This window comes from Dermacentor variabilis, chromosome 2 (genome assembly GCF_050947875.1).
Source record: "Dermacentor variabilis isolate Ectoservices chromosome 2, ASM5094787v1, whole genome shotgun sequence".
In the NCBI taxonomy this organism is placed as follows: domain Eukaryota; kingdom Metazoa; phylum Arthropoda; class Arachnida; order Ixodida; family Ixodidae; genus Dermacentor; species Dermacentor variabilis.
Genome location: NC_134569.1, coordinates 213,843,265 through 213,915,353, shown reverse-complemented (window position 1 = coordinate 213,915,353; position 72,089 = coordinate 213,843,265). Strand labels below are relative to the sequence as shown.

The 72,089-nt window shown below is 47.3% G+C and overlaps 1 protein-coding gene across 1 annotated transcript; it reads left to right on the top strand.

Annotated features, from left to right (window-relative positions):
• Positions 1-21,574: 21,574 nt before the first annotated feature.
• On the top strand, positions 21,575-48,301 carry LOC142573095 (uncharacterized). Its single transcript, XM_075682616.1, has 9 exons — positions 21,575-22,004; positions 23,196-23,293; positions 23,478-23,669; positions 39,395-39,479; positions 39,877-40,023; positions 42,515-42,727; positions 43,328-43,502; positions 46,669-46,745; positions 47,983-48,301. Exons 1-9 carry the CDS (start codon positions 21,861-21,863, stop codon positions 48,256-48,258), a joined length of 1,407 nt encoding a protein of 468 aa, XP_075538731.1. The 5' UTR covers positions 21,575-21,860; the 3' UTR covers positions 48,259-48,301.
• The last annotated feature ends 23,788 nt before the right edge of the window (positions 48,302-72,089 follow it).

Here is a 72,089-nt window from a genome sequence, read left to right as displayed (position 1 = left end):
CAATCCGAAGCTCTCATCTCTGCAGCTTGTGTGCAAGTACTTCTGGCATTTTTCTGACGTAATTTGCTTTTAAACATTCATTTAGTTCAATGTAGCAACTTGCGCTTGGCCGAGGGCCCAGCAGAATGAGAATGTATGCTGCACTTCCGAGCACGTGCCTGCTCGCGTGACGTACGTCGCTTGCGGCCGTAGTGCACCGGGGTCAATGTATCGAATGATGCTGCTTTGATGAGTACATGAACGCTCTGGGACGCGGCGCCTCTAGCTGCCAAGTCCTCTTCCCATCTGACAACGGTGCTTGTGTACCGTTGCCTGGCGTCGGCGACTGCTTCGCTGTACGCCCACTTTTACAGGGTGGAATGGAGGCGTACTCCGTCTTTCAGAGCGACTTTAATAACCGGAGTTATATTTATTTACCTTAATTATTTATTTATTACATTATCCTCGGGCCCAGAAGGACGTTGCAGAGGAACGGGTACAATAAATAATAAAATTACAAAACGTTCAAAAAATTACGAGTATTGAACGATACAAACTCAAAATAAAATTAATTATTGCAGCCTTGAAAGGTGTATCCTCGATGCAGGGGATGGAGGGAGGGAGGTTCCGCTCGTCACCGGTCTTTGGCAGAAAAGCATCGGAGAAAGCTTTTGTGCGATAGGAAGGAATGAAAACTTTAAGCCGATGATCAAGACGCGACGACAAGTCTTATAACGTAAAACTATTGCAGTTCGTTTTTATTCCAATCTCCTGACGTTAAATTTACGTGACCGCCAACGCAAGCATCGGGCACAGACCTGCAGCGTTGTTGGAGCAGGCCAATGAAACCTTCTATTCCTTGTTTATAGGCTGTCACTTTTTTTTGCTTTCAAAAGCGAATAGCATTGCCTCACTTGACAGCTCTTTCTTATCTAATTGGCATGCCAGAGGCGACGACCATGTAGCAGTGGAGAGGGTTGGTGGCGTAGTGCTAGCGCAGTGAAAGTAGATAACCTGATTAAGATGGCGGTGCCAGCGTCTGCGATCGGTCCGCATCTGCTTGATAGCATTAGGTGTTTGGTAGAAAATCACCACGGCGCGCAACAGAAGGGTAAAGATGTAGCTAAAACGGATCCTCAGCGACGAAATTTTGGTGGAGTGATGTTAATAATAATATTTGGGGTTTTACGTGCCAAAACCACTTTCTGATTATGAGGCACGCCGTAGTGGAGGACTCCGGAAATTTTGACCACCTGGGGTTCTTTAACGTGCACCTAAATCTAAGCACACGGGTGTTTTCGCATTTCGCCCCCATCGAAATGCGGCCGCCGTGGCCGGGATTCGATCCCGCGACCTCGTGCTCAGCAGCCCAACACCATAGCCACTGAGCAACAACGGCGGGTTGGAGTGATGTTGTGTACGTGCTGAAAAAGCTCGACCACGTTTACAGCTACGCATTATTTTTTAATGTAAGCAAATAAACCCATTATCCCCGTCTGCTCCGAGCAGCCAGGGCCAGAGTGATCAGCTGGCAGCCACCTTCTATTCATTTCGCGACGGAGCTATCTCCGGCTATTCCGAGAGAAACAAATTCAGTTTTGTTCCGCATATTAATGTATCCTTCGTGCGTATACGTCACTTTGACGGGGTGAGTTTTCGCGGTTTTGTGGCGTGGCGTTACATACAGGTGAAATGGACACAGCCGGAGAACATTTGACCAATTGCGAAGAGCTGATGGTGAAAAAGGCGTAGAATCGGAAATAATTATTTTTATTTTATTCCGTCTAATCATGCATAACGAGTGCGTACATGTCATACCAGATGAGAAGCTGTCGCGGTTTTCTTGACTTCGCTTGACATACAGGCGAAATGGGGATGACCAGAAAAATATTTTGAGCAATTTTGGAGGGCTGATTGCAGAAAATGAATAGGAAAGTTTGGACTAGCTCTAGTTTATAGCGCCTGACGTGTACGAAGGTTCAGAAATGAATTATTGCTTAAGTATGTGAGTTATCTTGGTGGTGCCGCTGTGGTGCCTCCATCCACTCCAGGCTCTTCTTGCTATTCCCGGTATCAAAAGGAAAACGGAGATGTCCACTTACGCCCTCAAACAAACCGTGCTTTCAGTGCTACATGAACAGCAAAGAGGACGCATCCATGTTTACACAGACGGTTCTGTAACCTCTAATAGTTCAGCTGGAGCAGTGGTGATTCCCACAGAGTGCGTCACCCTCAAGTTCAAGACATCTCACATTACGTCATCGACGGCTGCAGAACTCGCAGCTATCCGTGCTGCTCTGGAGTTTATAGTTCACAAATCATCACATTCATGGTCCATCTTATGCGACTCAAAGGCAGCTCTTCAGTGTCTGATGTCTCCTTTCAACCATGGACCAAATGAGCACCTAGTCGCAGACATCCGACTGCTCCACCATCACGCAATCAACAAGGGACACAACATCATCTACCAGTGGATACCGGGACACTGTGGAATTTCAGGAAATGACAGTGCGGATGACGCTGCCCGGTCGGCTCATGATGGTGCCCAGATTATACCCATACCGCTGTCAAGAACAGATGCAGCCACAAGTCTTCGCTCCCTCGCCCGCGAGCTTACGCAGAATCTGTGGAACACCAGTGATTTCACGAACGCACGTCTCCACAAATTGGATCCACGTCTGCAACTCCGCCTACCACCAGGGTTGCCACGAGCGGAAGCAACACTTCTGTGCCGCCTGTGGCTCGGCGTGGCATTCACGAACTCATATTCATTCCGCATTGGCATGGCCGACAGCCCTACTTGTGACACCTGCGGCTGCGAGGAGACGATTCAACACCTCCTATGTGACTGTCCCCGTTACGCAGTGCGAAGAAAAGTGCTCGTGACCGCTCTCGCAAAACTGGACAATCGCCCCTTTACAGAGGAAAAAGCTCTAGGACATTGGTCCAGACGGGCTTCGGCACTCAAGGCCTTAAGGGCTTTGTTGAAGTTTTTAAGGAACTGCGAATTGTGCGACCGCCTTTGAACGTTGTAGCGCGTAGTTTCGCGTTACTGTGTGAATTTTCTCTTTTTTTCCATTTTTTCCCTCTTCTTCTTTCTCCTTTTATTCCCTTTACCCCTTTCCCCAGCACAGGGTAGCCAGCCGGTACTTACACTGGCTAACCTCCCTGTCTTTCCTCTCCTTTGTCTCCTCCTCCTCTCCTTGGTAACTGAGTTTTTTTTTTTTTTGAAAAGGCAGAAACAAGAAATCTTTCTTCGAAGCTTCAAATAAATAACTTCGAGGCCTGATTTCATCAGAGAAACGCTAGCTGTGCGGGGATAACTTGAAAGGATGAAACGAGCTGACCTAATGTTTTTTACCAGGGTCCCATACTGATGACGCATACTCTAGATTGGGTATAATTACTGTTTTGTAGAGCAGTAATTTTAAATGTAGTGGGGCTTTAAAGAACTTCCGGCATATGTAGCTAAGTGATCTGTTTCCATGGTTAGTGATGTGTTCAATGTACCCATGCCACGACAGGTTATTGTTTTGTTGGATTACACGATATTTATAGGAGGCCACGTGCTGAAGGTTGGTTCCATCGATAATATAGCCGAAAGGAGTATGTGAGATTGAGCGACGCGATATAGACATAATTTTACATTTAGTGGGATTTAATAACATTAGCCGTTGTGAGTACTGCCATGAGGTGTTATGTTGATCTGACCGAAGAATAAGTTTGTCATTCTGATAAGTTATTTCACGGCATAGAACGCAATCGTCAGCAAATATTTTAATATACCTATTAATTACTGCAGGTAGGACGTTTAGATAAATTAGGAAAAGTGACATGCCCAAGACTGATCCATGAGGAACACCTGACTTATTTTACAGCACAGCGCGGGGATGCAGAATCGGTAGCTGCTACAAATGAGGTACGGTTGGTTAGGAGACATTCTACTCAGTTCAGAATATTAGGGTCAATGTTAAGAGTACTAAGTTCAAGAAGCTGTAAGTGATGAGACATCTTGTGAAGTGCTTTTGCAGAATATAGAAAAGTAAAATCAGTGACTCGGCCTTTGTCTAAAGAGGAAGAAATGTTGCGTATAAACGATATTAGTTGCATTTTGCGGGTGTAGTTTCTTGCGGAATACACGCTGACATGAAGTGAAGAAACAGTCGGATTCCAGAAATGAGACGAAAGCGGTAAATATCACGTGTTCATGATATTGCAAGGCACGCTGGTTAGTGAAATAGGCCTGTAATTGAGTGGAGAATGCGGGTTACCTGATTTTAACAGAGCGATCACCTTCCTCAACTTTTAATCTTTGGGCAAACTGGAGCACTCAATAGATAGGGTGAAAAGGTACATAAAGATATAGAGGATTACACAGCAGTATTCCTAAAAAAATTTCGAATTAATTTCGCTGGTACCACAGGCGGACGATGGTTTTAAATCTTGAATTGGCTTCAGAACCTCCGTAAAATCGACAACAAGCGTATCCACGGGCAAGAAATCTTGTTTGCGCATGTACGGGACTGCACGAACACAGCAATCCAAAAATGGTTTCGCGAAGGTATCATTTAGGACCATGCAACGTTCTACACTGCGCATGGTGTTACCATCGTTATTTGTAATAGATACGTTTTTTTATTATTTGAACAGAGCTCCGAAATTTGGATACATTAGCAGTAAGTGAGGGTAGATTGGTATTAAAAACAAAAAAAAACATTCTTCGTTTCTATTAGCATGGTACGATAAGCGTGCAGCGCATGATTGTTTTGTAGATGATATGAAAGACTGAGAGCGCTGTGTGCTCTTGTGAAGCAAAGGCAGATGAAGATACAGAGAACCTTATTTTCCTCAGCAAAAAAAAAAAAAAAAAAGAGACAATTACCACAAGAGACTGCCGGCAAACTTTGCTCCTTCGTCTGTGTACTTCATTCTAGTGCAAAAACCTATATGGTGCCATTCATTACACGAGAATCAGTAGTTGTATAGTCGGCGTGACCGAAAGATGGTATCGAAAAATGGCCGAAGGCGGAAAGAGTAAAAAAAAAAAAACTTCGCGAGATGCTCAGAACGATGTCTAATTTCTTACGTATGTTCCTGTAAATTAATGCTAGTTAAAGCAAATTAATGGCACTTAAAAGAAAATTTGCTAAATTTCGGTCTGGGTAGGAATCGCCGGAGCCTCCGGGGTGCGCGACGAGCGCGCTCCCCCGACGACCCAGTGGCGCCACGGCTCTGGTTGACTGAAGGTGTGCCTAATGCACGCGTCATTGCACACGTGACGGCGCAGCCAATAGGGAGGAAGTGGCGCCACGTCATGAGTGTATAAAATGGGTGCTTAAAATAAATATTTGTAGGACGTTAAGGTTTGCCTTTAAGAGTGGAACGCGACAGCATTCAAAGATCCCTGGCTGGTTCTCACGCTTCCCGCTAATAGCAGCTTATGTAACCGTAACGTTTACCGGGAGACGCTGGCAGCGAACGCTATCGACGAAGAGCGCGCTTTCTGGTGTACTATAAACGAGGCCTTCTCTTTGGGTCGAGGATGCGTAGTGTTCCTGTATATGCTCCCGCAGGGAGCAGAGTTGCGCATAGGTCCGCCGTCGTGATCCAGCTCTGCAGCGAAGCCACTCCTCGTGCGCGCAGGAGCCAAATGCCGCGCGGTGTTCGCCTTTTTCTCTAGTGGTCGCGAGCTACAAGCGCCAATTGTTCGCAGGCGCTTAGCAAAGGGCACTTCTTAATACAGGCTACGCTCGAACGAGTCATTCGTGCAGTCGTAGGGGGTGGGCTTCCAACCAACCGAAACTTTGTATGTACCTATGTAAACACGCATATACAAACACACACATGAACGTACAAATAGGGGGTAGGACCGCCTTCCATTCACCAAAATAAAATACTCCCGTGGCTCGAACAGCTCCAAAGTTCGCTCGCAAACGCGCAGTACGTTGCCACAAAACGCGGTGCAATGATTTTCAGCATGCATATGAAGTTGTCTTATCACTGTCAGAAAGCAAGAAATGTTTAATGAGTGTTTAAAACTTCACACACGTAAGGTGGACACTTAGCGCATTTTGGCTGCCGAAACCAGCCGATTAATGACCGCCGCCAAGAGAGCTATCGTGCCTGCAGTTATGTCAGTGACCGTTAACAGAGCGTCATTTATCACTAACCATCGTTCACAACAGCTGCACGTTTTCGATACATGCGGTGCAGAAACAGATTTAAGCGCATTTCAAATGTTCACATGCGCACATTTTAAGCAAAGCTTGCTTTTACGATTCATTCATACCGCAGACTAATCAGCTATATAGTAGCAGCAAATCTGCAAGTAGAAAAAGATTCAAGATGCAAGAGCTTCTAGATCAAATTTATTTCATACACGGGAATGCATGAACGGCTGCTGGCAGCAGGCCAAGTGTGCTGGTTCTTGGAACCTTGGGGGCAGAATTCAAAGAAACTGGAAAGGCAACAAGCTATTAAGAGTAGGTTATTTTTATTGCACTAATCACATCAAGATGGCAAACTTGCAGAGTAAATATTCACACAGTGCAGACTGTAATCTGACAACACATTTTTCTTGATCTCTTACCACTCGGAAAAAAGCCAGTAGTTGAAGACACTGTATCAAATCAATGAAATCACTGAAGCAGCTTTTGGCCAAAAAGCCAGGTTACAAAGCTTTGTGACCTATCGCATCAGAGGCAAGGAAATTTTACGTCATTGAACAGTGCATTCACTCCACTCCCGCCCACAGGAAACAGCATTCACCAAAGCACAACGTAGATTTCTAGCGTGTTTAAATGAACGACAGGTTTTTGTTCCACTGGCCGATACATGATGCTCACAAGCTAGCACACATACAGTTGCGGCTTAGCTTCTATGGCAGCAATTAGTTAACAAAATAAATAAGCCTATGCACTTCAAGACAATAAATTGACTAGAATCAATTTTACTGTTCTCAAAACTTCACACGGAGAAGGAATATATTACAATTATCACAGCTCGAGAGCTAAATATGCATATGCCAACTTAGCACCCGTTTTATCCTTGTTCGCTTGTGTGCTTTCTGCAACGATGTCCTAGCTCTTCAGAAATTTAGGTTGACGAGAGAGGTACATATTATTCATTTCAATTTTAAACTCTGAAGGGTGCATTCAAACTCAAGAAGCCCAGACTTGTTAGCAACAACACTTTCACTATAGTATCAGTGTGTCTCCAGCTAGTTTGCTTGGCTGAAGCATTTACTTCTATGGCTGACTTCCGTGCGGTTTGTGCAGTGTGGTGCGCCGCACCCCGTCATACTGGAATACAAGTGCCAGTTGTTTGGATCCCACCGATGGCAACGGTTGTTTGAATCGCACCGCTGGTACGAGTTGTTGTGGTCGTACCCGCTGGTACGATTTGTTGGGAACTCGGCGCTGACGCCCGTGGTTGTACCTGGGTCGCAAGCCCCAAGGGTAGCGTTGGCCTGGCGGCCTGGGGTACAACTGGAAGCATCCGAAGGTCCCGGCAAAGCATGAGTCGACTGGCAACAACAAAACAACTTGTTTATTTTAACATCGCAAAGAGTTGGCGGTCAGGTTGACCGAAGTAGAGAGACGGGAGAGCACTTTACTCAACAGAAGAAATCGGAGCCCTCCTTTTGGCGTCCGGGGGCAGCTGTTTTTATACTCTCGCAGTTGAGGGCGAGAAGGAACCCCTCAATAGACGAGCACGTGATTGTACAATGGGCTAAGGTGACGCACACTGCCGCCGGTCGGGCACAAAGACTGGGAGGAGAAGGTAACTTCGGCTCTCGGAGCGCCTCTGGTCGGGCACAATGACTGGAAGGAGAGGGTGACCCCCTGCTGTCGCATCGCCGCCGTTCGGGCACAATGGCACATACACTCACACACGCACATGAAGACACGTGGCATCGGAACATGCCTGGAAACGCCTGGAAACGCCTGGCGGGGAGCGTTGCGGCGACGCCGAACGGGCCAAAATGTCTGCCGCTTTGTTGCAATCGCGCCGGCTAAACCGCGCGTCGTAGGCGAAACGTAACAGACCGCCCCGCCGGGGGAAGGAGATCCCGATGGACAGGGGACTGCATCCGCTGTCCGGAGGGATGTCGCTCGATGATGCTCATAACCGAAGTCGGGCGTCCCTCGACGTTTCTTGAGCGCAGCGCACAGAGAAGGCCTCGTTCTCTCGTTCAGGTTCGCACAGGACACTGCAAAGTGACTTCGGGAGAGTTCACATTCTTGTTCTCGTCCCCGGCAAGCGTTAGAACTACGTTGAAACTCAACCGCTCAGTCAGCAAGCACGGCACAACCCTCACTAAGCCCTGCCACGCTCTTTCCCCTTTTTATACCACTGCCTAGTTCCTTACAGTAGTCTAGCATCACTCAGAACGCGTCCACAAATTGGAAAATTGCACTAGAAAGCATATCATCACTTTGAAACACTAAACAAAAGCAATATGTTAAACAATCCTGCCTCAGGAAGAAAAACATCAGTAACAAACAATTTTGAGGCTGATTCCTACACTCTAAGCCGCAAAGGAGGAAAACGGGAGCAACTGCGGCAGTTAGTCCTCATGATGAGCGGTTAGACTCTTAGGAGAGTAACTGTGAGTGATAGGTGCCGTGTGCATATTTCAGGGACCAAATGTTTAGTCCTCACTTTCAGAAGTACTAATGGGGGGATGAACGGAAACGTTTAGTCTCTTTGTGCCTTGCTGTTAGTCCCTCACTTTAGGCGGCAGCTTCACTGCTGTCGATTATATGATTTGAGCTTTGGCATATACTTGTTATTATTACCCACTGTTGGCTCAATGGTTGTAGCCTTCAGCTGTTAAACACGAGGTCGCGGCTTCGATTCCCAGTCGTGGATGCTGCAGCACATTCCATGTGGAGGTGTAATTCAACGAGATGTATTTACGGTTGCGCACCGTGTGCATTGGGTCACGTTAAAGAGCCCCGGGTGGTCAAAATTATTATGGTGGTCTCCACTGCGGCGCCCCTTGTAAAAGTACTGAAAGCTGAGTGAGTTAGCAGGATTTCAATGTGAAATTGCAGCACGCACACAGCAAACTACGACGTATGTGTCCTTTGTTGTCTTCCGTCCTCGTTTGTTGCGTGTGTGCTTGAATTCATAATAAAGTTCCATTGTAGAGTGGCCGGTGGGGATGGGGAGAGGCCACCCTCCTAAAATACCGTATTTTCGCGATTCTAAGCACCCCACTCTATTTTCGCGAAAAAATTCGGAAAAAAGTTTGCATGCGAATCTAAGCACCCCCCTATTTGTTATGAGAAGCGCGTAGCCAAGGCTGCCAAGCGCGCTTGCTCACTCTGTCATTGAGCCGGAGCCGTCGGATAGTCCGAGTCCCGAAGTGGCACGGCGTCCACGGCGCGTGTACGCCGTACAACCGGACTGTACGGCTGTGCGGCGAAAGCTGCAGAAAGCGTCCCCATCAACCATCGCAAAGTGGATTTCGGATACTTGGAAGCGGGTCCAAGTGGACGTTGTGATCAAATCATTTAAGTGCTCGATCACAAACCACTTCGACGGAACGGAAGTCGGCCTTGCTGTGGGACACCGACAGCGCCGGTTCAAGCGGTGCGACGAACTCGAGTGGCAGTGATAGTAACTGAGCATCCGACACAATCGGTGGGTTCACTGGCTGCACCGATTTTTCTTTTGGAAGTTTGCAAAATAAAATTTTATTTCTCGCACCCGTCGCGTCGTGATGTCGCAGCGAAAAGAGGGAGGGGGGGAGGGGGTCATTCTAGATTTTTGACTACTTAATATTTTAGTATCTTGACTACTTCCTCCCCCCCCCCCCCCGCATCTTGTCGCACTTCTTTGAAACTGAGCATATAAAGGCATGGGGCACTCCCCCCACACCAAGGTGGGCGTGGGGGACGAAAGCCCTGTGTTGTTCCTTGTGAAATGTGATGTATTACTTTTTCTTGCTTTTCATGTTATGTGATGACATATGAATTGCCTGTTCCCCGAATTCCCTAGAATCTGCTAAAAAGAATTCAACAGACAACTTTTCATGACCAGCCAACCAAAATAAGGTCTGTTAAGCTATTTAAAATTTGTAGCGCATGTATCATTATACTGTGTAAAACTTGGAATGGAAATGCCACTGTATACATATACCTTGGTAAGACTGTCCCAGGCACAGTTACTGCGCAATTCATGAAAATTTCTATGAAGTCTACTTGCTAGAATCTACTTGCTGAAAGCCAATGTCTTGACATGTGCACTTGTTGGAATATTGACTACACAGTAACAATCCCTGTTCTACAACTGTACATTGTTTCATGCCCCATCATCCTCATAACTGCTTTGTATGTAATAGTTGGACATTTAAAAAATCTGGCTGTGAATATGGGAGCAGACGTTACGTATTCCAAGAAGGCATGAAAGGAAAAATTGAAATAATCTGGTAAAGAAAACTAAGTTACCTATTTTTTTCTTTCAGCTCATTGCACGTCTTCTCAACATAAGATCTCATTAACCTGAGAAAAAATTTGCAGGTTTTTTTTTCGTTCTTGTGCACCCAATACAAGGGAGCAAAAAGAAAGGAACAGGACACACACGAAGCATCAACTTCCAACAATAATATTTATTTCTGGGACAGAACAACACTTATGATGCAACAGTTCTGTGGAAAACCCGCAAGGTGGAGAGAAGTAATTAATCAAGGGAAAATGAGACATCCACCCAAACAAGCTAAGTGCTACAAAGGAAGGCCATACGGGTTCCTCGAAAGAAAAGTTCGGAGTTGAAGAAAAACCTAACTAACACGGGTGGATGTCTCATTTTCCCTTGATTAACAACACTTTATACGTGGCATTTATTATCTTGAGCACATGTCTACAAACCATGCTAACGGAAAGCACCCCGACAATAAAATATTGCAAACAAAACCAGGCATTCATATAACGCCTCAAACATGTTCAGGAATTCCATTTCTTTCATGGAGAATGACAAAGACAATTTCTTTACTCATGTATCGCCAAATACCTCAATCTGAGTGCTTTAAATGATTAAGACTGGTTGTTTACAATGATGTCTGTTTCTTTAAAGCAGGGAATGCAATCATACGTCGTGACAATTAAGTGCAAGGAAACCATCCACCAAGAATTTGCTCACTTAATTGGAGCGTTCCCTGACACTCTTATTAATGCAACTGCTGGTTTGTTAGATGTAATTTATTCCACAGAATAACAGAACTCAATAAGTGACACAGGTGTTGCTTTAGTATACTTATTCTGGTGCTTGTTTCCATATGTGTTTCTAATTGCACTTACAGTTTCTTTTTGCACATAAGCTATCCATTCAGAGCAGAAAACACTACTTTCACCTTTCCACGCAGCCCTATTTTCTTCAGGTTATATGAAAGGCGGTGGACATACGAGATGACAGCAATATTTGTCTTCCTTGCGGACTCTGTGCTAGCTGCCATAGAGGATACAGCACTTCCTGTGTGTGCCTCTCTGAGCAGCCTTTCAACAACCGACAGCATCACAATGATCGAAAACCTTGCCTCATCTAATCATGCTAAATGTTGCTGAATGCTTAGCATTTCACACATTCTTGCTATTCGCCCTTTAAAAAGCATAGAATGCCATAAACTTATCCACCTGAGCGAGGCAGCTTCAAATCACAATAAATAAATTTACACAATGGCCAGACAAAAAATTCCCACTTCTCCACCCGAAAAAAAAAAAAACGGTTTCTGCTATGTATGTTATGCAAAAAGAGGAATACACTTGGACGCTTCTCTGAAATTAAGTGAAATCACAATGCCAGTAAAACAAGAACACAAGTTTCTTGGAGTAACGTTCAAGAAAAAGCAAAAATTTCCAGCTCTCGTGGCAGATACAGTGCACAACATTCTCAAAGTATTATCAAATAAGCACTGGGCTTCCTATCACCTATGTTCGCTACTCATTTACTGTTCTGTGGTACGCTGCATTTTAGACTATGGTTGTATCATTTATGGTTCAGGATGGCAGTCCTACCCATTTGGCATCTTCATCCTGTGCCCAATCTCGGACTGTGACTGTCAAATGGCACTTCATAACATTGCCGACGCAGATTTTACACAATGACTGCAACGAACCTCCTCTATGTCACTGAAGAGTACTGTTAACCGTGTCATATATGTTTTAAGAATTAAGTCATCACCTTAACACATATGCTACAACATTTACAGTGTAACTCATGCTCATTAATTATTCAAGCAAACCACACACAATCAAACCACTTCTTTTACGATTTAAATACTGTCGTGTATATGATATCCCTGACGAGACACCCAATGTCACAAAGACACCACCAAGACTGCCGCCACGATCTTATATGACACAGTCTTATGATCTTTCACTAATTCTGTCTAAATAATGAATGCAACATAATACAAGAATTCCAGCCTCTCCAGGAGAAATGTAACAACTATACAGAATTTTACCATGATGGCTCGAAAACAAGAAACCATGTGGGCATCGGGTTCGCGACAAAAGAGTGCATAATGAGCGTCAGAGTGCCTGTCTTTTTCCATTTTGAATGCTGAAGTCTATGCCATATGGGAAGCAGTACCAAAATTCGTCACTAATCAACACAGAAAAGCAATCACCTACACTAATACACTAATTAAGTGCATTAAAGGTTGTATACCTAAAATCGGACTATAAACTTCTACTTGGTGGTACTTTAAACAAGCTTGTTTTAAACAAACAAGATATAGATCTATCCAATTATGCCGAGTTCCAAGCCAGTTTGGTATACCAGGCAAATGAAAGGCAGATAAATGCACCTGCTTGGCAGCATACAGAGGAGTTAAAAATGATAAAACCACTGAATGAGTATCCGAACGATTTGTATGGTGGTGCCATCAAAATGGCAGCACCATTGAGATTCCTGCAAAGGTAACAAGTTTCATCTAATTGAACCCGCACTTGGTGAATGGGAGATGCACCATCACCAAGAATGGTTTATTGAGGTTTTATTATGCAGACTTTAAATAGGGCAGGCACGTCTCACACAAACCCTTATAAAGAAAGAACCGACATGTGACAAATGCTAGGAAAGGTAAACAGTAATATATGTTCTAATGAAGTGTCCTTGTATCAAAACAAAGACAAGAACCTGTGCACGAATCATACAAGCTGCACATACCTCTACACCCCACTCTGATTCTAAGAGATGACCCACTTGTACACGCCTATTGTGCTAAACATTTTACAGGAAACTGATGTCTTAAATAAATCTTAGAACAATGCAGCTTTTACTATTCATTATCTAACACCTTGCGGCTCACGCAGCATAGCCTTAGTCACTTTTGTGCCACTAAAACCCAATTAACTAACTCTCATTTTCTGATTCCACTTGACCTGCTTTGCCAAGAGCTTTGCCTGTTCTGTGAGCAGGCAGCTGTGAAGTGTTCTATAAAAAAGTGCACATCACTTTGAAAAAGGTCCCTACCACAAGCTATACATTGTGGCACCCTACCAATAATGCAAATTGTCAGGGTGTCTCCCAATCAGCATAGCTGAACAGCAAATACTTCAGTGTCACTTGGCATTTTGTGTGCTTCGCGCTGAACACCACAATAAAGTTGCTCCTGCTGTCACTACTCTACTTTCTTGAGCCAGTGCTTTGTGCTTTTCAGTGGCAGCATCGCATCCATCTGAAGAGCTTCGCATAACTTTGTATTATACACTTTGCCTCCCGCGTTTCGGCACGGAGGCTGGCCAGCAGAGCAACATGGTGCCATTCGGCCTGGTAGTCTCAAGCATTCTCTAACTCATATCTGGCTGATCTTACAGGCCGCCATTGGAATCTGAACCTGGCAACGTTTAACGTTAGAACGCTATCTAGTGAGGCGAGTCTAGCAGTATTATTGGAGGAATTAGAGGGTAGTAAATGGGATATAATAGGGCTCAGTGAGGTTAGGAGGACAAAAGAAGCATATACAGTGCTAAAAAGCGGGCATGTACTGTGTTACCGGGGCTTAGCGGAGAGGCGAGAACTAGGAGTCGGATTCCTGATTAAAAAGGAAATAGCTGGTAACATACAGGAATTCTATAGCATTAACGAGAGGGTGGCAGGTCTTGTTGTGAAACTTAATAAGAGGTACAAATTGAAGGTGGTACAAGTCTATGCCCCTACATGCAGTCATGATGACCAGGAAGTCGAAAGCTTTTATGAAGACGTGGAATCGGCGATGGGTAAAGTCAAAACAAAATACACTATACTGATGGGCGACTTCAATGCCAGGGTAGGCAAGAAGCAGGCTGGAGACAAGTCAGTGGGGGAATATGGCATAGGCTCTAGGAATAGCAGAGGAGAATTATTAGTAGAGTTTGCAGAACAGAATAATATGCGGATAATGAACACCTTTTTCCGCAAGCGGGTTAGTCGAAAGTGGACGTGGAGGAGCCCGAATGGTGAGACTAGAAATGAAATCGACTTCATACTCTGCGCGAACCCTGGAATCATACAAGATGTAGACGTGCTCGGCAAGGTACGCTGCAGTGACCATAGGATGGTAAGAACTCGAATTAGCCTAGACTTGAGGAGGGTACGGAAGAAACTGGTACACAAGAAGCCAATCAATGAGTTAGCGGTAAGAGGGAAACTAGAGGAATTCCGGATCAAGCTACAGAACAGGTATTCGGCTTTAACTCAGGAAGAGGACCTTAGTGTTGCAGCAATGAACGACAATCTCATGGGCATCATTAAGGAGTGCGCAATAGAAGTCGGTGGTAACGCCGTTATACAGGAAACCAGTAAGCTATTGCAGGAGACGAAAGATCTGATCAAGAAACGCCGATGTATGAAAGCCTCTAACCCTACAGCTAGAATAGAACTGGCAGAACTTTCTAAGTTAATCAACAAGCGTAAGACAGCGGACATCAGGAACTATAATATGGATAGAATTGAACAGGCTCTCAGGAACGGAGGAAGCCTAAAAACAGTGAAGAAGAAACTAGGAATAGGCAAGAATCAGATGTGTGCGTTAAGAGACAAAGCCGGCAATATCGTTACTAATATGGATGAGATAGTTCAAGTGGCTGAGGAGTTCTATAGAGATTTATACAGTACCAGTGGCACCCACGACGATAGTGGAAGAGAGAATAGCCTAGAGGAATTCGAAATCCCACAGGTAACGCCAGAAGAAGTAAAGAAAGCCTTAGGAGCTATGCAAAGGGGGAAGGCAGCTGGGGAGGATCAGGTAACAGCAGATTTGTTGAAGGATGGTGGTCAGATTGTTCTAGAGAAACTGGCCACCCTGTATACGCAATGCCTCATAACCTCGAGCGTATCGGAATCTTGGAAGAACGCTAACATAATACTAATCCATAAGAAAGGGGACGCCAAAGACTTGAAAAATTATAGACCGATCAGCTTACTGTCCGTTGCCTACAAAGTATTTACTAAGGTAATCGCAAATAGAATCAGGAACACCTTAGACTTCTGTCAACCAAAGGACCAGGCAGGATTCCGTAAAAGCTACTCAACAATAGACCATATTCACACTATCAATCAAGTGATAGAGAAATGTGCAGAATATAACCAACCGTTATATATAGCTTTCATTGATTACGAGAAAGCGTTTGATTCAGTCGAAACCTCAGCAGTCATGGAGGCATTACGGAATCAGGGTGTAGATGAGCCATATGTAAAGATACTGGAAGATATCTATAGCAGCTCCACAGCCACCGTAGTCCTCCACAAAGAAAGCAACAAAATCCCTATAAAGAAAGGCGTCAGACAGGGAGATACGATATCTCCAATGCTATTCACAGCATGTTTACAGGAGGTATTCAGAGGCCTGGAGTGGGAAGAATTGGGGATAAAAGTTGATGGAGAATACCTTAGCAACTTGCGATTCGCTGATGATATTGCCTTGCTTAGTAAGTCAGGAGACCAATTGCAATGCATGCTCACTGACCTGGAGAGGCAAAGCAGAAGGGTGGGTCTGAAAATTAATCTGCAGAAAACTAAAGTAATGTTTAACAGGCTCGGAAGAGAACAGCAGTTTACGATAGGTAGCGAAGCACTGGAAGGGGTAAGGGACTACATCTACTTAGGGCAGGTAGTGACCACGGATCCGGATCATGAGACTGAAATAACCAGAAGAATAAGAATGGGCTGGGGTGCGTTTGGCAGGCATTCTCAAATCATGAACAGCAGGTTGCCACTATCCCTCAAAAGGAAAGTGTATAACAGCTGTGTGTTACCAGTACTCACATATGGGGCAGAAACCTGGAGACTTACGAAAAGGGTTCTGCTGAAATTGAGGACGACGCAACGAGCTATGGAAAGAAGAATGATGGGTGTGACGTTAAGGGATAAGAAAAGAGCAGATTGGGTGAGGCAACAAACGCGGGTAAACGACATCTTAGTTGAAATCAAGAAAAAGAAATGGGCATGGGCCGGACATGTAATGAGGAGGGAAGATAACCGATGGTCACTAAGGGTTACGGACTGGATTCCAAGGGAAGGGATGCGTAGCAGGGGGCGGCAGAAAGTTAGGTGGGCGGATGACATTAAGACGTTTGCAGGGACAACATGGCCACAATTAGTACATGACCGGGGTAGTTGGAGAAGTATGGGAGAGGCCTTTGCCCTGCAGTGGGCGTAACTAGGCTGATGATGATGATGACTCCCCACCAGCGGCTGTGACAAGCCTTTGCTACGTGTTATTCAACAAAAGCTCCCCCCCAGCACTCAGCATGATGAAAGCATATATGCAAAACAGGTGCAGAGAGCTAAAAGAGAAACTATTACATGAGGGGCAGTTTATATAATGTTTGTTGGGAAGTCCAGGCAGAGTCCGTGTTAATGTAAAAGAGGGGAATAAGTACTCAAGTGGTCGAGGCTCAGAATTCCACAGTGGAGAAGCAGCGTGGGGCATCGACGTATAAAGTGTGGGCAGGAGGCAGATGTTGCAGAAGTGGTGTGTAACCAAAGAAAGCACGGAAGCATGTCGCGATTCCATAGGTCATGGTGTCCTGGCGTGTCCGGGAACCACGTGCCAGACTGGGGACACAGCCGTTGGCGAAGTAATGCTGCTGCCATACCCGACCAGGATAAAATTGTGCACTGGAAGCATTGTCTCAGGTAGATGCTAAGTGCACCGTCATTGGACGATGCTCAGTGGTGGCAGGAAGCAAGTTGACCTGACTGCATACGGTGTTGTGGGGCCTAGTGCCAGCGTGGTTATGCAGTGCAGTGGATACTGCTGACCAACAAAAGTTTGGTCTTGGTACAGCGCGGTCACTGCTGTGGCCGAGCACTTCCTGCTTATGGTGCGCGCGTTGTCGCCGTAACGAAGGTCGTCAAGATAGATATATCTTGTGGGTGTGGACGGAGGCGGCATAGGACGGGCAGTCACTGCTGCCCTCTTGCTGTCGTTTGTAGATGCGGTGGTGCGGGATCGAGCTCAGGTATTGATGCCGTTGTGACCGGTGTGCCTGCATATGATTGCTCACCCAGTAGTTGGTGTTGCACATCAAGGGCTTATGAAGAAGTATGTTTTGGGTTACAGGAGGCATGCACTCTGCAGGAAGTTAACACGGCACGCCTGTGGTTGTGGAATGGCTTTGGGTAGCTGGTGCAAAAAACCATGAGTGCAGGGCGACATGCTGGTTGCCTGTCTGCTGGCCAATGTGGCATATGCAGGCAAAGTAGGTGCGTTGTCCTCAGTCGCCCTCTCCTGGTGGCAGCCTCACTGAAGACAGCACCTGATGTTAAAAAGCTGGCAGCCGATGCCGCAGGAGACTTAATCGTCTCTATTGTGCAGCAGTAAGCTGAAATGTATGAAGAAGGTGCCCTTTAGGCCATCGAATATGCTCCCATCAAGAAGCAGGAGATGGAAAGGCGCGATAACATCTGCTGGAATCTCCCACTTGCAAAGCCAGTACCGTCACAACTGAGAATACAGAATATTGACAAATAGCTGGGCCTAGACTTGTAAGAACCACACGAGAGGGCTGTGAGGGCGGCAGCTGCAGAAGCCAAGAGTTGTAAAGCGTCGTTGAGCACTATTCTTCATCAGCTGACTGGTTCACGTCTGTATGCAGGGTTCGGCGGCAGCACTGCAGAGCCTGTTGCTTTTTCCTATGTTCGAAGTCACCAATTGTACGAGGCTGGTTGATGGAGGCAGTGTACCACAGAATTTATTTGTAGAAGGAATAAACAGCACCGGCTGGCCAGCAGAGCAGCATGGTGTCATTCAGCCTGGTTGTCTGAAGCATTCTCTAGCTCGTGCCTGACCGATCTTTTTCCTCCTCGGCAGGCATCGCAAGCCTTTGCTACTAGTGCCGCTACAGGCACTAAAACACCATGTGGCAAAGGTCCGTCTGCGGGCTTTATCGGTGCCAAGCGTGACACTGTTCAGATATGCCATGCATTACAGTCTAAGCTTCGCTAGCTCAACCCCATGTACTTGGCCCTTTCCTTCATCTTCTTTCAGGCATGCCACAATTTCCAACAGGCCCATCACTAATCGGTCAAAAACCATTCACTCCTTTCATCAAAAAGGTCACAAGTAGTCATAATGCAAACATCACAGACTTGTTAACAACATAATAATTCGAGTTCTATTTGAACAAGTTGACAAGCTTGAAGTAGCTGCATGCTGGTCATCGCATTATGTGTAGAAATGTGTGAACCTGAGCCTCTTGAGACTGTTCATTTCATCAGCAGGAAAACGGTAATCAATGTCCTTCACTGAACAAATTATTTCTAATGACAAGTGATGTTATACCATGAATTAAATATGTGAATGAAACCTGTAAATTGGCCCTGGTCAATGAGAAACAACCCCCACGACTTCAAATTGGCAAGTTCCTACAGTCACAGATGTGCAAAGTAACGCAGCAACATACACATCACGAAAAAAACTTGATAATACAAACACTACACACAAAAGCTTGTTCTCTCTCGAGACTTCAAATGCATATAACGTTACCATATTTCCCATTTTGGGACAATGTTTCTGCCATGGTACAAGTCCAGCAGGTAAGGCTGAAACTGGCCTGCAGCTTCCATCATTTGCAACTGCCCTGAACATTTAACACAAAAGCAGTATGTATGGCGATCAAAATGTTCAATTTCCATAATTCTTGTTAGTACATAAAGCTTGCCTCTTGCAACAAAGAGAGACTCAATTCTGTGAAACTCTGGGCCTGTATTTTGTTTCACAAGGACACTTCCACATCTATAATGGCAATGATCAAGGGTTGCACGATGCACTTGATGAGCAGTTGTTGGCAAAACCTTTTTTGCACACTCTGGAAGAGCATCCCACACAACTTGCTTGCTCTGTACTGTCGAAAGACCCTCATACAACTGATAGCTGTGCAGTTGGTAGCTTTGCTTCAGCTGGTGCCGCATAGCAAGTGTAAATGTAAGGTTCCTAAAATTTTTTACGGCTGCGGCCAGCTTCTTGAACTGTTGATGCTTTGCCTCAAACCTCATTGACCACATATGTTTAAGAGGTCCCACCTCACGCAAAAATCTTGGGTAGTGCACAAGAAAATGCAACTTTGGTATCACTGAATCTCGGCCATAGCGCTTCACAAATTCAGTGAGGAATGCCTGCACCAGCACACTCAAGTATGCGAGGCTTTCAGCTGGGATTTCTGGTGAAAACACAACGTCAAGGATTTCTCTGAACTGCAACAGCAGCTCCCAGTCCTCATTGCTCTCTGGTATCTTTCCTCCCAGGATCAATGTAATGAACCTGAGCAGGCACCACTTATTTGAAGCTGTTCCTGTTAAACCAGCACTGCCAGTGATGAAAGTCATGTTGAATGGCACAGGCTTGTTTTTCAAGTCATTAGGACCATATTCAAATGCAGACAGATCAGACAAGTCTTGCTTGGAGAGCAAGCCAGAAGAAAGAAGTCCTCTCAGAACATGACGCAGCACACACTCTGCTCCTCCTTCTAAGATGTCATGCATTATATCTGGGGGTAGCTGACGGGTTACGTCAAAGTATGGAAGTGCTAAAAGTGGAGATACATCATTTACCCCATAGAGGCGTTTGTTGGTAGTGCCGTTAACAGCAATGGCGGCAAGATGCATCTTGTGCCTTTGTGCAGTGCGCAGTTTGCACATGTCTTCCGATGTTTTATCTACCAGCTGGTTCTTAAACACCATACAGAATCTGCACACTCGGCCACGGCTGAAACAGCAGGAGAAGCCGCCAAGGCGATTCAAAGACAAATTGTCGCCACAGATGCCAAAAACTAGCACTTGAGCACATTTTTTTGATCCTCTGTACTCGAAGCTGAGGCCATGCTCATACAATTTATTCAAGTCATCTAGCAAAGGCTGCAAGATGGCTGTCAGGCCATAAGTCTTGACATAGGTGTAGCGCACCAGCAATAATAAATAAATGTTCTGCAGCTGTGATCTGTACTTCACATGAAGGTTTAGCAAGCTGCAGTATACAGCCAGTAGCTTATGCATGCCTCGCTTTGGTCCCAAAGGGTTTGCAACTTCCACCTCATCTGTGTAGAGGAGTAGCAGTATGGTGCATTCACTCCCTTCTCGCATTATGTTTTTGAAATGTTCTCTGTATATAAGGCCATCATTGAAGTCTTTGTACACAGTAGGTTCTGAAGCCATGAACTCAGGTGTGGTCAAATGAGCCACAATGTCTGGCGCTTTGCACAAAGCGTTCAGCAGCTTTGGTAGCGGCACATAGTGATACACGGCATTCTGGCCAACCAGTTGCTGCTCTGGCTCAACGAAGGGGAAATTCTCTTTGGCATACCTCTCCCTTTGTCGTCTGCTCTTAATACCGTTGAATAGTTGTGACACAAAGGAGCACTGGAGCAGACACTCAAGGTCAGCTACTGTCTGTGGTGCTTTCATAGCATGAGTGATTTCTTCAGAATAAGCTTTGAGCACCAGCTCAAAGACGAACTCCAACTCGGTAAACAGCATCTCCACAGCAGTATGAGGCAAACTGTGCTGCTCAGTTATTTTAAAAAAAAAGTTCCATATAGTTGACTTCGCCTGCTGGAGAAACTGATGAAACCCGTGAACTTGTGGCTTTTGCTTGTCTGATGAATCACTTGACGGCGCGTCGTCATCAATGTGGCAAAAGTCACTCTCTGAAGCTTGCTGATTTGGAGGCGATTCCCCGTGCTGAGATCCTGCTGCGTCATTTTCTTGCACTTGGAATACACGTTGGAAGTTACTCCCGTTTTCTTCGAGCACACTCCTGTGACGACGATACAAGTGCGATCGGTAAGAAGAAAAGTTCGTGTACGTACTCGCACAGCCGTTGATGCCACAAAACACACTAAAATTCGGTTCGGCGCTGTGGGTTATGCCTATGTGGTTCACGACTTTTGTCAGCTGACAAGAGAAGTACGGGCACTTAGGGCAATACTTTACATCCATCGTTGTCTTCACAGAAAGGCACACTGCAGGTTTTTTAACTTTGCCTCACGTGTTTTCTCCAACTAACACTATGGTTTTCTCCGACCACTGCCTAGACGTAGTTCCGCATTTACGTATTTCCTTTCAGTTATTGCAAGGTCGCCAAAAATATTTAGCAGTCTGGCGATAAATTTTGCGTAATAATTTGTTATTAATAAAATGGAAATAATGCTTCATACAACACGGGCCGGCCCCAACACGTGTTGTCAACTACTCTACCTCGGCGAGGAATATCTTCGCTTCACTGGCTACCGATGCCATATAGGTCTGTTTTCACGTGCTCGACCATCTCCTGTCTGTCAACACCTATATCGCGAGCCTTGCTTGACCCGCTAAAGTAATCACTTATTCGATAGCGACGACGGCATTCTTTAGAACACTTATCGGGCTATCTTATCTGCTTTGCTTGTCAGGCCATGGCGTGCAAATGTTTGGTAACGTTTGGCGACAAGAACGTCGTCGTGCCTTTTGTTGGCCCTTGGAAGCGCGCACAGCTGTTCGAATATTTGAAGCGTGAGCGGGCATTCGCCGGTATAGACTTCGGCAGCGCAACACTGACGGTAAGTGTAATTTCATTATATGTTTGCGGTGTCTCCAGTCACGTTCCATTGTTTGCCTTCAACTCGGGAGATTGTGAGGGTTGCATTCAGTTGCCTACGGCAAGCTCAAAGTTAAAACATTCCGTGCGGTTGTGATTACTGATGTATTACGCAGTGTCAGGCAAAGCTAAGGTGCAACCGACGGCAGAAAGAAAAGTTAGACAGGTTACAGCGGAAAGAGTGTTGTAGACGCTGCTTATTGTCCTGAACTTTTTCCTCCCGTGGTCTAGTCTTAACTTTGCGTAATAAGATGAACCAACTGGCCCAGCAACAAGTATTGATATGGTAGGGAAATAACTGACAGGGATTCAGACAACAGGAGCACTGGCTCAACTGACCGCTTTATCGCATTGACAAGAATTTATATACATATACAAGAATGACACGTGTTGTATGCCAGATAGGCAAGGCACATCAAGACAACATGCTGCCCATGAATTCAACTTCATTGTAATGAAGGGCAATAAATGTTTGATGAATGCAAAAGGCACGACCTTAGTGCATATGGCATGTTTCTGCTATGTCCTCGAGTGCCCTGCTTACCTGGCATGCACCACGTGTCTTTGTTTGCACACTAGTTCTTAATAAAGTTTACTGGCCTAAACAGACAATGGTAAACAGTCACACAATATTGTTAATAACTGCACATAATGATTTTACGGCGTGCAAAATATATGCACTCCTCATAAATAAACCTAAGTAGCGAGTGAGACTTGTTTTTTCGAAAGCCTTGTTAACATTCTGACATTCACACCATGCTGTGACTTCATATGTAAAATTTGACCGCTATGGATGCTCTGTGAACACAGCCTGCAGAACTTTGATAACCATCTGATGCAGAGCTAGATTTGTAAACCTCATGCTGCTTCCCTTTACCAATTTTCGTTTCTTTTTTTGAAACACCAGACCCTTACACAAAGTTATACTGTCTACAGTTACTAGATTACAGCTTTCTCTCCCAAATGGAGCACATTTCATTTAAAGTGGTCCTTGGGTTATTTCAAAACCTTTTCTAGATTTTACGTGTCTGACCACTGTAGTGGGCCCCGAGCTATGGCTTCCTCATAAATTGTCATTTTTTTTCCGAACGCTTATACTGAGGTCAAGGCTGTGTAGAAGTGTTTGCTCATTTGCCACAAACATTTTTGACAGGTTTTTGATGCCGACTTTGGGTTGCATGTTGATGTGACCGATGACTTCACCATTGAGGACAAGTCGAAGTTGCAGATAAAAGAAGGGAGCCAGTATCGGTAAGTTTTGTGCTGTATTTAGAAATTGTCAATTTCAAGAGAAAGTCCTTTAGGGGTGAAAAAAATAAACAGCATGCCCAGCTGATTTTGTTAAATTGATGAAATTTTTTGACATGCACCTAACTTATTAAGGTTTCTATGAGCAAATTGTGCAGTATCAATTATTATTCTAAATGCATTGCAGAATTGTTGATGTCATTGATGTGGAGGTCCTCCCAGCTGCACCACAAGAACCAGCTGCACGCAGGGTTTACACCCTGCCGTCTGTGCCTGTAGACATCAGGTTAAGTATTGAGAAGCACCAGCCAGGCCGCTACTTTGCGAATCGACGCAGAGTGGTTGAGTGGCTGTACCACGACCTCTGCACCTACACAATGTAAGCTGGCTAACCCTTACAACTTCTTCACTTCAGCTCATCAATGCATTGCTCAGTAGGGTGTGCTATTCATATATATATATATATATATATATATATATATATATATATATATATATATATATGAGAGAGAGAGAGAGAGAGAAATGTTTGATATGAAATGCAGAGTTCGGCCTGAGGTACATTATTCTGTGTTGGGAGGAGGGAAAGAAAGAGGGAAGAAAAAGGCACATGATGGGTTACAATGATGAGGAAATATGTGAAACATGCAGTAAGCTATTTGCACTCTGCATTCCCACTACAGGCCACCTTCAGCAGCATGCTGTGGAATACTAGTGGCACTGCTCACCTTTCAGTGTGGTAACAGCCGTTAGTCTGATTAGACTTTGATTTGCCTCTCACGTGGTGAAAATTACGGTCAGTGAACTGTTCATCCAACTTTACTGCACAACTACAAAGGAATGTGACGATCTTATGGATGTTTCTACTTAAATTTACCCAATTTCTTAAAGCAACTTTCTGAAGCTATTCTTTTTGTATACATGAGATAGATGCATTTGCCGACTCCCATGACGGAAAATTGTCACCTGTTCATTTGTAGCGTGAAGCTGCTAGAAAGAGAGCTTCCCAGTTGACGAAAAATTCTTCCTATGCGAAAAAAACTCCTGGACTGTGCAAGTAAAAATTAGGTGGCATACTTGACACGGTAACTGTGCTGCCCATTAAGTTGCTGTTTGGGAGCTTACCTCCGAATGCGGAGATCTAACTTGGCTCGAACTTGACTCCTGGCAGTCTCAAGACAGCTTCGCCGAGCATCTTAAATTGTTCTCGAGCTTGCGAACGACTTGGCTGGGTCGAAGTCCCCCCAAGTTTCAAGTCTGCTCCTGGGTTAGCTTTAACCTGACTTCGTGTGTTATTCCAACATGGCAGCCTCCCGAACGGACGTTGCGCGGGGGTTAGTTGCTTTCGAGTTTGCTTGCCACGTCATAGATGCAGCATTTTCAGAGGCGCAGCCCTTGCTGAAAATTCCGCGACTCGCCCTACGAAACTGAGGGAATCCGATGGAGCTGTACGACGACGAACAATTCCTTGGTCGCTGCAGATTCACGAAGAACGCTGTGCGACAACTTCTCGCTATGTTGCCTATTCGGGAAAGAGGGGAGAACAGAGGACAGCATGTGTGCCTCTCATGCTGCAGTTGCTGATGACTCTGATGTTTTACGGTGCTGGCACGTTTCAAACAGCCACCGTGAGTCTGGTCTGCATTCCTCAGTCAACAGTGTGCCGCGCAGTTGGAAAGATGACCCTGCTCATTGCGAAGCACTTGCGCCCGATTCTGGTGCGCTTCCCGCAGTCGTGGAAAGATTGATTGCGAGCGTATTTACTCATCTCTAATGGTTGCACATGCCATCACTAGTTATTAGCGCTCAGGGCCGTATTTATGCTCAGCATGCCGAACTGTCACGCACTCATCTACCGAATACGAAACATGCACTGAGCATAATAAAAAGTAGCCCAAATGAGCCAGTCATGCAGAACATGTGCGCTTACCTGTTTTGTGGCGCTTTCGCTTTTCTTTCGGAGCTTCCTCCTTTCCGCTTTTGCTTCAGATTGTTCCAGCATTTTTTCAGTTGCAGGTGATCGCGCCGCGTAATCCCGTGGTTGGCATTATATTGTTTTGCTATTTCTTTCCATGTCTCGTTCTTCCTGGTCAACGACGCGACATCAGTTTCCTTGCATTCTACAATATGCTTGTATTCGTTCACGAGTGCCGTCAGCAGGCTCTTTTTGTCTTCTGTAAAACGGGGTGCTGTCTTGCGTTGCGGTGCATCCTCTTGGGAGGAGAGCGTGTGAGCACGACATTTCAGTGTCAAAGCCTGTTGAACAGGACAGCAATTTCGTACCAAATGTGGCCATCGCACGAGCCCCACAACTTGTTTTCCTAACATACGACACTTTCCTAGCAGATGACACGCGCTGCCAATTTGCGATGTCTATGACTGTGCCACACTCTCCCTCTTGGTCTCACAAAGATTCCATGCGAAGTAGACAAATCGTTTGCACATGTCATTTTATTTATTTATTTTGTTTTTTATTGGGTGTTGTCACCCATATGGGTGCGGACAGGGGACTCTACGGCGCTCGCTACTCCTCGTTCGCAGCACATGTTGCAGTTTTTCTTGTTTATGACTCCGACCTAGCGCATTCGAATAGGTTGGCCTTTTCTTCAAAGGGTCACGTAGCCCGACCAGAACAAGGGCCGTTACCTTCCTGCTGGAATGCCTATAGGCAAAAAGAGACGCGCGAGCTCCCTCAGAAACCGACCGTATGCCTCGTCTTGGCCTCTTGCATGCAGTTGCCGGCCAAGACGGTGCATGAACGCCTTGCGGCAATTGAGAACAAAAGCTGTTGAAAGACCACTATACGAACCAACCATTTCGTTCGCTTCTCTACGGCCAGTTATACGAACGTGCAACAAGACCTCTAAGTTAAAAAGAAGCTAAAACCAAAATAAATGTGACTATAAAATTAATTTGCACTCAAATACACTGTCGCCTAAAAGTGGAGCACTGACTTGAAAAAATTGTGAAACCTGCAACTCGAAAAGCGCGCCAAAACACCGAAACTTGAAGACCACTTAAACCCGCCGGTAACGGGCACTTTCCGCATGCAAGACAAACGTGAGTTATTGTCATCTTAGTTGAAATCAAGAAAAACAAATGGGCGTGGGCAGGGCATGTAATAAGGAGGGAAGATAACCGATGGTCATTAAGGGTTATGGACTGGATTCCAAGGGAAGCAGTAGCAGGGGGCGGCAGAAAGTTAGGTGGGCGGATGAGATTAGGAAGTTTGCAAGGACAACATGGCCACAATTAGCACATGGCCGGGGTAGTTGGAAAAGTGTAGGAGAGGCCTTTGCCCTGCAGTGGGCGTAACCAGGCTGATGATGATGTGTTATATCCAGGTTTTCGCTTGAACTTGCCGCTCGCAGTATGGTGCAGTAATGCTGGAAGCTATAGCAGGCAAGCTTGAAAAAGTGTTACATTGAGTAAACGTGTACTTCAGTGATGAAACAGTTTTTTTTAAATCTGAACAACAGCAACTGTCATCAGTGTTCGTGCATGTTTTTCCTGTTTTGTTGTTCTTGATGTTTCTACACCAAACAAGTAAGCATGCTTATTAGGTGTTCACTGAAATGAGGCAACCTTCAACTTCTATTATCTGATCAAGTCAACAGCATTACTGCCAAGACATTTTGCATAGAACTCGCAAGGTACTCTGTAAAATAATCATTTTATATATTGTGCACCAAAATGTATGTCAAGGTCAGGGTGTCGAACCGGAAAAAGTATGGGTTCAGTTCGGGTTTAGTGTGCTCCCTTTCACTCCATCTTGGATAAAGATCTAGAACTGTTTGTGAACCAGTTGGCAACACCGAACCGGTCCAGCACAATAAACTTATCTGCTACACATTACACAATGCTATTGACTTAAACATGCTAACCTTAAACACTCCAGACAACACTGCTCAAGTGACTGCACTTGTAAGTTCCCCAGGACTTGTATTTTTAAGTTTCATTACATTTCTTTTTCATTTCCAATCATGTTGTGCCGAGCTCTTGGGACAACCAGAAATTTTGTCACGAGGTGGAAGAAATTGTCCCGTTGGCAGACCGGAAAGGGCAATCGGTGTTGTTATATAAATATAAGGGAAATTCATTGGAAATAGCTACAATGGGCATGCTGATAAACCCGGCCATCTTTTGAGGACTGCATTGTGCGGCAAGCACGTGCACCAATTCGATGCATCCACTGGCAATTCTCAGTGCTCATTTTCCTGCATTTCTTTATATTGCTAATCATACTGAGAGCGAGTAAAACACTAGAAATTTACTCTGATGTTTGGAGAAAGCAAAATATGAGCCTGGTGTTTGGATCTGACTTCTGGTACGATCTGTTGATAATTCGGCGCTGACGCCCGTGGTTGTACCTGGGTCGCAAGCCCCAAGGGTAGCGTTGGCCTGGCGGCCTGGGGTACAACTGCAAGCATCCGAAGGTCCCGGCAAAGCATGAGTCGACAGGTAACAACGAAACAACTTGTTTATTTTAACATCGCAAAGAGTTGGCGGTCAGGTTTGACCGAAGTAGAGAGACGGGAGAGCACTTCACTCAACGGAAGAAATCGGAGCCCTCCTCTGGCGTCCGGGGGCAGCTGTTTTTATACTCTCGCAGTTGAGGGCAAGAAGGAACCCCTCAAAAGACGAGCACGTGAATGTACAATGGGCTAATGGTGACGCACACTGTCGTAGCGATGCCGTAGCACCATGTCGTGGCGCTGCGCACGATCTCGTAGCACCTGGTCGTGGCGCTGCGCAGCACACTGTCGTGGCGCTGCGCAGCATACTGTCGTGGCGCTGCGCAGCACACTGTCGTGGCGCTGCCGGTCGGACACAATGACTGTAACGAGAAGATGGTCCCTGCTTTGGCATCGCCTGTTTCGGGCACAATGACTGGAACGAAATCCCTAGGCGGTCGCATCGCCGCAGACGCGCCTGGAAACACCTGGCGATGAGTGTTGCGGTGACGACGATCGGGCCAAAATGTCCGCCGCCCCGCCGCCGTCGCGCCGGCAAAACCACGTGTCGCAGGCGAAACGCAACAGACCGCCCCGCCGGGGAAAGGAGATCCCGATGGACAGGGGACTGCATCCGCTGTCCGGAGGGATGTCGCTCGATGATGCTCATAACCGAAGTCGGGCGTCCCTTGACGTTTCTTGAGCGCAGCGCACAGAGAAGGCCTCGTTCTCTCGTTCAGGTTCGCACGGGACACTGCAAAGTGACTTCGGGAGAGTTCACATTTTTGTTCTCGTTCCCGGCAAGCGTTAGAACTACGCTGAAAACTCAACCGCTCAGTCAGCAAGCACGGCACAACCCTCACTAAGCCCTGCCAGGCTCTTTCCCCTTTTTATACCACTGCCTAGTTCCTTACAGTAGTCTAGCATCACTCAGAACGCGTCCACAAATTGAAAAATTGCACTAGAAAGCATATCATCACTTTGAAACACTAAACAAAAGCAATATGTTAAAAAAAATCCTGCCTCAGGAAGAAAAACATCAGTAACAAACAATTTTGAGGCTGATTCCTACGTTAGGGGCTTCGACTTAAGCCATCGGCGTTACCGTTGAGACTCCCCTTTTTGTAACGCACCTCAAAGGAATATTGTTGTAAAGCGAGGCTCCAGCGCAGGAGGCGGCCATTTTTGGGAGAGATGGTCTGCAGCCATTGGAGAGGGCAGTGATCTGTCTCAATGATAAACCTCGAGCCGGCTAGATAGCATGACAATTTCTGAACGGCCCACACGAGACATGCACACTCTTTCTCGGTGGCGCTATACGCCTGCTCACGACTGGTCAGCTTACGACTAGCATACAGGACGGGGTGTTCTACTTCTCCATTTTCCCGTTGGCACAGTACAACGCCCATGCCTCGCTCACTAGCATCGCACTGAACAATGAACCCTTTTGTATAGTCTGGCGATCGTAGCACAGGCTGGCTTGTTAGGGCACTCTTTAGGGCGCTAAAAGCTCTTTCCTTTGTCTCGTCCCAGACGACTGTTTGAGGCTCTGTCTTTCTTAGAGCATCCGTCAGGGGAGCCGCGATATCAGAGTACCTAGGGATGTACCTCTGATAGTAGCCGGCGACACCTAAGAACGACCGAATATCGGTCTTTGTGCGCGGTTGCGGAAAGTCTCGCACAGCGGCCACTTTTATTTCAGAGGGGCGGCGACGACCCTGACCAATCACGTGACCGAGGTAGACAACCTCGGCCTGTGCTAACTGGCACTTAGGAGCCTTTACTGTCAAGCCTGCTTCGCGCAGGCGGGTTAGCACTGCCCGCAAGTGTGTCATATGCTCAGACCAGGATGCGGAGAATATCGCTACGTCGTCTAGATACGGTAAAGCGAATTCTTGCTGTCCCCGCAACACTTTATCCATGAGACTTGAAAAACAGTATGGCGCGTTCTTCAAACCAAAACTCAACACTTTAGGACGGAATGTTCCCATTGGTGAAATGAACGCCGCATACCTACTAGCCTCTTCTGTAAGTGGAACCTGCCAATAACCCCTGACAAGATCTAGGGTGGAAATAAACTGAGCGCTACTAACTTTCTCAAGGCGCTCCTCGATGTTAGGGATCGGATAAATTTGATCCTTAGTGATGGAATTAAGCCTGCGGTAGTCGACGCAAGGACGAGGTTCCTTGCCCGGTACCTCAACTAAAATCAAAGGGGAGGTATAATCACTCTCACCTGCCTCAATAACACCGAGCTGTAGCATTTTCTTTACCTCAGCCTCCATAATATCGCTCTGGCGGGGTGACACCCGATACGCCTTGGATCGTACTGGCTCTGGGGAGGTAAGTTCTATATCATGAGTAAGTACAGAAGTCCTACCAGGCCTCTCAGAGAACAGACCTTGAAACTCTTGTAATAGCTGGTGTAGTTCGGTTTTCTGCTCAGGCGACAGCGGTGCTTTACTGATAAGGTCACTAATGACTTGACCGGTGTCTTCCCTGTTCGTCACTGAGCCTAGTCCCGGAAGCTCGACCGGAAGCTCTTCAGGAACGTTTACCATCATGCACACCACTGCTTCCCTTTGTCTATAAGGTTTGAGCAGATTACAGTGGTAAACTTGCTGTGCTTTCCGCTTTCCTGGCAGACTTACCACGTAGTTAACGTCCGACAGTTTCTGAACAATTCGCGCTGGGCCCTCCCACTGCACGTCTAGTTTGTTGTTTAGCGATGTGCGCAATATCATGACCTCATCGCCAACCTCAAAACGACGGGCCCTGGCTGTCCGATCATAATAAACCTTGGCCCTCTGCTGGGCCTTTGTCATTGCTTCACCTGACAACTCCTGTGCCCTTCTTAAGCGTTCGAGGAGCTTAAGCACGTACTCCACCACGACTGGGTCGTCGCCCCTACCTTCCCACGATTCTCGAAGCATGCGAAGCGGAGATCGAAGCGAGCGACCGTACACCAGTTCAGCTGGCGAAAACCCCGTAGCCGCATGCGGCGCGGTCCTTAAAGCAAACATCACCCCAGGCAGACACAGCTCCCAGTCAGTTTGATGTTCAAAACACAAGGCTCTCAACACGCGCTTCATGACGGAGTGGAGCTTCTCAACGGAATTCGACTGTGGGTGGTACACTGAGCTGTGTAGCAGCTTTACCCCACACCTTTCGAGAAAAGTTGTCGTCAAAGCGCTAGTAAACACTGTGCCCTGATCTGATTGAATTTCTGCAGGAAAACCAACTCGCGCAAATATGGACAGTAGTGCATTAACTATCTCAACTGAGCTGAGTTCTTTAAGCGGCACTGCTTCAGGGAACTTTGTCGCTGGGCAGATCACAGTCAAAATGTGTCTGTACCCCGTGGCTGTTACCGGCAGAGGTCCCACTGTATCAATAACGAGCCGTCTAAAAGGCTCCGTAATGATAGGTACCAATTTCAACGGCGCCCTCGATTTGTCCCCTGGTTTGCCCACCCGCTGACAAGTGTCACATGTCCTCACGAAATGGTCTGCGTCCCGAAAACACCCTGGCCAATAGTACTCTTGCAAGAGACGGTCCTTAGTTTTCTTAACTCCTAGGTGTCCGGACCACGAACCCCCATGTGACAAGCGCAACAGATCCTGACGATAGCATTGAGGCACGACCAGCTGATCGAACTCCACTCCTCGGCGGTCTAGATACTTCCGGTACAGGACTCCACCTCTTTCCACAAAACGCGCAGTTTTCCTGGCGATACCTTCTTTGACATTGCAGCGCACGTTTTCCAGGCTGCCATCCTTTTTTTGCTCGGCTATCAAAGCCGTCCGGCTGACTTTTAGCAACCTATCAAGTCCGTCTGACGTAGGCGCGATGAGCAAATCAGTAGATAGCTCTTCTAACTTTCCCGCGTCGGGATTTTCCTCTCCAGTATCTGGCGCCTTCAACGCTACAGACTCAATTCTATTCTGTTCGGGCGTGCTCTGAATATCAGCTTGCTGCGCCTCTGACCCTTTTTCGTTGTTTGATAACGTCGGCCCCGCAACTACCGCCTTTGCAGCGAGCTCCCGAACCTTCGATCTGGTTAAGGCCTGAACACTAGCTTCACCAAACAAAAGCCCCTTCTCGCGCAGGAGGTGATCGGACCTGTTTGAAAATAGGTACGGGTACTGGGGTGGCAGCATAGATGACACTGCCGCCTCCGTCTCAAGCGCTCCGAAAGGTCCTTCAATAAGCACTTTTGCTACCGGCAGACACACGCTATGAGCTTCCACGGCTTGCTTGATCCACGCGCACTCGCCCGTGAACATATGGGGTTCTACGTAAGACGGGTGAACTACATCCATCGTAGCTGCGGAATCGCGAAGCACTCGGCACTCTTTCCCGTTTACGAGGAGGTCTCGCATGTAAGGCTCGAGAAGCTTCATGTTCTCGTCCGTGCTGCCTATTGAAAAAAACACAACTTTTGGTGTTGTTTCCGGACACTGCGCCGAAAAGTGACCCGGCTTCTGGCACGTATAACAAACGCCCGCTCGCCTCATCTCGAACCGCTTTCTGCGTTCGGCTTCGGCTGCCGTCTCTTTACGTTTGGTCGGATTGCTTTCACTCGCATCCTCACTACGCGTGTCCCCCTTAAATCTCATGGGCGTGAACCTTGGCCTCTCAGACTTGGAGCCAAATTCACCCTTTTGACCGTCCTTAGCTCCGCGAGCTCGACGCGTCACAAACTCCTCGGCTAGCTCAGCGGCTCTAGCCACCGTACTCACGTCTGGCCTATCCAAGACCCAGTATCGCACGTTCTCCGGTAACCGACTATAAAACTGTTCTAGCCCGAAACACTGCAGAACTTTATCGTGGTCACCAAACGCTTTCTCTTCTTTGAGCCACTCCTGCATGTTCGACATAAGCCTATACGCAAACTCTGTATATGACTCACTTTTGCCTTTCTCATTTTCCCGAAACTTCCGACGGAACGCCTCCGCAGACAGCCGGTACTTTTTTAGCAGACTCGATTTTACTTTGTCGAAATCCTCTGCCTCCTCTCTATCCAAGCGAGCGACTACGTCGGCCGCCTCGCCGGGTAACAAAGTGAGCAAGCGCTGTGGCCACGTTTCCCGAGAGAACCCCTGCTTCTCGCACGTTCGCTCAAAGTTAACCAGGAACAAACCAATGTCCTCTCCAAGCTTAAACGGCCGCATCAGGTCAGTCATTTTGAACAATACGCGTTCTCCTGCACCGTGTGCCTGACTTCCATTACGAGCGCGTTCCATCTCTACCTCGAGACGCTTCATTTCCAAAGCGTGTTCGCGCTCTTCTTTTTCTTTCTGCTCTTTAAGTTCGCGCTCCTGTCTTTTTGACCTCTCCTCAATAGTCTCAAGGCATTCCGACAGCTCGTCATCCTCAGCCTCTAACTCAAGAATAGCCGTTATCAGTTCCGGTTTTCTTAGTTTGTCTGAGACATCCAGACCCAACTCTCTTGCAAGCTCCAACAATTTCGGTTTGCGCAACGACTTCAAATCCATGGCTGCTCTGAATGCTGCTTTCTCTACTGCTTACTATTGTCTTGCCGCAAACTAACCCGGCAGCAACGACAACCACAATTACCAGCTCTGTTTCTGACACTAACAAAAAGCCTGGCAAAGCTCAGTAGAAGAAAGTCCCGCACTCACCAAACCTCGCAGGCAGGAATTCCGCGCAGTCGTTCCGCTGCAGGCAACCAGTCGTCACACAGGGCTCGTTGCACTGCTCCCGGATCGTCGTTGAGCTGCTCAGCATATCGTCAACTGCATCTCTTTGCTGCTGGCCTCCGTTGTCGCGATCTCGCCGCTGGCAGACCGTTGTTTGAAGTCGTAGGCGATCTCACCGCTGGCAACCAGATGTTTGGATCTGACTTCTGGTACGATCTGTTGATAATTCGGCGCTGACGCCCGTGGTTGTACCTGGGTCGCAAGCCCCAAGGGTAGCGTTGGCCTGGCGGCCTGGGGTACAACTGCAAGCATCCGAAGGTCCCGGCAAAGCATGAGTCGACAGGTAACAACGAAACAACTTGTTTATTTTAACATCGCAAAGAGTTGGCGGTCAGGTTTGACCGAAGTAGAGAGACGGGAGAGCACTTCACTCAACGGAAGAAATCGGAGCCCTCCTCTGGCGTCCGGGGGCAGCTGTTTTTATACTCTCGCAGTTGAGGGCAAGAAGGAACCCCTCAAAAGACGAGCACGTGAATGTACAATGGGCTAATGGTGACGCACACTGTCGTAGCGATGCCGTAGCACCATGTCGTGGCGCTGCGCACGATCTCGTAGCACCTGGTCGTGGCGCTGCGCAGCACACTGTCGTGGCGCTGCGCAGCATACTGTCGTGGCGCTGCGCAGCACACTGTCGTGGCGCTGCCGGTCGGACACAATGACTGTAACGAGAAGATGGTCCCTGCTTTGGCATCGCCTGTTTCGGGCACAATGACTGGAACGAAATCCCTAGGCGGTCGCATCGCCGCAGACGCGCCTGGAAACACCTGGCGATGAGTGTTGCGGTGACGACGATCGGGCCAAAATGTCCGCCGCCCCGCCGCCGTCGCGCCGGCAAAACCACGTGTCGCAGGCGAAACGCAACACTGGTCAAATAGAGGAAAATAATTAACCGTCAAATATGAATTGAAGTGAAATAAAACAAATAGTTTCTTGAGTATGTTCGGTAACAAAACTTATTTACATACATGTATTCTACATGTGACAGGGCAAGGCATCATCTGGTGCACAATCACATTGAAAGTTATGATTAATAATAAGCTCTACTTGGATTCAGCTTGTGGGTAGTGCAGTGCTTGTTGAGTTGTAGGCTACAGTATTGCGCATCATTTTGAAGGAATACAAACACGCTAAGGTTGGCAAAGCAATAAATTGCTTTGTGTAAACCAAAACAGCGAATTGACAGGCACTGCAAAAGGGCAAGAAGCACTGGCGCAACGGTGGGTAATTATTTTAGATAAGTTGACGTCCTTCACACATATATATATTTTTTTTCAGGAATCTAATTGTCAACCCAACAGCGGCAATGTACCAGAATCACTTAGATGAGTCTCCATTTAGATCGGTGGAGAGTTTTAGTTTAAAGGACGCAAGCAGCTTGCATACGCAAAAACTAGGGGCGACGGTACTGCGCATGCGCCGTACCGTGGCCCCTAGTTTTTGCGTATGCAAGCCACTTGCGTACTTTAAAACTCTACTCTCTCCATGAAGACTCAAACTAGTGTTCTTATTTATACTTCGAGCTGCTTTGTTCTGAACCCATAACCAATATATATATATATATATATATATATATATATATATAAAATATTGCTAAGGTTTCTGTTCAGGCACATTTGAGAATATTGGTTCAGGTTCAGTTCTGGCCGAACTTCCAATTCGGTTACGGGTTTGGTTCGACACCCTGGTTAAGATCACTTATGCCACCTCTTTACATCATATAAAAAGGAAGAAAATATCTGGCAGCCATCTTTTGTTACATGCAATATCTTTACCAGTCAGTAACATTTGCCTTCTCTTCCTTTCCTTTGCTACCACTTTTGCCTTGAGCAGGCGCAGCAGTTATGTGGCCCTTCCTCTGGACAGAGGTGGGGTGCACTCTTCGCTGCTGTATGACAAGGAGGATCTTTGGGATCAATGACAGGGTGATCAATTTTCTGATCCCTCTGCTGTGTCACTCCTTTTACTTTATGGGCATGGCATTGCTGTGAGATGTCTTCATGCTTGCACTTCATCCTGCATGGTTGTGTGTGTGATGTGCTATTGTGACACGTTTATTGAGCTGCCATTGTGGCTCTTGTTCTCCTGTAAAAGCTATAAGACTGTTTTTCAGTTGTGGGTATAGAAAGAAGATTCAGCAGTTGAGGTAGTAGCTTCCTCGCATTAAAATCTTGGAATATTTTTGTGGGCAGGTATCGCCCACCTTAGTAAAACAGCAGCAGTCAATGTCTACACCACATACATAGTTTTTTCCTTGTCCATTCTTCGAGTACAGGATTTCGAGCAATATAAGTCTGTAAGGGGCTAGTTGACTTATTTTTCACTTGATTGGTACATACATTGGTGTACATACATAACAAAAGATTATTGGATAAAAGCTGCGTTTGAACACCCCGATAAGCCACACTACCCCACATAAAGACTGAAGGCAACAATGTAGCAATGTTTTAATATAGTACAAATCATAACATGTGATGTAATCAATGAGCAATGGTGGGTCATCACCCCACCTACATTGTTAATACTACCAAGCTTAGAATGACAGTAAGTTGAGTTAGTTGGTATGGATTCATAATTTGAAAGCAGACTCAAGGGAAGAGAATGAAGCACAAACGCAGACTATCAACTGAAAGTTCTCTCTGAGGCAAAAAAGAAAGACACAAAACTTATCTACGCACACTTGGGTATAGTAGTGCCACCTGTCGATCAGGAGCAAGACAGTCACTGTTTTCTCTGTTTTATCCTATTCTGTTGGATGCTTCACATACACATTATCATCACTCACCAACTTGCCCAACTGTCAGCCTTGCTAAACGCCGTTACTCAGTATGTTGTGATACCGCGTGCAAGTATACCTGTAGCAATGACAGCTGCGTGTTTACTTCCTGCATGGTATAAAAAGAAAGTTTTTTTTGCTTGAAATAGGTGCGGACGGATTGCTCGTTTCACTTCCTTCAATAATTTTTCGTTGCCATCGTTTTCATGCAGATATGAAGTGTGAATCTATTCCCACACCGTAATTTGTCACTGTTTTGTAGAGCCAGCCACCTTTTTTTTCTTCCTTTTTTAACGAGCGTTTGCCTTCTAGAGAAGCTCTATCGTCAATACCAGCAGAATGTATTCGCAGCACCAATTCACAACAAAGCTGTATAATAAAGGCACAGAAATATGAAAATTAACCACAGGATTTGTTTATACAGCATACAAATCAACTGAATCAGACTCTCGGCTAAAATACTTTCCACAACAGGCCGTTATTCTGCACCCATGCGTTGCAAAGGCTAGCAGTGGGCGACACCGTAGCAGATGCTCTGCACGTGATCCTAGTTTCTACATAATCGGGTGCTGACGGTAGACAGCACCACGGTATGTCCTCGGTGCCGATACCATAACAATGCAGCAAGAATACCACACCAATATAAAGTTCCTTTCAGCTGCGGCCATTTCTACGTAGTGCAGACAGGTCGTTGTATTATTCAGCGACTAATAGAGCACAAAAGATCTCTGGTGTAGGCCTGCATGTGTTCCTGATTGACAGATGGCACTAGCGTACTGGAGCATGCACAAATGAGTTTTGTCTCTTTCTTTTCCACCACAGAGTGTGCTTTCAGTTGATATTTGGCATTTGTGTTGTCTCATTCTCTTCTCTTGTGTCTGTGTCTGCACGCCTACCTTTATTCAAATTATGCTTCCAAGCATTTCTTGTACCATAAAGGACTTAAGCATGTTTGAAAAATCCGGTAGCACAGAACACAAATTGCTGTAATGGCACTGACATGTACTGTGTTTATCTAGGAGGCAATGCTGTGAAGGCTAGGGAGACTTTCTTCACTGCTTGCATTTGCGACCAGGAAAGTGAAAAATATAAGTTCCGTGTTTTCGGTGCAACTCATATACAATCTTATTTTTCGAAAAACTGCCATTTTGAAGGGAATGTGACCTATGCAAAAATGCGACTTATAGACCGAAAAATGCTCTATGTGTCAAGTAATTCTATTAAGTCTCGTACTTGTGCGTCAAAAAATGTGACCCATCTATTACATGAAAAGCTTCACAGTTGGAAAATATTCATCACATCATGACCAAAGTGACCACAGCGCACCGCTAGGTGTTGCAGCCAAAATAGCAGGTCACCTTTTCAAAGTGAAAAGGTGTACAACTATATGAAATTCGACATAAGATTATGCCAGAAGTGTTGTTTTAATATACCAAGAAAATAGTTGTTCTGGAGAATGTGCTGATAAACAGCTTCCCTGCAGGACAAGCCTAGTGAAACTTCCATGACTGCACTATTTTCTCGGCTTTTACAGCATTGCTTCCTTTGTGTGGAGCGCAGCTCAGTGCTAACTTGATGCTAGCTTCTAGTACTTTAAATTATTGTGGAACCCACCAGAGTCTTAATACCATGCAAGTGTCAATGCCATGGCATTACTTCATAACTGTGCAAGGGCACAATGCATACTCTTGTGAAAGTATTTGCAGGGTTGTTCATTCAGGAGCCACATATGTAGTCCCTTTTAAAAAGCTTTGTGTGATGCATAGTGCATGTGCAATTATGAAGTGACACACTTTATATGCTTTCCAAGTTCCTTCCATATTTCTGGACTTGCACATGTGTGACGGGGTGAAGGTGACCAAACAAACTTAGCAGCACATATGAGGTTATTGTTAGGAATATATAGTAACAGTGGGGCATCAGAGATAAAGCAAAACCATGCTAGCTGCAGAAACCCAGGAAAATGGGTAGTTCCTTGGTTCTTTCAAATTCCTGCAGTCCTCTAGCTAGCACTGCATTTGTTTCATATCTTTTAGTCTCATACCGAGAAGCAGCAGGCTAGTGAGCGTATTTCTGTATGCTCCTTAAGTTGGATTTTCCTGGGATAAATATTTGGGAGTTTTTTTCTTTTTTTTTGCACTATATGACTTGGTCGTTGCACATTAAACTAACATGCAAGAAGCTCTTTGGCGCCTCGATTATTTGCAGTGCACGCTTCGATCCACGCCAAAACACACTAGACTATTAACCTATATAACCCTAATAAGCGCATTATTGCAGTATGCCTTTATCACATGAAATCCCCATCATAAAAAAGACGTTAAATTGTTAGAATCAGTAGAGAAAAAAGCTGTTAGGCTTATCTGTCGTCGTTATGATAGATATTTTTCAGCCTCTTGGAACCTTTCTAACCTGAACGTTATCACACTCCAGAAATGTCGCACTTTGTTTGAAGTTTTTGCACATTTATGCAAGTTCGCTATGTTCTCGGCATTATATTTCATTTTCGGCCCCCTCAAATACTCGTCAATATTATGCTCGAACTATTTTTCCGCATAGTTCTCATTTAGACTTGGTTTTGTGCAGTTTTTTCCCTCATATGATTCAGTGCTGGAATGCTTTGCCTGGGAATGTACATGAATGCCCTTTAGATGAATTTCTTACAGCTATTAGTTGGAATGTATCTGTGAAATTCATTCTTCTCTTCCTACTCCTGCTATAGCCAAATGTTTGGCTGCAGTATATACAAATAAATAAGTAAAGGAAATAAGAAGCTAGGTTAACATATTTGGAACAGGCTTCTTCAGTTATGTTATTACGATAATTATCACGAGATGCTCAAAAGACGAGCCGCCTTTAGAACGACGAAGTGGGGCTGTGCCCTTGGCGCGAGCGAATGTCGGCCTGGCGCTCTGGCTCCAGTGTAAACAGCCTGTAAATAGTTTCTTCCGTCTGTGTCTTTCTGCACGTAACATTCTGGTGGAGGTGAGGGGTCTTTCTACACGTAACACTATGCTTGCTTATGTGCTGCACTGCCACCTTGGATGACCTTCTGGCATGTAACTGTTGAGGCCACTGACATTTCGAAAAAGGCTCTGTGCAACTGCCAGTGTGGTTATAATTAGTTTCTGATATATTTTTTTACCTTCTATAGGTACCCAGGAAAACTTTACGAAGAAGCAGCCAGGGAGCTCATCACAAAGTTCCCCTGTCTGGCTGACTCAACAGGAACTGGATATGTAAGCACATGTAACATTTTCTGTGCTGTCAATGCGCAAAATAAGTGTACAGGTCCAAAAGTTAGCTGGCACACAATGTGTAATATAAATTTTTGTTGTTCAGTGTAATATGCACACTGCAGAGCAAGGCAATGCCCTGGCACCAGTTGTAATGTTGGCTGTTACATAGAAGGGGCAGGGCAACATGCTAATCAATTTTTGCGCTGGCCGCAACATTATGCCGTAAGTGGCAGCACCGTCATTAATAGTCTCGACAGCACTCAGCAGCACGCATTGAAATGTACATGATGGTGCTTCACTGTGTTCAATTTAGGCGATTTTCCTGCTAATTTATTGTGTTGACTGTTACTTCTATTATGTGTAAAAAAGTTTCAATAGTTGCTTAATTTATTTCCAGGACTCCTGGCGGGTGCAGCTCCGCTTTAAAGCTAAATATCAGAGGAGAAAGTTGAAGACACAAGATGAGGCCGCTGGTTCCCTGCCTGTCAAAAGAACTAGGCACACTGAGGAGGTTGCACAGAAGCGAATCTCCCGGCCATCTCTTGTATGTATTGAAGTGTCTCATTCTTTTGAGGACAGTCCTACTGTTTAGGTAGCACTCTATTCTGAACATTTAATGGGCTGTACAGTTGTAAAGACATCTACCATAATATCCTACTTAATGAATACCAAAGGATTATGCAGGAAGGATTGGTGTCACCAAAATTTGACAGTATGTAATTAAGCTATTAAGAATAGTTATTTTCTAATCATGTAAACTGAAAAAAAATTATTTGAATGGTTATCTGTCATTTCGACTGAGAGATATTCATTGAGGACATAATTGCTTTCATATAGCAATCTGCCACAGCCACATTGGAGGAACATAATAAAGGGGCCATAAGAGTTATTACGGGGTGGGGCTTAAACAAAAAACTTGGGTTGCTTAGTATAAGAAATGACCAGATTAGTGTTCCTCTGATAAGTAGGTGTCAAAAAGACCAAGTGATGACACATGCAATGAAGTGCAAGAATGTTTCTTTTGTAAAACAAGAACGACAATTATTTGGACATGTGAAGAAGCTTGCTTTTGAAATGTCGGGATAGCATATCTTCTTCCATGCGAGAAATTCACTGCTTTTAAAGGTCTAAATGGCACATTGTTCTATTTCCTGTTTTCTGGAAATAGGCTCCAGCCATGTTGCAGTGTGTGCTTGCATGTGTGGGTCCTTCCCCATTATTGATGTCCCCACTCAGTGAAGAACCAACAGCAGTGCCCCTACCTGTCCCCGTCTTATAAGAACTAAACACCACCACCTTTCCCCCACCTTTTTTATTGACCACTTTGACTTCCTTCACCCTACTCTATACACCAGCTTCTTCTCATTTTCCTCCATTGCCTGTCTAGGAGAGTGGCCTTTGCTTATATAAATTCACTGCTAAGCAGACCAGTTGTTGCTTTGAGGCAGACGAGTCCCTTTGTCAACCTCCGTAACATTCTTTGTTTGACCATTGTTAATTGCTTAAAGGCTACATTTTCTTCTTAAGATATCTTCACACGTTAGTATCTGGATGTAATGCAAGAAATATGTTTGTTTTATGAAAACCTTGTGTTATAAGCTGAATTTTATGATTTACAGTCGAATCCGACTATATCGAACCCATTTAAGTCGAATTATTCTATATACTGAACAATTTCTGGACACAGTATAGTTACAGTGAGTATATATAGCAAACATGATGCTTACATCGAGCAAAAATAGCAGCAACTCCCAATATATCGAACGTCAAGCGGCAGAAAAGTGCCCCCAGAAGTTGGCTTTCTCTCGCGGTAGTGGGGAATCCCGGCGGCGCAGCTCCATCCAACCGCTCTCCCTACCAAGAATGCGCTGCCTTGGATGAGCAGTCGCCACCCCCCTGCAAAAAATGATCTTGGCCCTCCCGCAGCGCTTGCTCAGACAGCCAATCGGAGGCTATTGTGCCGGCATCGCGCAAGATGGCAGAAGTGCGAGTTGTCTCGCTGCTTTTCTGGTTAATTGTGTGCGCGCCTTGTGTGCCTTCTGCCGCAGTGTTGGCGTGATAAAGCGGTAGAATTTGCCTTTCATCGTGAAGCTCGAAATTTTAAATCGAGTTGAACGCGGTGAGAAGTCGGATGTCCCCACAGCATGCAAGATTTCGAGGAGCACTCTCAGCATGATCTTGGAAGAATAAGGGGGAGATTAGGGCTAAAGTGGCCAAACTCGCAAACCCAATGCCCGTGGTGCCCGACGCGTACGCACGGCCGTGTACGAGTGGTTCATTCAAAATTGTTTCAGCCGTGCCGGCACGGCTTCTGCGTGCTTGGTGATGACTGTAAATTCTGATAAATGCGACGAACTCGTTGCCGAAGTTTGGAGTCAGCTGTCAGAATTTTTGGAAGCTGTTGACAAATCAATGATGGATAAGTCTGAGTGCAAATAATGGTGTCGCAACCATGGGAGAGCCCGAAAGCGAAGACTACATTGCTGACATTGTACCGAGCACAAGTGGAAGTGGGCACAATGAGGAAAGTAACGACGGTCCTTTGCCCACATCCTCCGAAGTTATTGGTGCGCTTGCACTAGTCTGGTGCTTCTGCGGGAATGCGGAAAGTTGCGGCCTCAGCTGCTCCGACTGCGACTCCTTAGACAATGTGGAGAAGTGCGTGCGTCGCAGACAGCGAAGTTGCTCAAGCAGAAGAAAATGCAGGACTGTTTCATGCGAAACTAAGCTAGGTTCACCACTAAAGTGATTTTACAAATGTTATGCACTTTTATGACATCCACTTATTTAGCGGGCTTGTATTGAATTACGCTCTATATCGAACTGATAGGTGTTTTTTTTTTTTGCGAGTTCGATATAGTCTGATTCGACTGTATGTATTTTTGTTTTCCAGACTACCAAGTTTTATTATGAAAATAGATTGTAGTTTAGGCCTTGTTCCTTGCAGCCATGCCATTCTTTTTGTGTGTGGGGTGCAACATGTTGCATAAATGACATGAAAATCCTGTATTTCATAACCGTGCTTGCCTTTCCAGGCTCATGACATGGGGGATGCCGAGGATGACATGAGCCTACTCATGCATGTGGAGTCCATGCAGAAAGAGGCAAGGAAAGCCTCTCCAGACACCATTTACCTCTTAGATGCTATGATGCGCACATTTGCTGAGAGGAGGAAGTGGATTTCAGAAGAAACGCCAAGTGTTAAGAACATCGTTGAAAAATATCCGGCCCTTGCTGTTGGCTCCGTGGTACGCATTTGTTGTGCATTCTTTTCTCACACGATGCACATTTTAGTGCGACCTAATGCATGCAGTCTTCAATGATTTAGATAATTGCTTGAGAACTTATAAGCTGCACAGTGTTTAAGGACTCTACATTGACCATGTCGCCAAAAACTGTCTGCATGAAGCCAAATCGGCTCTTCTGTTTTTATTCAATTTCTGTAGCTTCATGGTATACTTGGGTCAATGTCCGCATATTCTTTCCTGCTTATGGATTTTTACATAATTTAATGTAGTGAGCTTTCTGTAATACCTCAATTTCTTCCAATTTCTGTAAATCTCGGCATTAAAGCATCAATTCTACCCTTTCTTCTATTCCTATCCTACTTCTCGAGCCACTGTTAAAGATCTTGTGATAAAGGAGGTGGCATCCTATTTGATTCACCAGGCTGTTTTCCAGTTGTAGATATACAAACATAACAGTCCTGCGAGATTATTCACCATTCCAGTGTCAACTTAAGGAACCAGTTACCACAGCAATTGAAGCACTTCTGTAGTGTCTAACACCATAAAGCTGCCTGGAATTCTTGCTCTTAATTTCTCGCTTTCTAACTTTGTACTTTTTAGGTCCTCCAGGAATTTAAAGCAATCACTAATGTGACCCTGGTTGACGCATTAAGAGGAGTCCTTGACCCAATAGCCCACAAAATTCTTCACAGTGCCCAGAAGAAACGCCACCTTGAAGATTTCCTAATAGGGCTGGAGAAAATGAAAGATGGCGTCCCCCAGCCGGAGCAGAATGGTATGTTTAGTACTTTCAGCAAAGGTACATTAACTTCTTGTTGTGCCACATGAAAACATTTGTATCATGAGAAGCCACCAAACAATGACACAAAGGACAACGTAATGGAAATTATCTGTACTTACTAATTGAATTAAAGAAATGTTACATTAATGGCAATGAAAGTTGATGAAAAAACAACTTGCCGTAAGTGAAGAATGATCCCACGTTTCGCATTACGCGTGCAAAGAGAATGACTGGGATGGACAAGACAGCACAAAGCACAAACTTTTAACAAGATTTCATTGCCATGCAATGCCAAGGAGCATACGCAGCGGCTGATGTGGTGGTAGAACAGGCAGCTGACTTGCCCTGCTTTCCCCGACGCCTCTGTGCACATGTATAGGGTCATTTCATGCAAAACGCCCCAGACACAAAAAGTGACCATCATTGATTTTCTTGAAAAAAAATGGGCTAGATGGCTATTGTGTGAATAAGGTTTCACCAAAGTATATTTGTTACAGAAAATGTTTTGCTTACATGAGTGCTCTTTGAGATTTCTGCAAAGAAGCAAAAGTTGGTTGGAGGTACATATTCTTTATTCAGGTCTGAAACTAGGTGCAATAACAGATTGTATTGGCATCCTTCTTTCATATGACATCACAATTGAATGCATTTTAGAATTTTTCATTGTTTTTTTGGCTCAGTAAAAAAAGAAGCAATAGAAGTTGCGTTTTCAGAAATCTTTTCTATAAGCTTCGTTGCTTTTGAGCTACCATAATTTTTCTCCCGTTCTGCCTCTTGCCATACTGTATGCTAAAGATAATTTGGAAATAATAATAAAATTATTTTTTCGAAAAATACCTGCAGAGTTGGCAAGAAATTTAATTTCTTGTGATACTCAAGCCAAATTTAAGCATTGAGACACTCCAGATCAAGATATTTCAAATATCTCAATATACGCACCGACCTCTTAGCTTGTGATTCAGAAATTTTCGGTTGAGTAAATTTTGTCTGAAGCGAGAAAACAATTTTTGAAGTCAACAACCAATATCACTAGCAGGAATTGTGTGTATGCCACTGCTGTCGTCATCTGTGTGTTGTCGTCTGCTCTTCTCCTCGTCATCGGCCACCCAGCACTCAACAGCTAGTATACGGGGTGATCATTTTTCAGTTTTATTTAACTTTTATAAGTTGGCTACTGCAGATACCATAATTCTAGTCCTTGAGCTGAATTGTTCAGAGGGGTGGACATTACTTGCATCAAAAATCGACACATATTCAACAAAATAACAAATGTTTGCTAATCAATTTCCTAATTGAAATACGTATTGAAATTTACACACTGTAGCTGGTGAGATTGACAGGCATATCCACTTTGAATGAATTTCCAGAATGCCACCAGTTTCGATATGCGCCATCAAACTCTCCGTAAAGATTCACAGTTGGTCCGCTTACTTTTCTTTAACAAAATGCTTTTATGCATTGAAGTACAAGAGTAACTATTTCATCCCATACTTTGGGAAGTATTTTGACATCTGTGTCATTCTGGAAATTCATTCTAAATGAATACGCCTGACAATCAATATGTGCCGTACAATAACTAATTAGGAAGTTCATTAGTGAGCGCTCGTAATTTTGTTGAAGATGTGTTTTGATTTTTGGTGCATGTACACCTCTCTGAACAATTCAGCTCAAGGACTAAAATAGTGGTATCTGCAACACGGTATTTTTGAAAAATTCCATAAAACTGAAAAACGATCACCCCATATGCTAGCCATAGTCTGCTGGGCGGCAGATGACAAGGAAAAGAGCAGACAACGCGCAGACGACGAGAGCAGCGGCGTGTATAGATTGCCTGCTGGTAATGTTGGATGTCGACTTCAAATATTGTTTTCTTGCTTCAGGCAAAATATACTCGAACGAAAATTTCTGAATCGCAAGCTAAGAGCTTGGTGCGTATATTGAGCTACCTGACATACTTTTATCAGGAGAGCCTTAATGCTTAAATTTGGCTTGAATATTGCATAAAATTCATTTCCTGCCAACTTTGGAGGAATTCTTCTCAAAAGGTATATTTATTAATAATTCCAAATTATATTTAGCATACACTATAGCAACAGGCAAAAAGGGAGAAAAATTATAGTAGCTGAAAAAATAACGCAGTTTATTGAAAAAAGTTCGGAAAATTCTACTTTTATTGCATTTTTACTGAGCCAAATAAACATGGAAAATTGTTAAATGCATTCAATTATGACGTCATATGAAAGAAGGACGCCAATACAATAGTCTAAAATAAAATTTGCTATTGCACCTAGTTTCAGACCTGATTAAAGCATATGTACTTGCAACCAACTTTTGCTTCCTTGCGGAGGTCTCAACGCTCATGATCAAAACATTTTTTGCAACTAAAATACTTTGGTGAAACCTTATGCACACAATAGCCATGTAGCCCAATTTTTTCAAGAAAATCGCTGATGGTCACTTTAGTAGGTGTCTGGGATGTTTTGTATGAAATGACCGTATAGCAATCTGCTACTGAGTGAAAACCAGTGCCATTTCATGGAAATGCAGCACCTGCTGTCACCTAGAGTGAAACATTTTTAATTAGCTGTGTGCAGTGCGTTTCCTACTAAGCTCATGCTGTCATTGGCAAGAGAACCATGTGTACGTGTATGCCTTGGGAGTGTCTGTGCAGTAAGGTTTTTTCATACGTGCTCTACTCCTGACCATGCATCAGTGTAGTCACAATGAGCTGCTTCCGTTTCTACAAGCGACATGCTCGTAGTGGTCCTGCACAAGGACTCAGCAGCACAGAATGTTTTGGTTATGATCTATTAAAAGCGTGTACTGTGCCTGCAACTGTGGCAACGGTGCTTAGTGACTTGCGTCATGTGCATGCTTCCCAAGCTTGAGGCAGGTGGCAAACACTATCTCAGCATCGGCACCCCTGCTTGTGGTTACCACCATTATTAAAGAGCAAAATGAACAAAAGCCTGTGGCTACTAGAGTTTTAGGTTTTGTATATTCAAAGTTAGGGGGTACAAACTGCTGTGCATATAGTATATAATGCAAACAAAAGAGAGCAAGCAGGATGTTGGACTTCTGTATGCGGCAAGAGGCTAGTTCATCTTTCATATTTGCCGTATTTATTAATCTTTCTTTTTACCACCTTGTTATTTTTCAGACTTGATGCTCACCGCGGCCATATTTGTGCTGCCCAGCCTGGTGAAAGAACGGGTTGAGGCGTTTGTGTGCAGTCGCGTGAGTTCTTTCATTCTTTTAGGAACACATTAGAATGCTCACAGCTGCTGTAAGGTGCAATGGTTTTGCCATGTCCGGTTGTACCTTTGTTTGTAAACAGGCTATCAAGGTTGATAATGGTGTATGAGCATAGAATAGGCACCTTAGGTATAGCCATGTGCCGGATATTTCAAATGCAAGGCATTTCCTAAACCCAGTAATTTATTATAAGCATAAAAGGCCTATTTTATGCCTGTTCTGAAGTTCAGGATATGCATATTCCCACAGCAGAAGCAAAATAGATACGTGAAATAAACAGCAGTGCAGGGGGAAGCAACTTTTGCATTCATTATTTTAACGAGACGTCTTGATGTCTCATTAATAGGGCATTTCCTAAACTGTAGAATAGGCATAAAGTACGCATTTTATGCTTTTTATAAATCACTCATATTAGAAAATGCCTTGATTCGAAAAAGCAACATGACTATACCTAAGGTGCCTATGCGATTGACGTGAAAGTGCAGAAAATTTTTTGCAGCATTTATTTAGAGCAGAAAAGCATCTCTAAAACAATCTGAGCGCTAAGAACGCAATTCATGGGCACCTATGAATCCGTATAAACTTAGTGTACTTGATACAAAAGGCTCCTAGCAAAGTCGAGATCACTCATCAGCCCCTGTTGCCTTAGCAATCATTACTTCTTTTTACTAAAGTTTACATTTTTTACGTCCTCTGAAAAATAAATTCAGCGGAGACAGTAAATTATGCAGACAGCTGGGGAGCATGGGGGCTGTGCACTCCTTATGCTAAAGTTTCTGTGGTGGCTGAACTGTGCAAGTTCACTGGTAACAGGATGCACTTTCTGCAGTGTTTGTTCCAGCCATGTACTTGCATAACATTTCCAAATAAGTGGTAATTCTGTTTGCGTTAGTGTACTCTTGCAAGGCTGCTTCTCAATACATTTTTCTGGGCACAGTAAAACTTAATGTAAAGTGCAAATTATGAAATTATAACTGCTCATATCAGCATCAATAAAATTAGTGAGCTGATCAAAAAGCCACTGAAAGTTTATCTCATGAGATTTGTTCACTGAAAAGAATATTTGGGGTAGAAATTAGCAGAAAGAAAAAAAAAATGTTTGCCATATTTTGGGAAAAAATTAAAATGCCTGAACCGTCATGTATCTTATTCTGAATACATATTGCTTTTTCTGAATGATATTACTCTTAAGGCCACTTGCAATGCATCACTCTTCCAGGAGCCTGAAGTGGTGCATGTTGTACCGACTGTGACCTACACCGGCAACATTCTGGAGCTGCCACAGTTTACGGTGCAGCTGGAAGCGCTGGAGATCCAGGCGCCCAACCTACTAGAAGCTGTCGCCACACAAATGGCGTTGTACTGGACTTTTGACATAGTTTTTTGTGCAAAAGCACAGAAAACTTTTGACCTGCTGTGCCGCCTGATTGGTGTAAGCAGTGGCATACAAGCGACGCCACTTGTCCGTGTGGCAGAGACTTTGCTGAAGCAGTAATGCTTCATAGCATTTATGATGCTTGAAAAATAAATTATTTTTCACACCCTCACCCCACTTTTCTGTTGTGACAATGTTTTGACCAAGTTGCAGCATGCAACCCTCAGCCAAGGCAGACACTGAGAAGGCTCTATATGGAACGTTTGAGGATGAAACATTAATCCCCATTGGAGGAACAATTCATCCCTGGCAGTGCAAAGCTAGTGTAAAAGTTGGTCCTATGGGATAAAGTGGTGCTCCCCACTGGATCATCTGTGAGGATAAACTGTTAGTCCTATAAGACAAATTGTTAGTCTGAGGGGGAGGATTGGAAAGGATGAAGATTTGGTCCTTGTGGGGAGTATGTACAGGGATGAATGTTTAGTCCTACAGGACGAACTGTTAGTCTGAGGGGGAGCATCTTGAAGGATGAACATTTAGTCTTTCGTGGGAGCATGTGCAAGGAGCATCTGTTAGTCCCCTTGGGAGCAACTTCTAGAGGACGAACAGTTCGTCCTTTTGCAGTTACTCTCGAAGGGACGAATGCTTCGTCCTTCAGGGACTAATGGTTGTGGCAATGCACTTGCTCCCCAAAGAGACCAACCCCCCTACCCTTTTTAGTCCTTTTTGGCTTAGAGTGTACGTTAGGGGCTTCGACTTAAGCCATCGGCGTTACCGTTGAGACTCCCCTTTTTGTAACGCACCTTAAAGGAATATTGTTGCAAAGCGAGGCTCCAGCGCAGGAGGCGGCCATTTTTGGGAGAGATGGTCTGCAGCCATTGGAGAGGGCAGTGATCCGTCTCAATGATAAACCTCGAGCCGGCTAGATAGCATGACAATTTCTGAACGGCCCACACGAGACATGCACACTCTTTCTCGGTGGCGCTATACGCCTGCTCACGACTGGTCAGCTTACGACTAGCATACAGGACGGGGTGTTCTACTTCTCCCTTTTCCCGTTGGCACAGTACAACGCCCATGCCTCGCTCACTAGCATCGCACTGAACAACGAACCCTTTTGTATAGTCTGGCGATCGTAGCACAGGCTGGCTTGTTAGGGCACTCTTTAGGGCGCTAAAAGCTCTTTCCTTTGTCTCGTCCCAGACGACTGTTTGAGGCTCTGACTTTCTTAGAGCATCCGTCAGGGGAGCCGCGATATCAGAGTACCTGGGGATGTACCTCTGATAGTAGCCGGCGACACCTAAGAACGACCGAATATCGGTCTTTGTGTGCGGTTGCGGAAAGTCTCGCACAGCGGCCACTTTTATTTCAGAGGGGCGGCGACGACCCTGACCAATCACGTGACCGAGGTAGACAACCTCGGCCTGTGCTAACTGGCACTTAGGAGCCTTTACTGTCAAGCCCGCTTCGCGCAGGCGGGTTAGCACTGCCCGCAAGTGTGCCATATGCTCAGACCAGGATGCGGAGAATATTGCTACGTCGTCTAGATACGGTAAAGCGAATTCTTGCTGTCCGAGAGAAGACGAAGAAGTGGCTCTTGTGTGGAACCCCGTTTTCTACTGTTCTCTTTTTGCGAGTATTTTTGCGTGTTTTCGGGAGGCACCGCTTCCGAGACCTTCGGCGATGGAAGCGGAGTCAGCTAGACGTCCGGAGGAGACCGACGTCACAGCGTCGAGCGCTCCGAGGAAGCGCAATCACCTGATGAGCGACACAGGCAGCGAGGACACCCTGCTGTACTACTCTGCTTCCGAAGAAGATCTGTCGGATGACGGCGACTACTTGACAGTTGTGAGGCAAAAAGGAAAGAGGAGAATCGTCACTGCCTCCTCGTCTTCAACAAGGACGACGGCGGCAGCAAAGGCCCATGACACGGCTCATACCATCCTCTTCTTACCCGTGACGCCGACCGACAACCTGAATCGGCTAAACAGGCAAGCCGTATCTGTAACACTAGAGGCTGTTGTTCCAAATGAGATCACGGATATGAGAGTTAACACCCGTAAGAACATTCTCGCGGTTGATGTCAAGAACAGGGCAGCATTGGATATCTTGAGTACAGTGAAAATGCTGGGCAAGATAAATGTTCGCACCATAATACCACAGGACAGCAATACTATATCAGGTGTGATTTATGATGTCGATGAGTCAATCGACGACAACGATCTGCCTATTTTGGTCAAACCCGCCGCAGCAAATGTTGCTATTATTGAAATCCGCCGCCTAGGAGATTCACGCTGTGTGAGGATAACTTTCAAGGGAGGTAGCTTGCGGTCCCACGTGAAAGTTGGATTTTTTCGTCATCCAGTGCGACCGTTCATTCCAAGACCACTTCAGTGTCGTAATTGTTTGAAGATCGGGCATGTCAGCGGCATATGCAAAAATTCGACCGTGTGCGCGAGATGTTCTGAGCAGCACAGTGCAGATGCTTGCCGTGCGACTCACTTCAAATGTGCCAATTGCTCCGGTCCCCATGAGGCATCGTCGAAAGACTGCCCGAGACACAAGACAGAGCGGAAAGTCCTCAAACAAATGGTGAGAGACAACTCAACTCACAGAGCGGCCGCCGCCAAAGTACGACGGCGTAGTGTCCGCCGTCACCGTAGACGATCCTCGTCTACAAGAAATGCTGATACCGTCGCGAGACAGCCGATACTTCCTGAGGCTGGTGCTCCCAAGGCGCTCACCCACACTAACAACACGGTGTCTGATGACGCAGTGCATACCTCTGCTGCAAACGACTGGCCTGCACTTCCAACATTAAATCCTCCAGCCCAACAAAGGTCGACGGTGGACTATCGACGAACCAATGAGGGCACAGACCATGGGCGAGGTCAAGAGAAGCAAGTAATCGCCATAATAAGATCTCTAATGAATGTCATTCGCGTGTTGTTAAACGACATGCAGACGCCATCTGCTCGAGGTGCACTACAAGTGCTGGACGGCCTGGATCCGGTTCTTGCGAGCCTCGAGTAGCAAGCACAATGGCTCTTCCGCGTCAGCCGTTCTTCAGACAAGTCAAGGAAGCATCTATTATGCAATGGAATGCCCGTGGCCTGAAATCCCGCAGTGATTTTCGCCATTACGTTTTCACCAATCGATTCCCCATTGTTGTCGTCTGTGAACCGAAGCTACAGACACCCGTCCGGATCTCAGGCTATGAACCTCATGTGTCATCGACTTGTACTGACATTAGCAAAGTGACCATCTACATACGGTGTGAATTGACTTATGTTGTTCATCCAGTGCGGCCACATGACATTAATCAGTATGTGTGTTTGACCGTGAAACAACAAAACCTTGCGTTTACTTTAGTGGGCGCTTACCTTTCTCCATCAAGTCGTTTTGATAGGCAGAGACTGAGTGACATTATAGATGCGACACCTGGTCCATGGATTATTGTTGGGGACTTCAACGCGCATCATTCTCTTTGGGGAAGCAACAAGATAAATTCGAAAGGAAGAAACCTCGTGTCCTTTGCTTGCGACCATGAACTTTGTTGTCTAAATGATGGCAGTCCCACGTTTCTGCGCGGCCGGACATACAGTAGTTGTTTAGACTTAGCATTTGTTTCGCGATGCCTCACTCGCCGCGTCCATTGGTTCGCAGATATAGAAACCCACGGAAGCGACCACATTCCTACCTACCTGAAGATAAAAGGCCTCACCAAATCCGTTCCATCAAATTTTAAACAAGCAATAGATTGGCCCGTGTTTAAATCCCTTATGGAAGACGCATGCCACGGAAGCATTTCGTCCACACTAGAATTTGAGATCGCCAAGGCTATGCAGGATTCTTTGCGATCATTTCGGCCATTAGAGAACTACACGGATTTTGATTCGGAAATACAGAGCCTCCGTGCAATCCGCCGGCGAGCGGAGCGACGGTACCGACGGACTAAATCACTCTACGACCTTAGAGAGGCCTAACGCATTCAAAAGAAAATTCAGCGTCGCCTTGCTGTACTCCACAATCAACGCTGGAAGTCGTTTTGTGAGTCTCTCGACCCACGTGAACCTCTGTCGGTTGTCTGGAGAACAATCCGTGGTCTTCGAACAGCTCCTCAACAGCGTCGTCCATTTGAGTCTCTAGCCCTACATCAAGGACGCCGAGAAGTCGAGGTAGCCGAAGATTACTGCGCAAGGATTGCGGGTACGGCGCTCACGTATTCACCTTGCGCACCTATTCCCATTGTGCCCCCTTGCTCCCGGGATCCTCGTATGGACACTGCTTTCTCCATCGAAGAACTGGAGGCCGCACTTGCTGGTTGCAGGCGATCTTCGTCACCAGGACACGATGGCATCACATACTCTGCGCTTGTAAACCTTGGTCCAGAGGCCAGAGATGCCCTTCTTGGCCTATACAACGCATCATGGCGTGACGGCTTGGTCCCTACAACGTGGAAATCCAGCCGGCTTGTTCCACTCCTCAAGGCTGGCAAATCCCCGTTGGAATTATCATCTTACCGTCCAATAGCACTGGCCAGCTGTGTCGACAAGGTAATGGAAAGAATGATACTTGCACGGCTAGAATGGTACTTAGAATTCTACAACGTCTATCCAGAGGTAATGGCTGGTTTTCGACGTGGCCGCTCGTCAATAGATAGCGTTATCGACCTGGTAACATACGTACAACACCAGAAACATCTGAAACGAATCACTGCGGCCCTATTCCTTGATGTTAAAGGTGCGTACGACAATGTAGATCATCAGGCAATTCTGGACGCCTTAGAAGCTGTAGGGATTGGTGGACGCACCTTTCGCTGGATATGCAACTATTTGCATGGAAGATCTTTCTTTATTTTGACTGAAGACGGACCAACGCCATCTAGCTATACCAGTCGTGGTGTACCGCAAGGCGGAGTACTCAGCCCTACCCTTTTCAACCTGGTGCTCGTTGGTCTCGCTGATTCGTTACCGCAAACCGTACAGCTCTCCGTATATGCAGACGACATTTGCATATGGGCTTCAGGCGTGACACGTGTACAAGTCCGCGCACGACTTCAGAAAGCCTCAACGGCTGTGTCAAGATACCTAAGAAGACAAGGCCTGGAGCTTTCTGCTGAGAAATGGGCAGTCGTTGCTTTTACTCGTAAATCGATGTCCCCGTATGCTTTGCGGATTAATGACCAAATCATACGATATAGACGAACGCACCGATTTCTTGGCGTCATCATTGATAGAGACTTGTCTTGGAGCCCTCACATCTCGTACATGACGAAGCGTTTGGCCGCCATTGTGGACCTTCTTGCGTTTCTCGGCGGGAAGTCCTGGGGCGCAACAGTACCGTCAATGTTGCAACTATATCGAGCACTGTTTTTGGGCTTCCTGCGGTACAGCTTACCTGTAATAGGTAATACTTGTACTACGAATATTCGCAAACTCCAGAGCGTGCAAGCCCAAGCACTCAGGACTTGTCTCGGTCTTCCCAAAACAACGTCATCGATTGCGACAGTGGCCATAGCCAGAGACGCGCCTTTGACAGTCTACATTGATACAGATGTCCTGAGAGCGCACATCCGACACCTGACTCGGATTCCCTCACACCATCTTGCTTGCTTGCCAGCAAAAAGGCCACTTTCAACTTTTGCTAAAACTATTGTAAGACATCAGTCGTACTTGCCATCAGAATTTACGCCCGCTTCACGATTGTCAGATCCTTTGTGGTGTCTGCACCGGCCGCAAGTGCAACTGACAATTCCAGGAGTCAGAAAGAAAGCTGGAGCGCCATTGCAATCTTTGAAGCAAGCAACTTTGGAGCACATTCACAACGTGCACAGATTCCGGAAACATGTATACACAGATGGCTCAGTAAAACTCAACAGCGCTGCTGCTGCAGTCATCATCCCGGCACAATCTGAGGAAATCAAGTTAAGAACTTCATGTGTGACCACATCAACGGGTGCAGAACTCGCGGCGCTCCGTGCTGCACTTGATTTCATTAAGCAGAAACCACCGCAACAATGGACCGTCTTCAGTGACTCCAAGGCAGCCCTTCAGTGCATACGAAGCCCAATGCGCCACGGACCCAATGAACAACTGGCCTCAGAAATTCGGCACATATATCATCAAAGCTATGATAAGGGCCACAACATAATCTTTCAGTGGCTTCCAGGACATTGTAACATCAGCGGGAATGACCAAGCCGACGAAGCCGCCCGATCGGCACATGAAAGTGGTCAACGAGTCTTCATTCCGCTTTCGCGAACAGACGCTGCGGCTGGGCTGCGATTGATGTCCCGTGAGTGTACTTTGCCCCTGTGGGACTCAAATGTTTTCACCATGTGTCGGTTGCGTTCGTTGTCTCCGGACATACGGATGCACCTCCCGCCTGGATTACCACGACGTGAACAGACCATGCTTTACCGTCTGTGGCTAGGCGTTGCATTTACAAAAGCCTATGCCTTCCTCATAGGAATGACCGACAGCCCCACGTGCGACACATGTAACATCGACGAGACGCTCGCACACATTATCTGTGTCTGCCCGCGATACAGTGCTGAGAGACAAGTGATGTGCAGGGTACTGGACAAGCTGGACAATCGTCCACTTTCAGAACTAAAAGCTTTAGGCCAATGCTCCGAAAGAACATCCGCGTTGAAGGCCTTATTCGCGCTATTAACGTTCTTGCGGTCTACGGGGCTTCACGACAGACTCTAAGAATGCCGCCCCCTACCGTTCTGTAGTGTACGCGCTTTGTTCGTGCTTGTCTCCCTTTCTTTCTATCTCCCCCTTCCAATCTCTTTCTCTTTTTATCCCTCTTAACCCTTCCCCCTGCGCAGGGTAGCCAACCGGAACTACCTCTGGCTAACCTCCCTGCCTTTCTCTGCATTATTTTCTCTCTCTCTTGCTGTCCCCGCAACACTTTATCCATGAGGCTTGAAAAACAGTATGGCGCGTTCTTCAAACCAAAACTCAACACTTTAGGACGGAATGTTCCCATTGGTGAAATGAACGCCGCATACCTACTAGCCTCTTCTGTGAGTGGAACCTGCCGATAACCCCTGACAAGATCTAGGGTGGAAATAAACTGAGCGCTACTAACTTTCTCAAGGCGCTCCTCGATGTTAGGGATCGGATAAATTTGATCCTTAGTGATGGAATTAAGCCTGCGGTAGTCGACGCAAGGACGAGGTTCCTTGCCCGGTACCTCAACTAAAATCAAAGGGGAGGTATAATCACTCTCACCTGCCTCAATAGCACCGAGCTGTAGCATTTTCTTTACCTCAGCCTCCATAATATCGTTCTGGCGGGGTGACACCCGATACGCCTTGGATCGTACTGGCTCAGGGGAGGTAAGTTCTATGTCATGAGTAAGGACAGAAGTCCTACCAGGCCTCTCAGAGAACAGACCTTGAAACTCTTGTAATAGCTGGTGTAGTTCGGTTTTCTGCTCACGCGACAGCGATGCTCTACTGACTAAGTCACTAATGACTTGACCGGTGTCTTCCCTGTTCGTCACTGAGCCTAGTCCCGGAAGCTCGACCGGAAGCTCTTCAGGAACGTTTACCATCATGCACACTACTGCTTCCCTTTGTCTATAAGGTTTGAGCAGATTACAGTGGTAAACTTGCTGCGCTTTCCGCTTTCCTGGCAGACTTACCACGTAGTTAACGTCCGACAGTTTCTGAACAATTCGTGCTGGGCCCTCCCACTGCACGTCTAGTTTGTTGTTTATCGATGTGCGCAATATCATGACCTCATCGCCCACCTCAAAACGACGGGCCCTGGCTGTCCGATCATAATAAACCTTGGCCCTCTGCTGGGCCTTTGCCATTGCTTCACCTGACAACTCCTGTGCCCTTCTTAAGCGTTCGAGGAGCTTAAGCACGTACTCCACCACGACTGGGTCGTCGCCCCTGCCTTCCCATGATTCTCGAAGCATGCGAAGCGGAGACCGAAGCGAGCGACCGTACACCAGCTCAGCTGGCGAAAACCCCGTAGCTGCATGCGGCGCGGTTCTTAATGCAAACATCACCCCAGGCAGACACAGCTCCCAGTCAGTTTGATGTTCAAAACACAAGGCTCTTAACACGCGCTTCATGACGGAGTGGAGCTTCTCAACGGAATTCGACTGTGGGTGGTACACTGAGCTGTGTAGCAGCTTTACCCCACACCTTTCGAGAAAAGTTGTCGTCAAAGCGCTAGTAAACACTGTGCCCTAATCTGATTGGATTTCTGCAGGAAAACCAACTCGCGCAAATATGGACAGTAGTGCATTGACTATCTCAACTGAGCTGAGTTCTTTAAGCGGCACTGCTTCAGGGAACTTTGTCGCTGGGCAGATCACAGTCAAAATGTGTCTGTACCCCGTGGCTGTTACCGGCAGAGGTCCCACTGTATCAATAACGAGCCGTCTAAAAGGCTCCGTAATGATAGGTACCAATTTCAACGGCGCCCTCGATTTGTCCCCTGGTTTGCCCACCCGCTGACAGGTGTCACATGACCTCACGAAGTGGTCTGCGTCCCGAAAACACCCTGGCCAATAGTACTCTTTCAAGAGACGGTCCTTAGTTTTCTTAACTCCTAGGTGTCCGGACCACGAACCCCCATGCGTCAAGCGCAACAGATCCTGACGATAGCATTGAGGCACGATCAGCTGATCGAACTCCACTCCTCTGCGGTCTAGATACTTCCGGTACAGGACTCCACCTCTTTCCACAAAACGCGCATTTTTCCTGGCGATACCTTCCTTGACATTGCAGCGTATGTTTTCTAGGCTACCATCCTTCTTTTGCTCGGCTATCAAAGCCGACCGGCTGACTTTTAGCAACCTATCAAGTCCGTCTGGCGTAGGCGCGATGAGCAAATCAGTAGATAGCTCTTCTAACTTTCCCGCATCGGGATTTTCCTCTCCAGTATCTGGTGCCTTTAACGTTACAGACTCAATTTTATTCAGTTCGGGCGTGCTCTGAATATCGGCTTGCTGCGCCTCTGACCCTTTCTCATTGTTTGATAACGTCGGCCCCGCAACTACCGCCTTTGCAGCGAGCTCCCGAACCTTCGACCTGGTTAAGGCCTGAACACTAGCTTCACCAAACAAAAGCCCCTTCTCGCGCAGGAGGTGATCGGACCTGTTCGAAAATAGGTACGGGTACTGGGGGGGCAGCATAGATGACACTGCCGCCTCCGTCTCAAGCGCTCCGAAAGGTCCTTCAATAAGCACTTTTGCTACCGGCAGACACACGCTATGAGCTTCCACGGCTTGCTTGATCCATGCGCACTCGCCCGTGAACATATGGGGTTCTACATAAGACGGGTGAACTACATCCATTGTAGCTGCGGAATCGCGAAGCACTCGGCACTCTTTCCCGTTCACGAGGAGGTCTCGCATGTAAGGCTCGAGAAGCTTCATGTTCTCGTCAGTGCTGCCTAATGAAAAAAACACAACTTTTGGTGTTGTTTCCGGACACTGCGCCGAAAAGTGACCCGGCTTCTGGCACGTATAACACACGCGCGCTCGCCTCATCTCGAACCGCTTTCTGCGTTTGGCTGCCGCCGTCTCCTTACGTTCTGTCGGACTGCTTTCACTCGCATCCGCACTACGTGTGTTCCCCTTTGCTCTCATGGGTGTGAACTTCGGCCTCTCAAACTTCGAGCCAAATTCACCCTTTTGACCGTCCTTAGCTCCGCGAGCCCGACGCGTCACAAACTCCTCGGCTAGCTCAGCGGCTTTAGCCACCGTACAAACGTCTGGCCTATCCAAGACCCAGTATCGCACGTTCTCCGGTAACCGACTATAAAACTGTTCTAGCCCGAAGCACTGCAGAACTTTATCGTGGTCACGAAACGCTTTCTCTTCTTTGAGCCACTCCTGCATGTTTGACATAAGCCTATACGCAAACTCTGTATATGACTCACTTCTGCCTTTCTCATTTTCCCGAAACTTCCGACGGAACGCCTCCGCAGACAGCCGGTACTTTTTTAGAAGACTCGATTTCACTGTGTCGAAATCCTCTGCCTCCTCTCTATCCAAGCGAGCGACTACGTCGGCCGCCTCGCCGGGTAACAAAGTGAGCAAGCGCTGTGGCCACGTTTCCCGAGAGAACCCCTGCTTCTCGCACGTTCGCTCAAAGTTAACCAGGAACAAACCAATGTCCTCTCCAAGCTTAAACGGCCGCATCAGGTCAGTCATTTTGAACAATACGCGTTCTCCTGCACCGTGTGCCTGACTTCCATTACGAGCGCGTTCCATCTCTATCTCGAGACGCTTCATTTCCAAAGCGTGTTGACGGTCGCGCTCTTCTTTTTCTTTCTCTTTTTGTTCTTTAAGTTCGCGCTCCTGTCTTTTTGCAGTCTCCCTTTCCTCAATGGTCTCAAGGCATTCCGACAGCTCGTCATCCTCAGCTTCTAACTCAAGAATAGCCCTTAGCAGTTCTGGTTTTCTGAGTTTGTCCGAGACATTCAGACCCAACTCTCTTGCAAGCTCCAGCAATTTCGGTTTGCGCAACGACTTCAAATCCATGGCTGCTCTGAATGCTGCTTTCTCTACTGCTTACTATTGTCTTGCCGCAAACTAACCCGGCAGCAACGACAACCACAATTACCAGCTCTGTTTCTAACACTAACAAAAGCCTGGCAAAGCTCAGAAGAAGAAAGTCCCGCACTCACCAAACCTCGCAGCCAAGAGTTCAGTGCAGTCGTTCCGCTGCAGGCAACCAGTCATCACACAGGGCTCGTTGCACTGCTCCCGGATCGTCGTTGAGCTGCTCAGCATACAGTCAACTGCATCTCTTCGCTGCTGGCCTCCGTTGTCGCGATCTCACCGCTGGCAGACAGTTGTTTGAATCGCACCGCTGGTACGAGTTGTTGTGGTCGTACCCGCTGGTACGATTTGTTGGGAACTCGGCGCTGACGCCCATGGTTGTACCTGGGTCGCAAGCCCCAAGGGTAGCGTTGGCCTGGCGGCCTGGGGTACAACTGGAAGCATCCGAAGGTCCCGGCAAAGCATGAGTCGACTGGTAACAACAAAACAACTTGTTTATTTTAACATCGCAAAGAGTTGGCGGTCAGGTTGACCGAAGTAGAGAGACGGGAGAGCACTTTACTCAACAGAAGAAATCGGAGCCCTCCTTTTGGCGTCCGGGGGCAGCTGTTTTTATACTCTCGCAGTTGAGGGCAAGAAGGAACCCCTCAATAGACGAGCACGTGATTGTACAATGGGCTAAGGTGACGCACACTGTCGTAGCGCCGCCGGTCGGGCACAAAGACTGGGAGGAGAAGGTAACTTCGGCTCTCGTAGCGCCTCTGGTCGGGCACAATGACTGGGAGGAGAAGGTGACTCCCTGCTGTCGCATCGCCGCCGGTCGGGCACAATGGCACATACACTCACACACGCACATGAAGACACGTGGCATCGGAACATGCCTGGAAACGCCTGGAAACGCCTGGCGGGGAGCGTAGCGGCGACGCCTGTTACGTTTCGCCTACGACGCGCGGTTTAGCCGGCGCGATTGCAACAAAGCGGCAGACATTTTGGCCCGTTCGGCGTCGCGGCTACGCTCCCCGCCAGGCGTTTCCAGGCGTTTCCAGGCATGTTCCGATGCCACGTGTCTTCATGTGCGTGTGTGAGTGTATGTGCCATTGTGCCCGACCGGCGGCGATGCGACAGCACGAGGTTACCTTCTCCTTCCAGTCATTGTGCCCGACCAGAGGCGCTTCGAGAGCCGAAGTTACCTTCTCCTCCCAGTCTTTGTGCCCGACCGGCGGCGCTACGACAGTGTGCGTCACCTTAGCCCATTGTACAATCACGTGCTCGTCTATTGAGGGGTTCCTTCTTGCCCTCAACTGCGAGAGTATAAAAACAGCTGCCCCCGGACGCCAAAAGGAGGGCTCCGATTTCTTCTGTTGAGTAAAGTGCTCTCCCGTCTCTCTACTTCGGTCAACCTGACCGCCAACTCTTTGCGATGTTAAAATAAACAAGTTGTTTTGTTGTTACCAGTCGACTCATGCTTTGCCGGGACCTTCGGATGCTTCCAGTTGTACCCCAGGCCGCCAGGCCAATGCTACCCTTGGGGCTTGCGACTCAGGTACAACCACGGGCGTCAGCGCCGAGTTCCCAACAAATCGTACCAGCGGGTACGACCACAACAACTCGTACCAGCGGTGCGATTCAAACACGCCGAACGGGCCAAAATGTCTGCCGCTTTGTTGCAATCGCGCCGGCTAAACCGCGCGTCGTAGGCGAAACGTAACACTTCGTAGACGGTCATGTATTGACAGCATACAGGAATTCTGTAACGTTTACAAGTCCACTGTCAACTAAGTAACTATCAGAAGTAAATGAAACTTGGCGTGATAGAGTCGTCTTAGCGGCCAAGTTCAGTATAATTTTATCCCACATTAGATTGAGAGCTACAGAGCATTCGCGAGAAACTGGATACATTTTTTTTTCGTGTCGACGCAACGCGTAGACGGACGGACAACGACTACCACCGGAGGTTAGCTATATACAGCTTCACCAAGAACATTTCACGAATTGGACTATAAGGCTTTCGCATTCCCACACGTAAGCAATCTTAAGCATGTGCCGAATTTGTGTTATTACAATTATTATTATTGTTATTGTTGCTGTTTGCAGTTTTGGTTATAAACTGTAATGACAGGCAGGCCAGGTTATCAGTAGTCGATTTTACGTCTTCAGATAATGAGCAACATATGCGGTGTTTTGCTACGTGTGTGCGATGATGGTGATGTTGTTCGCGTCCCCTTTGAAACGAAGCAGAGACAGATAGCCACCTAGCCTGCTCGATTTGTCCCCGTTTTATTACATTTATTACCATCTAGCCTTTGTCTATCTCATCTCGATATTTACTTTCGTATTTAAAATCTCTGTCACTGCAATAGTCATTACTTACGCTTGAAATGGCTCCGGTCCTATCAACCTCTCCGTCCTTCTTTTTTCCGGCAATACTCTCGTCGTGTCTTATTCATCTTGCCTACTGACCAGTTAATCCTTCCATCGTCTTTTACTCCAACTGTTATTGGAATGGGGACACTCCCTACGGGTCTCGCTAGGTGAATAATACCTTGGCATTCCACCCCTATGTGCCGAGTCGTTTGCGGGCTTTGTTTGCATCCCACACACACGTGCTTGATTCTTCCGCGCATATTTACTCCAGTATGTTTCATTTTGTTATAAAGCAGCTAGCTCGGGCCTTAAATAGTAAGTCACTGCGTTTTGCTTTCTGTGAATAAAGCATTCTTGCTATTGGGCGAATTAAAACAGGGGTAAAATGCTTGTGCGAGCGGGCTCGGGTGCACATACTACCCAGGTTCGACCTGTTTACTGAACCTATCAAAGAACATGGAGAGGTATAACGGAATTGGCATAGCAAATACGGATATCTACAAAGAGTCGAATAAAATAATAAAAATAAGGAAGGCAACTGCTTTCAGCACAGTGCGCCACGCCCTTCGTCGCAGTGCTTTCCGAGGTGCCGGTGGCCGCAAGGCATCGTTTCGACCGCTAATTCGTACTCAATAGGGCGGGTTGCCGAGATTCGGCAGATGCGCGCAGTGGCTGCATCTGTCGTTCACAACAGTGGGCTCATAAAGTGTGCGACGCGTCATAATTCCCATTTTCTACTGCGAAACTGACGGCTAGGAAAATTTCTCCTCTTTCAATTAAAGTAATCACCTCTCTCTCCCTCCCTCCCCCCCCCTCTCTCTCTCTCTCTCTCTTCATTTAATTTTCGAGAGTTCCTCTTCCGCAAGCAACCTGCCCATTTTCTCCGTCCTTAATTTCCTCCACCTCAATTTCTTACACACTTGACGACCGGCTTTGCCATCCGACACAGCAGCCGTGCAGCGTAGACGCGCTTCTCTGCTGCGATGGGCACGCGTAGTCGCGGCGATGGCCGGGCGGAGGCCGTCGCTACCTTCTCCTCGCTTCTCTCCTTGCTGCTCGCTCCTCGAGTCGACCGCGGGAGGTGGCGGGGTGAAGGGCATGCGGAGAAGCGACCACGGTCGGTCGTTACGGTCGCGGCAAAGGCATTGCCGGCGGTCGGCGGCCTGCCAGTCCGCGGCCGCGTCGAGTGCCAAATCGAAGGCGCGCGCTGTGTGTGGACCGGTGGGTGGCGGCGGTTCCAGCCGAGTTCTTTCCGCGTCTCCTTCCACCGGCTGAGGGGCCTTCTTTGTCAGCGTTCGCCCCCACAGAGCCTATTCTCTCTTGTGTGCGTGTACGGTTTGCAGAAGCACGTGGATGCCTTTAGTTTTCTCCTGTTTTCTTTTTTTATCTTCCTTGAGGGCCGCGGCTGGGAGAGGCTCATGCATAAACGCGACAGTGCCGTCGGAAACGCTGGCTGCGATGCTGGCATGCTTTCTTCGTTGACGCGAGCGACCGACGAGGGGACTCCCCAAGGAGACGCGCTGCTCTCGTCAAGCCCCGCCTGTGGTAATTGTTTCTTGTTCTTGGTATATATATATATATATATATATATATATATATATATATATATATATATATATTCTTTACTCTGGCATTTGTGTAGGCTAACCCGCAGTTTATTTTTATGGGCTTATCGTACTATCTCCAGCATCGTTGGTTGATATGTGGGAAAGACGCTGGAACTTGAAGATTGATCAGTCCGGCGGGATACGTTGGCGCGACGTGCAAGCCTATCTACTACGATACAAATGGGAGTGTTCTGCTAATAGCACGAACTCTGGCAAGGAGTACAGCACATTTGTTTTGTGCACGCAGGTGATTCCTGGGTAACCATGCATTAAATGGGGCCAAGAAAACAACAACCGTGAAATACCATTTGCCACGATGTTGAACTTCCACTCGTTTCCTTCTTCGCGGGATTCGTTTTGGGCACAATAAACCTGCATGCCAAAAACGTAACATTACAAATTCTTGTCATTCTTGTTATTACAAATTTTTCGGCTGCTGCTGGCACTCGTGCCATCGGAGCTTGGTGTTCTCAGGTCACTGAGGCCTGGTTTCTGCTTTAATCCCACTCGATCTGAGCCGTTGAGCGGCGAAACCGAGGGCGTGGTTGCGTGCCAGGGGCGTGAACTTCAGGGAGACTGGCTTCCGACGAGGGAGAACATGGCCCTAACACGACGGTTTTCTCGGGTGGGTTCATTCATGCAGTACAAGAAGACGATGAGAAGGAACACGGTCCAGAGGAGAGGTGCCTAGTTGGTTCATAATGTCTTCGTTATGAACCAACTCGAGTGCTCTACGAAAGAAACGTTTTGCCAAGTCACAGCTCCCTCACAAAGGAAGGACGGTTGGTGAAGCTAAAGAAAGTGCAGGTGCTCTAAATGTTTTCTCGCTTTTCTTGCGTTTATTGCTGCAGAGCAATTTCACCCATTAGATTCAACTGCGGCTAACCTAAGTGCAAGAAAGTAGAAGTAAATAAAATATTGGGATAAAGAGGAGTTAAAGTCAAAACTTATGCGTGCCACATCTCTCGAAGGGAGCGCTGCTTCACTAGAACACTTCGCCTAATGGTATTGCGGGCCCGCGTGCACTGTCAGCTGCGATGTCAGCGAACGTAAGAGCGACGCGATTCTGCTCATCGGCTGCCTAGTTGGTCTCTCCTAACAGCCGGAGACGTCAGCGACGCCGCGAGCTTAATAAACAAACGAGGAAACTTCTCTCCTCTGGTGCAAGCGTGAGCGCGTGGTGCTCCATCCAACGCACGCCCCGCGCGTCAGCCGGTGCCGTCGGCGCGGCTGCGACACCGAAGCGCGCCAGCAGGCAGCGCGCCGCCATTCTAAGCCTTCCTTCTCCTATTCCTCCTCCCTGGCACGTCTAGCCCAACTGCTGATCAAGGCCCCACTTTGCATACTGCCCGCATGCCCCGCGCGCCTTGGCGGCAAGCCTCGCGCCGCTCTACGGGCCCTCGCTGCAGCCGGCGAGGGGAGCGGCGGGGCGTGTTTGTTTTTAGGCTTAGCACCGCCGCTGGGGGAAGGAAGGGCGGCGAAGAGTTCCAGATGCGATTTGGCCGGCCACCGCCCCGGGCTCGGTGCTTGCTCCTCCGCGAGGTTTTTCGGGCGCGTTAGAGCGAGCGCCGTTCGAAGGGGCGCCGTCGCGCTCTCTTCGACGGCGGGGTGACGCCGGGCGCTAAACGAGATTCCGGTCGCGAAGCGCGAGCCGCGCGCGCCTCCCGCAGGGCCAGCCTTTTCCCCCGCTTTTTCGGTGAGAGGCAAACGCGCATCTGCGAGCGCGTAGTCGCGACACGACAGGGGACGAAGAGCTGGGACGCGGAAGGCCTGCAGCGCCGAGCGCCGACCACGCGCGCTTCCTTCCGCTCTGCCTGTTTCGCTCTCGCGCTCTTTCTCCGCCTTTGTCGCCTTTGCTGCAGAGAGGCGTGCCTCCAGAAGAACGGGCAGCGCTGCTCTAACATCGTTGCACGTTCGGGTTTGGAGCAATATTAGACGTGGTAAAGCAGTTACTGTAGAGCAGGACCATTTTATGACTAAGTCGGGCGAGCGAATGCATCCGGGGCGAGCGAATGCATCGGCATGTGCAGCATCGCGTACGCTTCTTCGAATCGTCGTACCCTTCATAATTTGCCAGAGTCGAACTGAATTTATAAGAGTCCTGTACAGAAAGGCCCAGAAGGATTACCTTCTTCTACTTATATTGAATAATAATAATACTAAATGATTACGACGAACGGTCATAATCATCTTTTCTTTCCTTTTGGCAGCGATGCTTCGTTCTTAGTTTCATCTCTCGGGACCACTCTTTCTGAAAGAACACCGGTTCCCATTTCGAAGTAAACAAAGTCCTGGGTGCAACACACAGTGACCTCGAGAGTTACATTACTATGCGCAGTCTTTTTGTGACATTCGGAGCTTACGTAAGGCGACGTAACCTCCTCCTTTACTGCCACATCAGTAAAGAAATGTTAACGTTCTAGACGTATCGTGATTACTTCTCCCTAACGTTCATTTGAACGTGAATGGAAATAAGTGCTTCGACACAAAGTGTAATCATGCACAAGTTTGATCTCTTTCGTAAACACCCAGGTGAAGGTCCATAAAAAAAATACCAGTTATACAGAAATGACCGTCAAACTATGTGTTTGTGCTGCCCTAGTTCCGCCATGCGCTATCATTAGTCGTGTATACAGCTGACTTCTGCCTGCAAGTGGGGTTGTTCTCTCTTCATACTCTGAACATTGTTACAACGACGATATAACGTCGTAATGTACAGTTAATACAGTCTATATGTCCACGCTGTCGTCAAGAGCATTCGCAGGTGCCCAAATCGTATTTCCAGTGTTGCGTTTCGCCTGCGACACGTGGTTTTGCCGGCGCGACGGCGGCGGGGCGGCGGACATTTTGGCCCGATCGTCGTCACCGCAACACTCATCGCCAGGTGTTTCCAGGCGCGTCTGCGGCGATGCGACCGCCTAGGGATTTCGTTCCAGTCATTGTGCCCGAAACAGGCGATGCCAAAGCAGGGATCTCCTTCCAGTTATTGGGCCCGAAACAGGCGATGCCAAAGCAGGGATTTCGTTCCAGTCATTGTGCCCGAAACAGGCGATGCCAAAGCAGGGACCATCTTCTCGTTACAGTCATTGTGTCCGACCGGCAGCGCCACGACAGTGTGCTGCGCAGCGCCACGACAGTATGCTGCGCAGCGCCACGACAGTGTGCTGCGCAGCGCCACGACCAGGTGCTACGAGATCGTGCGCAGCGCCACGACATGGTGCTACGGCATCGCTACGACAGTGTGCGTCACCATTAGCCCATTGTACATTCACGTGCTCGTCTTTTGAGGGGTTCCTTCTTGCCCTCAACTGCGAGAGTATAAAAACAGCTGCCCCCGGACGCCAGAGGAGGGCTCCGATTTCTTCAGTTGAGTGAAGTGCTCTCCCGTCTCTCTACTTCGGTCAACTCTTTGCGATGTTAAAATAAACAAGTTGTTTCGTTGTTACCTGTCGACTCATGCTTTGCCGGGACCTTCGGATGCTTGCAGTTGTACCCCAGGCCGCCAGGCCAACGCTACCCTTGGGGCTTGCGACCCAGGTACAACCACGGGCGTCAGCGCCGAGTTCCCAACAGATCGTACCAGCAGTCGGATCCAAATATCTGGTTGCCAGCGGTGAGATCGCCTACGACTTCAAACAACGGTCTGCCAGCGGCGAGATCGCGACAACGGAGGCCAGCAGCAAAGAGATGCAGTTGACTGTATGCTGAGCAGCTCAACGTCGATCCGGGAGCAGTGCAACGAGCCCTGTGTGACGACTGGTTGCCTGCAGCGGAACGACTGCGCGGAATTCCTGCCTGCGAGGTTTGGTGAGTGCGGGACTTTCTTCTTCTGAGCGTTGCCAGGCTTTTTGTTAGTGTCAGAAACAGAGCTGGTAATTGTGGTTGTCGTTGCTGCCGGGTTAGTTTGCGGCAAGACAATAGTAAGCAGTAGAGAAAGCAGCATTCAGAGCAGCCATGGATTTGAAGTCGTTGCGCAAACCGAAATTGTTGGAGCTTGCAAGAGAGTTGGGTCTGGATGTCTCAGACAAACTAAGAAAACCGGAACTGATAACGGCTATTCTTGAGTTAGAGGCTGAGGATGACGAGCTGTCGGAATGCCTTGAGACTATTGAGGAGAGGTCAAAAAGACAGGAGCGCGAACTTAAAGAGCAGAAAGAAAAAGAAGAGCGCGAACACGCTTTGGAAATGAAGCGTCTCGAGATAGAGATGGAACGCGCTCGTAATGGAAGTCAGGCACACGGTGCAGGAGAACGCGTATTGTTCAAAATGACTGACCTGATGCGGCCGTTTAAGCTTGGAGAGGACATTGGTTTGTTCCTGGTTAACTTTGAGCGAACGTGCGAGAAGCAGGGGTTCTCTCGGGAAACGTGGCCACAGCGCTTGCTCACTTTGTTACCCGGCGAGGCGGCCGACGTAGTCGCTCGCTTGGATAGAGAGGAAGCAGAGGATTTCGACAAAGTAAAATCGAGTCTGCTAAAAAAGTACCGGCTGTCTGCGGAAGCGTTCCGTCGGAAGTTTCGGGAAAATGAGAAAGGCAAAAGTGAGTCATATACAGAGTTTGCGTATAGGCTTATGTCGAACATGCAGGAGTGGCTCAAAGAAGAGAAAGCGTTTGGTGACCACGATAAAGTTCTGCAGTGTTTCGGGCTGGAACAGTTTTATAGTCGGTTACCGGAGAACGTGCGATACTGGGTCTTGGATAGGCCAGACGTGAGTACGGTGGCTAGAGCCGCTGAGCTAGCCGAGGAGTTTGTGACGCGTCGAGCTCGCGGAGCTAAGGACGGTCAAAAGGGTGAATTTGGCTCGAAGTTTGGGAGGCCGAAATTCACGCCCATGAGATTAAAGGGGGACACGCGTAGTGAGGATGCGAGCGAAAGCAGTCCGACCAAACGTAAAGAGACGGCGGCAGCCAAACGCAGAAAGCGGTTCGAGATGAGGCGAGCGCGCTTGTGTTATACGTGCCAGAAGCCGGGTCACTTTTCGGCGCAGTGTCCGGAAACAACACCAAAAGTTGTGTTTTTTTCAATAGGCAGCACTGACGAGAACATGAAGCTTCTCGAGCCTTACATGCGAGACCTCCTCGTGAACGGGAAAGAGTGCCGAGTGCTTCGCGATTCCGCAGCTACGATGGATGTAGTTCACCCGTCTTACGTAGAACCCCATATGTTCACGGGCGAGTGCGCATGGATCAAGCAAGCCGTGGAAGCTCATAGCGTGTGTCTGCCGGTAGCAAAAGTGCTTATTGAAGGACCTTTCGGAGCGCTTGAGACGGAGGCGGCAGTGTCATCTATGCTGCCACCCCAGTACCCGTACCTATTTTCAAACAGGTCCGATCACCTCCTGCGCGAGAAGGGGCTTTCGTTTGGTGAAGCTAGTGTTCAGGCCTTAACCAGATCGAAGGTTCGGGAGCTCGCTGCAAAGGCGGTAGTTGCGGGGCCGACGTTATCAAACAACGAAAAAGGGTCAGAGGCGCAGCAAGCTGATATTCAGAGCACGCCCGAACAGAATAGAATTGAGTCTGTAGCGTTGAAGGCGCCAGATACTGGAGAGGAAACGCCCGATGCGGGAAAGTTAGAAGAGCTATCTACTGATTTGCTCATCGCGCCTACGTCAGACGGACTTGATAGGTTGCTAAAAGTCAGCCGGACGGCTTTGATAGCCGAGCAAAAAAAGGATGGCAGCCTGGAAAACGTGCGCTGCAATGTCAAAGAAGGTATCGCCAGGAAAACTGCGCGTTTTGTGGAAAGAGGTGGAGTCCTGTACCGGAAGTATCTAGACCGCCGAGGAGTGGAGTACGATCAGCTGGTCGTGCCTCAATGCTATCGTCAGGATCTGTTGCGCTTGTCACATGGGGGTTCGTGGTCCGGACACCTAGGAGTTAAGAAAACTAAGGACCGTCTCTTGCAAGAGTACTATTGGCCAGGGTGTTTTCGGGACGCAGACCATTTCGTGAGGACATGTGACACTTGTCAGCGGGTGGGCAAACCAGGGGACAAATCGAGGGCGCCGTTGAAATTGGTACCTATCATTACGGAGCCTTTTAGACGGCTCGTTATTGATACAGTGGGACCTCTGCCGGTAACAGCCACGGGGTACAGACACATTTTGACTGTGATCTGCCCAGCGACAAAGTTCCCTGAAGCAGTGCCGCTTAAAGAACTCAGCTCAGTTGAGATAGTTAATGCACTACTGTCCATATTTGCGCGAGTTGGTTTTCCTGCAGAAATTCAATCAGATCAGGGCACAGTGTTTACTAGCGCTTTGACGACAACTTTTCTCGAAAGGTGTGGGGTAAAGCTGCTACACAGCTCAGTGTACCACCCACAGTCGAATTCCGTTGAGAAGCTCCACTCCGTCATGAAGCGCGTGTTGAGAGCCTTGTGTTTTGAACATCAAACTGACTGGGAGCTGTGTCTGCCTGGGGTGATGTTTGCTTTAAGGACCGCGCCGCATGCGGCTACGGGGTTTTCGCCAGCTGAACTGGTGTACGGTCGCTCGCTTCGATCTCCGCTTCGCATGCTTCGAGAATCATGGGAAGGTAGGGGCGACGACCCAGTCGTGGTGGAGTACGTGCTTAAGCTCCTCGAACGCTTAAGAAGGGCACAGGAGTTGTCAGGTGAAGCAATGACAAAGGCCCAGCAGAGGGCCAAGGTTTATTAAGATCGGACAGCCAGGGCCCGTCGTTTTGAGGTTGGCGATGAGGTCATGATATTGCGCACATCGCTAAACAACAAACTAGACGTGCAGTGGGAGGGCCCAGCGCGAATTGTTCAGAAACTGTCGGACGTTAACTACGTGGTAAGTCTGCCAGGAAAGCGGAAAGCACAGCAAGTTTACCACTGTAATCTGCTCAAACCTTATAGACAAAGGGAAGCAGTGGTGTGCATGATGGTAAACGTTCCTGAAGAGCTTCCGGTCGAGCTTCCGGGACTAGGCTCAGTGACGAACAGGGAAGACACCGGTCAAGTCATTAGTGACCTTATCAGTAAAGCACCGCTGTCGCCCGAGCAGAAAACCGAACTACACCAGCTATTACAAGAGTTTCAAGGTCTGTTCTCTGAGAGGCCTGGTAGGACTTCTGTACTTACTCATGATATAGAACTTACCTCCACAGAGCCAGTACGATCCAAGGCGTATCGGGTGTCACCCCGCCAGAGCGATATTATGGAGGCTGAGGTAAAGAAAATGCTACAGCTCGGTGTTATTGAGGCAGGTGAGAGTGATTATACCTCCCCTTTGATTTTAGTTGAGGTACCGGGCAAGGAACCTCGTCCTTGCGTCGACTACCGCAGGCTTAATTCCATCACTAAGGATCAAATTTATCCGATCCCTAACATCGAGGAGCGCCTTGAGAAAGTTAGTAGCGCTCAGTTTATTTCCACCCTAGATCTTGTCAGGGGTTATTGGCAGGTTCCACTTACAGAAGAGGCTAGTAGGTATGCGGCGTTCATTTCACCAATGGGAACATTCCGTCCTAAAGTGTTGAGTTTTGGTTTGAAGAACGCGCCATACTGTTTTTCAAGTCTCATGGATAAAGTGTTGCGGGGACAGCAAGAATTCGCTTTACCGTATCTAGACGACGTAGCGATATTCTCCGCATCCTGGTCTGAGCATATGACACACTTGCGGGCAGTGCTAACCCGCCTGCGCGAAGCAGGCTTGACAGTAAAGGCTCCTAAGTGCCAGTTAGCACAGGCCGAGGTTGTCTACCTCGGTCACGTGATTGGTCAGGGTCGTCGCCGCCCCTCTGAAATAAAAGTGGCCGCTGTGCGAGACTTTCCGCAACCGCGCACAAAGACCGATATTCGGTCGTTCTTAGGTGTCGCCGGCTACTATCAGAGGTACATCCCTAGGTACTCTGATATCGCGGCTCCCCTGACGGATGCTCTAAGAAAGACAGAGCCTCAAACAGTCGTCTGGGACGAGACAAAGGAAAGAGCTTTTAGCGCCCTAAAGAGTGCCCTAACAAGCCAGCCTGTGCTACGATCGCCAGACTATACAAAAGGGTTCATTGTTCAGTGCGATGCTAGTGAGCGAGGTATGGGCGTTGTACTGTGCCAACGGGAAAATGGAGAAGTAGAACACCCCGTCCTGTATGCTAGTCGTAAGCTGACCAGTCGTGAGCAGGCGTATAGCGCCACCGAGAAAGAGTGTGCATGTCTCGTGTGGGCCATTCAGAAATTGTCATGCTATCTAGCCGGCTCGAGGTTTATCATTGAGACAGATCACTGCCCTCTCCAATGGCTGCAGACCATCTCTCCCAAAAATGGCCGCCTCCTGCGCTGGAGCCTCGCTTTACAACAATATTCCTTTGAGGTGCGTTACAAAAAGGGGAGTCTCAACGGTAACGCCGATGGCTTAAGTCGAAGCCCCTAACGTAGGAATCAGCCTCAAAATTGTTTGTTACTGATGTTTTTCTTCCTGAGGCAGGATTTTTTTTTTTAACATATTGCTTTTGTTTAGTGTTTCAAAGTGATGATATGCTTTCTAGTGCAATTTTTCAATTTGTGGACGCGTTCTGAGTGATGCTAGACTACTGTAAGGAACTAGGCAGTGGTATAAAAAGGGGAAAGAGCCTGGCAGGGCTTAGTGAGGGTTGTGCCGTGCTTGCTGACTGAGCGGTTGAGTTTTCAGCGTAGTTCTAACGCTTGCCGGGAACGAGAACAAAAATGTGAACTCTCCCGAAGTCACTTTGCAGTGTCCCGTGCGAACCTGAACGAGAGAACGAGGCCTTCTCTGTGCGCTGCGCTCAAGAAACGTCAAGGGACGCCCGACTTCGGTTATGAGCATCATCGAGCGACATCCCTCCGGACAGCGGATGCAGTCCCCTGTCCATCGGGATCTCCTTTCCCCGGCGGGGCGGTCTGTTGCGTTTCGCCTGCGACACGTGGTTTTGCCGGCGCGACGGCGGCGGGGCGGCGGACATTTTGGCCCGATCGTCGTCACCGCAACACTCATCGCCAGGTGTTTCCAGGCGCGTCTGCGGCGATGCGACCGCCTAGGGATTTCGTTCCAGTCATTGTGCCCGAAACAGGCGATGCCAAAGCAGGGATCTCCTTCCAGTTATTGGGCCCGAAACAGGCGATGCCAAAGCAGGGATTTCGTTCCAGTCATTGTGCCCGAAACAGGCGATGCCAAAGCAGGGACCATCTTCTCGTTACAGTCATTGTGTCCGACCGGCAGCGCCACGACAGTGTGCTGCGCAGCGCCACGACAGTATGCTGCGCAGCGCCACGACAGTGTGCTGCGCAGCGCCACGACCAGGTGCTACGAGATCGTGCGCAGCGCCACGACATGGTGCTACGGCATCGCTACGACAGTGTGCGTCACCATTAGCCCATTGTACATTCACGTGCTCGTCTTTTGAGGGGTTCCTTCTTGCCCTCAACTGCGAGAGTATAAAAACAGCTGCCCCCGGACGCCAGAGGAGGGCTCCGA

What these genes read in the sequence shown, in the direction of transcription:
- LOC142573095 (XM_075682616.1), top strand. Translation starts at nt 21,861, where the DNA reads ATGGCGTGCAAATGTTTGGTAACGTTTGGCGACAAGAACGTCGTCGTG. An exon ending in GAATCTCCCGGCCATCTCTT is followed by an intron (nt 40,024 to 42,514) that starts GTATGTATTGAA and finishes TTGCCTTTCCAG; the next exon opens with GCTCATGACATGGGGGATGC. An exon ending in AGGCGTTTGTGTGCAGTCGC is followed by an intron (nt 46,746 to 47,982) that starts GTGAGTTCTTTC and finishes TCACTCTTCCAG; the next exon opens with GAGCCTGAAGTGGTGCATGT.